Here is a 71,371-nt window from a genome sequence, read left to right as displayed (position 1 = left end):
GATTAGATGGAATACAAATATGCAATTATTCCTTGTTGCATTAGGGGATTAAATCCAAGAAAGGAATCTTTCTCCTGGGTATAACATTAAGTTTCTTTCTAAAGATCGATCATAGTAGTTTTGCATTCTTGTAAATCCAAGAAAGAAATTTTCTCCAGGTATAACATTAAGTTGTTTTCTACAAATCGATCATAGGCATTTGGCATTCTTGAGTCTTCACCATCAAACTTGCAACATGTCTCCCAAAGAAAGGTCATTAAACGGCCGGTGCTTTGGGAAACCTGTTTAGAAAGCATACTACCAAATCCACACTAATATGTAAAGGTGGTGATAGCAAGAACAGGCTTCTACTTAATGTTGACAATTTTCCTTTTCTTATTCCCACCTTCCATTTAGATTTGCTTTTTGAACTAGAAAAATGAATAGAAGTGATATTGCTCGTTACCTTCCTGACTGGAAGTGAAACCTCCATTGCCCGTATAGAATGATCCATGTCAATGCTACTATGCAAAACAAAAACCCTAACATCGAGTCCTTTATTATTCAAAAGAGACCACTGCTGCTCAAGAGCTTTGTATGTTGGAAGAAAGACAAGTATGTTCTTTCTGTGATCATCCTCTTTTCCATGAAGATATGTGATTAAATCTGTTATTGTCTGTTGAATGGTCTGCCCTAATGTATTCTCTTCTTCAAATGATGGCAAAGATAGATTTGAAGTCGAATGATCAGTTTCAGAAATATTCAATAGGTCTTTCACCTGTACCGGATGCACTAGAATTTTAAAGATGTTTTGAGTATAAATTTTAAAAGATATGACATACACACCATCTCACATGAGAGAAAAAGTACATAATACATACTTCTTCAAGGTAATTAAGTTCACATTTGAACTGAATAGAATTCCTGTTTGCTCCTGAATTCAGAATGGGTATCACTTCAACCCTCTCCCCTCTTTCGAGATCCTTGAAATAGTTCTTGTAAAGATCACAATCAAACGTTGCAGACATCAAGACCAACCTGACATAAAACATCAACATATCCTCATATAACCAAATAGAAATGATATTTTTAACTCCATATTACATATGCCCAATCTATCTAAAAACTCTACCCAAATATGATCAAATTGCTACTTTTTAACCATCACTATTTTCTAATTAAAAAAGTATGTTAGCCTTATCTACTGCTTCTTATCTTGTCTTGATTTTCTTGATAATCTGAAGGTCAAAAAATCAAATCCTTGTGGATAAGTGTTTTTGTTCTTCTACATGTGTTTTGCTTCAACAACTCTTAGTCTTCCTTGAGACATCTCGAATCCTTGTGCCCATATGCCAATCCACAAATCCAGTGGTTCCACCCAGCACAGATATACCATACATTGAGACGGCATCTATGAATATCCAAGCCCTGGTTCTTCCTAAACTTTACATTAGATCCCAAGACGAGGCTTTACTGCTTTACTCTTCTTTCGCAAACTACACATGGTTTGAATAGTCTGGTGATGGCCTTATTTGTCACCCAACTACATAGTTGGGAATACATCTACTACCATGGTTTTTATGATGCATTATGTGGATCTTTTTTAAGTTTTGGCACTTACATTGATTTAACACAATTGCACTTTGAAATTGGAATAATCATATTTGAATGGTGTGAAAGATAAATTAACACCTTTAAGAGGTCAAAATGGCCTATGAGACCAAACACAGTACTACATGTTTAAAATATAACTAAAGAATCTACTTAGCTAAACATGAAAGTTTCTAAACGTAGATAGACTGCAACTTCTGCCTCCAAACGATCACTAAACATAGGCAGACCCAATATAGGCATATTTCAGAAGCGCAGGAAGCACCTTCGGTGTTGGGTGATAATGGCCTTCACCTGTTGATAAGGGCCATTGTAATCCTTTACTTGTGTAACCCTTGATTGACTTGTAGCATGAAGTATGATGGAGCTAAAGAAAGTTGTGATGTTTCTTTGATGATGACTTGTAGTGGTTGCATTGTTGTCCAACAACTTCTCTCTATGTCTCTTGAGTTCTAGGAAGAACAATCCAGAGCATTGTTGGTCTTTGTAATCTATTCTTAGTGGGCCAAAGACTTGTTTGAAGAGCATCTTGTCTCATAAAAACAACACCGGCAAACATAGTGTTCTTTGGATTCAACCCCTAATAACACAAATGGCAAATCCATTCTTCCAGACATTGTATAAATGTCTGGATATCTCTTATCTCTAACTGATGTGAAGAGATCTTGAGATGCCCCATCACACTACAGAGCACATGAGACAGATGTGTATCCATATGAAACAGTGTTATGATCAATCCATTTTGTGGGTATAAAAAGAGTGCTCTATAGTGAACATATCTTCTAGAACTGTCTAGAAATCCCTTTTTGAACATTCTTATTAGTAGAATCTGGTTACTTTCATCAAACTTGTTATGTGGTTCAATTCTGAACTGGTAGAAAAATATTTCTCTTAAAACATGGGACATAATAATGTCTTTGGCACTATGAAGTTTCATAAGAGTAACTGTAAAAAACCCAGATGGGGAGAAAAGAGTATTCAATTACTAGTTGAATAACCAAACTTCATTGTAAACTTGTTATCACTAATAAATAAAAAAGAATCAAAGAAAGATTTAATTGAATAGTAAGCAAAAGAGTTATAAAAATTATTATTAATAGATTCGTTTTTCTATCCAATCAAGAAAGGGAGGTAAGTTATAATTATTTGAAAAGCAATCTAGTATTTCGACAAAATAATGTTTGATAAGTTTAGTTCATTGAGAAAAAACAAAGCTTCATTTCATTATGGCCTAAATTTTTTGCATAAACTAAAAATATTCACGACTTTGTTAACTAATGAGCATATTATAATATTAACAGCTCAACAGACCTGGAGAGTGACAAAACTTGAAGAAAGAAAGAAAGATATATTAACATCTTCTAAGAGGCCAAAATGGTCTATAAGACCAAACAAGAGATTAAATCTTTTGTCTTGTTCGTATTTGATAACAACAAATCTAAATACTTAAATGTTACTAAGTAAATAAGATAAAAAGAAACTAACAAATGTTCTAATCGGTAAATGAAAGATTCTCAATTCAAATATATCGTAATTTTTTCCTTTAACAGATCTCTAGCATAGGCAATCCACAATGGAGAGGTCTCCAAAGGCAAGGAAGCACCTGTGATGGTGGGAGAAATGGCCTTTTATCTGTCAAGGAAGATTGTGGTCCATGGGGCCGAGGCCTACGTGCACGACAAATTGCTATCGCCAGATCTATTGTAACCCCTTTGTTATGTCCTGGTCGAGAGCCCATTTGTGTAGCCTTGATTGACTTGTAGAATGAGTAGCAGTTATGGGGATAAAAAAGGTTGTGATTGTTTTTTGTTGATGAGCTTGTGTGGCTGTCATGTTGTCCTTCAACAACTTGTCCCTGTCTCTTGGGTTCTAGCAAGAAAAGCCCTAAGCATCATAGTCGTCATATTCCATTATCGTGCATAGTGGGCCAAAGCTTTGTTTAAAGAAGCAATAGTATCTCCCTCTTACTTCATAAAAAATTACTACAGTGACAAACATAGTGTTCTTTAATTTCCACTCCCTAATGACATAATTGGCAAAAAATTTCTTGTCGAGGTATTCGTGCATATCTACCTAGCTCAATCTCTAATTGATGTGATGAATTTCGCAAGCACCCTATCAAATTGTGCCACTCATAGGATAGATGTATGTCCATACAAGATGGTCTAATGATAAATCCATCCTCCGATGTGTGTAAAAAGTGTCTTATAGTGAACCGTCTTCCTACTAGGGCTCATCCATATTATCTTGTTTTCCAAGTTAGTAATATCAGTTTGAAACACTTTATTCTTTTCCACTTTGGTCATGTTTATATGGGGACAATCCAAGGTATATTTGAACAGGGGTTGTACACTTATGCTAAAACCATGTGACTCGAACCATTGTCACATTTCCCTATACCAACAGTGAACGTATCCATGTTTAGGAAGTTTATTCAATGACATAAGTGTCAACCTTGAGTGCCTTCCTTCAGGGAGGTCCCAAAGTCGTTGGATACAGGTCACTGATTGGAATAATGTCTCAATGATTATAGGGGTTGCACCCATCTCTACCTGGATTATATCATGGAGCTTTGCTCCTTATCATGTTGTCAATCATTGAGAGTAAAGGTTTCTATATCTTTCCAATTATTTGCATTTTTAAGACTTGGTCCCCAAGTTTCTACTCCATAGAGAAGAGTTGGTGTCACAAGTGTATGAAATAGCCACAGTTTAGTTCATGGCTCTTGGAACTACCAATGTGCACATTGTCTTTAAAGACCACCAAGAGCTGCATATCCACAAGAAAGCCAAGCACAAACAACCTCACGTAAGAACAGCCTAGGACCTGTAAATGTTACTCTTAGGTATGTGTAGGAGCATGTGTATGCCACCTTTTCCTCTCCCACGAAGAATTCTATTTCTGATCTTGTTACCCATGTTCAAGTGGTGTTAAACACCATCACTTTAGTTTTATCTATGTTTCTCAACAAAACTTGTCCGTACAAAATACTTTTAAGACATGTTCTTGCGAGTGAGTTTCTAGGACCTGGAACAAACACAACTTGCAGATCTTGAAAGCCAAACTTTAACATTAGACATCACCTCTAAGAGAATTGGAGACATTAAACATGTTTTGAGTGAAGATTGGTAATTTAGTAGGGTACCTGATATTGCCATTCCTCAACATAAATTGTTTTATACATGTAAGGGCCAGATCTGACTCTATTGACCTTTCATGCACCTCGTCAAAGATAATTACTTTATATTTTGATAAAACCTTTGCACCTTCAGTTCGAAGTTCCTCCAAAAGAACACCAGTAGTTTCAAATACAATCTTCGACCTGTCAAATATAAACTTCATCAAGGTTTGGATTTCAATTCTACACATTAATATGTTATTCTACAACTACAACCTGCAAATTTACATTCTTCACAGTTAACCAAAAGAAGATAAGCTAGGTTGACAAACCAGGCAATTTATATTGATTGTTCATTGATCTTATAGTTACTACTGATGGTACAAAAGTTAACATGAGATCCCGTCAGATCAATGGTGGGAACTGGGCTTTCACTGGACAGATTTGGAGAACCCTTCAGTCTCAATGATTGTGCACATGATAAGGTGCAAGGCAGCAATGCTCTAGGATATAATCCAGGCATAGATAGGAGCAACCCCAATAGTGACTGAGGAATTATTCCAATCGATGATCAGTATCCAACAGATTTGGCAGCTCCATAAGCAAAGATACTGAAGATAGGCACATATGCCATCTCATGCACCCCACAATGGAATAGGGTAGCTCAAGACCTCTTCACATACGTTAGAAATTGAGATGGGCAGATATATTCGCAAATCTATGGAAGAACTGATCTGCCAATTGTGTCATTGGGGGTGGAATTGGAGAACACTGTTTTGCAGTGTACTATATTTTATGAAATAAAAGGAAAATGCATTGCTGGTTCTTCGAACAAAGCTTTCCCCCAACATGTAAGGTTATGAGATACAAAGACCAAAGGTGCATGGTATTCTTCTTGCTAGAATGCAAGAGACATAGAGAGAATTTGGACAACAACACAACCACGACAGCTCATCAGCAAAGAACCATCACAAGTTTCTTTTGCTCCATCACTCATGCTATGAACATATCCAATTGCATTTCACTACCCCCATGAGAATTGGCTCTCAAAGAGCCTTAACACTTCTTCAAACTCATTCACACAAGTTAGATGTTGAGGTAGCATCATGGCATCATCACCCAAATATGAAGATATGCAAGTTATGCAATGAAAACCTAGTTGACCACTCAAACCCAGATATATGCGCACCCACATCAGTGTATCATTCACGTAGACCACAATCTTCTTGACCACGGCCCTGTTACCCTTTCTCATTGAAAATGAAGGCCATTACCACCCAGCACTGAGGTGCTTCCCTCACTTCATAGATCTCTCCCTCTTGGGGCAAACCATGTTGGAGATTTTCCGAACGCATAAGTTTCAGCCTATAGAAGTTTAGAATCTTGAGTGTTAGGATAATTAGATTCTTTCGTACACTATAAGTAACTATATTTATTTTGGACTGTTCTTCTCAAAGACAAGACAATATTTTAAGGTATAATCTCTTGACTTCGTCTTACATGCCATTTTGGCCTCTTAAAGTATGTTGGTAAAGCTTTCTTCTTTCTTTCTTTCTTTCTTTCTATTAAGAAAACTTTCAAATTTTGTTCTCCATAAAACGATTCAAAAATATTTGCGATTATACGTGAGTTTCACTACACAATAGATTATGTCTATAGACACATGGTTGTGGCTGGAAGTTTCTTTTGTTGGACTTTTATAACAATATTACAGGAAAGTGAATTCTTACTGAGCTGAAGTAACTTTCTCTTGTCCAATATGGAACCCAACTTCATCCCCAAGTTGGCATTCTCTTTCTCTGGCAACAGCCTTTGCAATGGCAACAACTGCAAGTCTTCTCGGCTGAGTGCACAACAGAGGTTCAAACCCCTCCTCAAAAAGCATTTGTGGTACTTGAGAACTCTTCCCTGCACAAGTTTTAAACATTAAGCAACGTGTGATGGAATAAACAAGAGATTATGATAGGACTAGAACACGTAAAATTAAATTACCATATTAGATGAGTGTACCTTCAAACATTCCCCTTCACTATGCTTTGAATTATGTTTCAGATGCAGCACATAACCTTATTTATTAACTATTGGTAAAGCACTATACATAATAAAGTTCAAATGTTGTGTATCTTCCAGCATTTTTTTGAAGTTTATACTTACACCTAGATTGTCTGTAAATCATAAACTTTTTGCAAGAAAGATACAATCTTTTGGAATCATATTTCTTTTCACCATTATTAATGCTTCAAGGACAATGGAACACAGAATATTTTCACTTTTAATATGATCAAAACAAAATAGAGTGCACCAACACTACTACATGAACTATTATTCATATTTAATTTGAAAATAAACTTTACAGCAAATCTGAAGCCTAACTTATAATCCCATATCCCAAGAATCTCTCATGTAATTCTGAAAACCAGAAAAGGCTCAATTTTAATGCATGCATAGAGAAAATTTGTCATCTCCCCAAAGACTTTGCAGTAAAATACAATGCCATAAACATAAATGTGATGAATACCTCTTCTTTAATATTTTGAACTTTTGTTTGAACTTGAAACACATTTCCACAATGTGACACAAAAGTTGAGCATTGCTGCTCATGATTCTAGAGGTGCAAAGAATACGCAGATTGGCTTTAACTACATTTATAGAATATACGGTAATGGAATATGAGGACCAACGGTGCCTAGGACTTCTCTTGCTAGAACTCAAGAGACATAGGGAGAAGTTGTTGAAGGACATAGTACAGCCACACAAGCTCATCCACAAAGAACAATCACAACTTTCTTTAGCCCCATCACACCGACTAATGCTACAAGTCCATCAAGGGCTACACAAATGGGCTCCCAACCAAGACATAACAAAGGGGTTACAATAGATCGGGCAATAGCAATTTGTCGTGCATGTAAGCCTCGGCCCCATGGACCACAACCTCATCACCCTTGTCATAAACAGATAAAGGCCATTACCTCCCATCATCAAAGGTGCTTCTCTCGCTTCAGAACCTCTCCATTCTGGATCGATCTATGCTAGAGATCTTTCAAAGACAAAAGTTATAATATATCTAACTTGAGAATCTAAATAATGTGCTGAAAACCAGATTCCTTAGTCTCTTTTTATCTTATTTACTTTTATAGTAGTATTTATTTTATTTTGATTTGTTGTTCTCAAAGACGAGACAACACTTAAGATGTAATCTCTTGTTTGTTCTTATTGGCCAGTTTAGTCTCTTAAAAGACATTAATATATCTCTTTTGTTCGTTCTTTCTGCCCCTAAATAATTCATTAAGAGAGCAGTTTTGCAAAATATTGTTTGCTATACAAAGGTTTCCTCCTTATCTTTCACTCTTACAAATGCTTCTAAGGTCTAACTTTATGGTATCTTGAATGCAAGCTATGTCTGGCCCATTCACTTAATGAATTGGTAATGTCTTTATATTAATGAATGGAAGCTTTAAGATATCCCCTTCATCCTACATTTCTTCATGCAGTTTTTCCTCTAACTTTTCCAAAAGTCACACATAAAGCTGGATGGAACCAAGCCATATTGTGTCAATGATAGAGATCATGTTTTCTCTATGCCTTAGCTTCTCATCAGATATCATTTTGAAAAATGTGATTTCTTGGTCAAAAACCTCCTTCTCCCATTGAAAATCCAAAAACTTAGGTATTCCTGCATAATAAAACGTATAATAATACTTTTTTCACCTTGTTAAAATGTTCTCACACATGATCAATTCAATGAGCTTATAGTGTCAAAAATGGACGCCATAGTATTATCAAAAGTAAACAAAAAAAAATCAATCATGTAGCTCATCTCATGTCAAAGATATAGACTTCATTAAGTTCCCATTGTTCTTTCACTAGACTTTATCAAAGATTGAGATATTCCTAATCAACATTTCATATTAAAAAAAAACGTATAATAATACTTTTTTCACCTTGTTAAAATGTTCTCACACGTGATCAATGCAATGAGCTCATATAGTGTCAAAAATGGACGCCATAGTATTATCAAAAGTAAACAAAAAAAAAATCAATCATGTAGCTCATCTCATGTCAAAGATATAGACTTCATTAAGTTCCCATTGTTCTTTCACTAGACTTTATCAAAGATTGAGATATTCCTAATCAACATTTCATATTAAAAAAAACGTATAATAATACTTTTTTCACCTTGTTAAAATGTTCTCACACGTGATCAATGCAATGAGCTCATATAGTGTCAAAAATGGACGCCATAGTATTATCAAAAGTAAACAAAAAAAAATCAATCATGTAGCTCATCTCATGTCAAAGATATAGACTTCATTAAGTTCCCATTGTTCTTTCACTAGACTTTATCAAAGATTGAGATATTCCTAATCAACATTTCATATTAAAAAAAATCTAAAAAGGAACTCAACACTATGCCTTGTAGAGATATAAATTCAGATTTAAATTCTACAAATGTAAAGTATTACAGTTTTGTATCTTGGGAACAAGGAGAATCCATGAGAAAACTTCTGATCACAAATAAATCAAAACAGCCTTCCCCCAAAGTTGAAAAACTAAGCAAAAAGATATAACTTATAAAGAAACAAAAATGGATAGGTAAAAAGAGTACACAGAGAGAGGCAATAGTAAAGAAAGGAACATACCAGTTCCAGTCTCTGCGATGATGAGCGTGACACGATTGAGCTGAACCTTGTCGACGATTCGAGCTTTATGTTGCCTCACAGGCAAAGACTGTACAGAAGATGCCATGGCTTAACCCTGGAAAAAGAAGGTGGTGAGTGAGGTAAGTAAGTATGTAATACATACATATGCAAATGTATATGTATATATATACATACATGATACATATGTATATACATATATATATACACAATATATATACATGTACATGGATGGTGTCTATATGTAGATGGCTCGTGTCTATTTGCTACCAAATCATAGTGAAACCTCTAGGGAGGGAATCGCGGCCGTCCGATTTACGTTGTCAAATCTTTATCTAAAAAAGTGTGTGAGCTTCTGATAGACCGGCTCTGACAGCATCTATCACCAATAGCCCGACAATCTGATGCAGTAGCTCGACTCAATGCCTAACATCAAAAACTTCAAAAAACTTCTATGTTCAAAAAACAAAATCTGGCATCAATATCTCAAACGTTTTAGATATATAAAACTTCTCCCATTAAAACTAAAACATACGCAAATCTTCATCCTAATAATGTAAAACAAAAAGTCATAGATCATTCCAAACATTGTTCCGTCTTAGGTTTCACCTTAGCATTAAAATTCCACCCACCAGTAAAATTTTAGCCACTAAAAAATCAAATATGTGTTTTGAACATACTAGAAACTTCAAATTTCTAGCCATGAAAAGTTTCAAAGGTCACAAGATATCCAATGTTGATTTCGGAGACAAAAAACCTCCAAAATCTTTAACCAAAAACCTAGAAATGAAAATTGAATAAATACAAAGTTAGAGATCATGGCTCTTGTGGGGAGGATGGCAAAATACATCCACAATTTTTGCAACAATCAGTATTCAAGTCCCTCAAAGTCAAGGTCAAGCCATCACATTGCAAACATTGAACCTTCCTAGTCTCACATATTTGCACTTAGGGGATTCTACCTTCACCTTGATCACTTCTCTTGGCTTAGTTTTGTCATATTTACTGACATTCGTTTCCCCCATGTCATTTGGTATTGCGTTTTGTATTGATTGGCAATGATATTGGCCAATTACTACTTTAAGATATACTCTTTAAGAGTTTGTGATAGATGGTGATGGGATCCCATCTCACGTGACACCAATATTATCTCTGTCCATTTCTCTACATAACTTACTTGAAGTTTAGGTGATGCCTTAAGGTAGATTGCACAATGCACTCTCATTTCCTAGTACGATTCAACTCATCATGCGCCTCCATGCATTAAGTCTGAGAGATGCATCCTTTGTGACATCTTTTAATGATTTAATCATGACCTTAACTATTTCTAATAAATCTTTAACCATCAATTTATATGTACCTCAATTGAACGCAAAATAATTAGGGGAACAATACATCAAGGGATCCACCTCATCATCCTCGGGTTTAGACGTGGAGGACTCATTGTCTTCCTCGTATGTAAATGATGTTGTGGAATGTGATGATGTTTCCTCTAATTCGTCTTTCGACATTGCAAATATGAAATCAACATCTCCCCACGTGATCCCATATATCTTAGTATGTATGACGTTTGATAGCAATTAGGATGTTTGATATTGTGGTGTACCTTTGGTGCAAGTGCATGCATTCATGTTGCGGTGTACCTTTGTTCCTTCGTGCCACCCTTTTTGCACGTGTGTAGCCAAGCCAAATGGGTATTTATGCATCACGTAGAAATCGGGCAAGAAGCAAGGCAAGCTATTTTGATTCTATGTGCATTTCACAATATCAATTAAGGAAAACTAAAGACAAATTCAAGTAAAAATGAATGGCCAATGTCGGGCAAAATGATCATTAATTTATTGTTGAAAAGCAATCATTACAGCTAGTTGCCCAATTGTGGTAATTTTGGCCGGGCTACTAGCCGATATCAGGGTAGTTAAATATGACCCAACAATCACCATATATTTTGACACCATATTCACCATACACTTCATTTTGGGGTCATGATTTCAAAATACACACTTTGACATCACCTTCACCATATACACCAAAATATTGCTTCCTCATTCTAACAAAATGTTTTTACAATGAATGTTGAATATAAAACGAATATATCATGTACAAAATGAGAATATACCAAATGTAATGGTTGGCAACCAAGAATTATTATATCAACGCATATTATCCGATATTATACCGAATCAACCATATATAGAATATATTGATTGTCAAAAAAGTTTAAGATATCGAAAAGCCCAAAACCCAACGTGCCCATTTCACCATGTTTATCCGAAAGAGCTCCACATCTTCATGTCTGAGCCAATGCTTTGACCATAGTATGAAGCATATGGACCATTCATGCATTAGCATTTGCGAACATTCTCATCATTCGCATAAGAAAAACACCCTCGAAGTATGGTAAATACCATACTTTTGCACTCATTATTTATTATAAGGTTTTTTTTAGGGTAAGAAAGTTAAGGTAAAAAGTGTAAAAAAAAAAACACAATAATGTTTTAATATATGCATTTGTTTGCATACGTATGAAAACGAATGTTTGGGCTAACGAACATGAATATTACGTACTATGGCTCATACCCCTATACCACAATACTTATGAGAACCAACATACGAAGGCACTTACAAAATCGGGAGATCCAATCCTTGAATGAATTCCTCCACTAGCATATGAATAGTTTGCATCAAGTAATAGCCACAATTGGTCCCATTGGGTTGCGTTGGGATGTGGAGTTCGTGATGTTTTCCCTCACTTAGAATGCAATGGTCTCTAAGTTTGTTACATATATTTCGTACAACTAGATCTACCAAAGTCTTCAAGGAAAGGGTTGTCAAATTATTAATGAATCGCAAAAGACTACATGGCCGATAAATTTATGAACATTCAAACCCATTCAATTATTGTGTATCTTTGTCCAAAGTGTTGGGATAAAAGTCCCACTCCAGCCACCTTGTATCTCTAGTGTGAACACACAATTAACTAACTATATAAGTGGGTAATTGACCTTGTAAAAAACAGATCGGTGGCTAATGTAACATAGTCTCTCTTAGCTTAAAACATTTCTCTCTCTCTCTCTACCAAAACAAGATGATAATACAACCCTTGCTATCTTCACTACTTCATAAATAGTGATGGTGCAAGGGAAACCCTCTCAAGTGTTGTAAAACTAAATGACATAAGTCCATCTCATCTTGGGACAACGTCCCCATACAACATAGTTGTGAAAATTGCCAAATCAATTTCCCTTTCATCCTATGGAGTTGTTGTATTATCCCATGAAGTCCATCAAACAAAGAACTCATTCTCATGGTCCAATTAAACCACGTCCCCCAATATCTAAGGTAATAAAAAACAACCTTATACAATGGTGTGGGCATAACTTTATCCTCATCCATAAAAAACCATTTATAAGGTGACAACATATATTCCTGTTATCGATGCCCAAATTTGTGACATAATCACCCAAATGGCTTTAGCAACCAAACATGTAATGAACCTATGTCTGGCATCTTCTTCAACAACCGTACAGAAAAAACATGTCCCATTTGAAATATGTCTTCGTTTTAAGGCCATCGCTAAAGGAAACCCACAAACAATCACACACCAAAGAAACACCTTACCATGGAACGGAAGATGAGACTGCCATCATGCATCCAAAACTCTATGCCACCACTTTGCATGTCGAGTAATGTACCATGTGTCAAACACCTTATTTGCTAACCAAGCTCTACCTTCAACCAACTTATGGTACACATCATTAGTGTGCACCACATAAATCGATTTCCCATTACTAAATGACCAATCTTTCCATGGTTCCTCGACCACCAACTATGGATTTGGGAAAACTAATCTAGGAAATGCCAATATCGATTGCCAAATATACTCATATCCACATGGTATATGAAACTTGTTTTTGATTGTCCGAAAGGCCATCATTTTCCTACGTGACTCTAAAATACCATTTTCCACAGTTACCAAGCCTAGCCTTGCCATTCGATTGAAATGTGAATTTAGACTTTCTTTTCCATCCCCGTGTAATATCCTTAAAGCTGCCAACACCTTTGTTGCCAATGAATTTATATATTTTCTGCACTCAGGAGGCCTCCAATTAAACAACTTCAAACACCGTTGCCAAGAAAGCACCAATTGTTGAACCATAATAGATTCTGAACACGTAAATTGTTGGGTACTATTAACAACATGCCACCATGAAGCTATAATTCTCGTTTTCCCATGGTAAATACCAACCTTTTCCACAAAATAAGTAATTATTTCTACCCAATGTTGGGTACCTCTGCACATACCTTTCAAAAGATTGAATCTTCGAGCCACCATATGATCTTCTAAATTTAGTAAAGCAACACCCCCTAACTGTTTTGGGGTACAAATATTGTTCCATGATACCCAACTCATACCAAGGTTTGTTTCTTTCTTCCATGGTGTATATTTAAGTGAACTAGCTAAACGATCAAGTGATTTCTTTGTCCACGGTAACAATGGCAAAAAATAAGAAATCATTGGAATCATTATAGCTTGTATCACTTTGAGATGAGTACTAAACTGCCATGCTTGAGACTTCCAATGCATAGATGGTTCTTGATATCCAATTCAAAATTTGCAATGATGAGATATAAACACCAATAGGGTAACATAACTGTTGACACACGTTCCCTTGATCTAATATTTGGCCATCCCATCCAAGATCAACCAAATCACTCTCAGTGCATCTAATGAGCATCGACTTTTGCATATTTATATGTAATCCTGACGCCAATGCGAACACATTCCACACTTCCATGGCCTTAACTATGTTATCAGGTGTTGCTTTGAGAAATAAAAACGAATCATCAACCAATGCTTGGGCGATCAATTGTTTCACTAATGGTAGATCTAATCCAACTATTTCCCCACGTGTTGCCAAGTCATGCATCTTCACCAAAAGCGGGTGTGTAGCAATTGCAAATAATAATAGACTCAATGGGCATCCTTGTCTAAGTGATATTTTCAATGGTATTGCCTTAGTAACTCCACCATTTAACATAATGTGTGACACTACACCTAATCTTGCCAACAACGATATCCGAGACATCCTTTCCCCAACCCCCCCCCCCCCCCCCGCTCTCTCTCTCTACAACTGTTTGTTTCCATCTTCATGATCGTATAAGAGTGCATAACTCTATCTTGCTCGCAACTTGTGTTGTTTGCTAGACTCACTAACATGTCCTCAACCTTTCGCAACATCAACTTAATATACTCTACACAAAGCAGCCAATTTCCCAAGTGCAACGTGGGTATGAAAACATAATCCTCCTCTTGCACTCAATCGAGGATGGTGTCCACCTTGTTGCTTTGCTTGGCAAGTTGCACCCAAAGTGAATCGAGAATCCAATATGGGTTCACCTTTTTATGCCAGTGTTGGATTTTAGCCCTTCTCGGTTTAGTTGGTGTCGATTCAGACGGTTGGTTGAGATGGTACCATCATCATATTTGGATTTCACAAGTCCACGATCTTACACTGAAATTATGAAGCCATACATTTTAAATGTCACGAACATTGAGATTTATACTTACATAAAATTCATATTTTTTAACAATCTTTAATTTGAGTTTCTACATTTGTTGGTCTTTTGATAAATCATAAATTATCATCTCGTCACGTGTGAACTTGGTAACGAAATTTGACTTTGTGCATGTTTGGAGTTCTTCGACATTCTGTTCCATTGGTTAAGCACTCTTGTTCGTAACTTTCTTTGATATGATCGAGAAGATCTATGGTATTTCATCTCACCATTAAAACAACAATCATCCAATGGATGCATCCACAAGAATTTGATCCCAGTGGTTCATTTTACCCAACCCAACATTTCCGTTTCACTCACCAACATGCAAGTTTTCAAAATCATCAGTAGCACGGTCAACCATGCATCCACAAGAATCTAAACCCTAAATACCATTTTATCCATCTATATTTTACCCACATTTTATTCATTTTCAAGAACATTTTAACCATCCATTTCCAAATACAAAAAAAAACACCCACAAAATCATTAGAAAAGTAGCAAACAAAATCTAAACGCCCTTGGGGGGGGGGGGGGGGAGTCAAACCTCATGTGGTCATTAATAATGAAATACTGAAATCAGATAAAGAGAGATACATATGTATACATACATTCATTCTTCTAAGTTCTACCCTCTCTCGAGTCTCACTGCCCCTTCAACACACACTCTCTGTTTCTTGTACATATATATACACACACATATATATGTATATATGTACACATATACATATATATATGTGTGTGTGTGTGTGTACATATATATATATATATATATGTATACTGTATACATATATACCTACATATCTGCTGCTGCCCCTCCCAACACTCAATCTCTCTCTCTCTCTCTTCTCACTTCTCACTTCTCTTTCTTTTGCAGGTTATTCACACACACACACACACACACACACACACACACACTCTCTCTCTCTCTCTATATATATATATCTGCCTACCTCACACACACACACACACACAGACACACACTCTCCCGTCTCTGTCTCAGTCTCAGTCTCAGTCTCAATCTCTGTGGAGAGAGAGAGAGAGAGAGAGAGAGAGAGAGAAAGAGAGAGCCTCGAGATCTAACGACTTTCTTTCTTCTTCTCCGCAGATCGAAGTGCCAAGCTTTCTTTCTACGTCCTGACCTCACCTCCCTATTACAAGTTTGAGAACTTTCTCCCCTTAAGTTTCTACCTGTGTTTGTTTGTTTGTTTGTTTTTCGCTGTAGTTACTCTTCTTCTTTTTACTCTTCCTTCTCCTCCTTCGCAGCTGTGTGGGAATATCTTCCAAGTCAGCTTTTGTTTTTCTTCGTATTCTTTTGAGTGGAATTTTCTTTCTCCCTCTTTTTCTAATATACAGCTGATATAGATATATATATATATACATAATTTGGTGGTTAGGTTAGTTCTTCTAATGGTATAAACCCTTAACACTTCCAACCTGAATTCTTTGGGTATTACATTGCTATGCTTCCATCACAGGATGGCTATTCTTTAATAGCTAGGCATCAAATGAGACAATTTTATTTTTTTCTGATATAATGTTCAGGCGAGGCAACTTCTCTTTCAAGCATTTCAGAGATTGTTATTTAAAGGGATTTCACAATGGAAGACTACATGATATGCAACCAATGGCAGTAATTTGTGTAAGCTTTGCCAATTCATGGTTTCTCCTATGGTAGAAGCATAATAGTGTACTACCTGAATTTTTGGTGGCAGTATAAAGGACTAAACCATTAGAGAGGCAATTAAGTATCCATAAAATCATGCTACCATACTTTCAAGTAAGACATCAATAGTCATTTTGATGTGACATTCTATTATCTCTGAAGGACTACAGATGCTACCATTCAAGCTAGAGTCCCTTTCATTTGTGTCCTATATTCATCCAAGGTCACAAGGTCTCTTTATCCTTCCCCATTTGTGTATTTTCTGGTATTTATATTGATGCATATCTATGAATTTGTTTTTTTTTATATGTGAACAAAAATTTATCTTTGGACTTATTTACATATGCATGAATGAACATGTGTGTGTATATATCTATATATGTGCATATACATACATGTGTATGTATAATGCATATATACATATGTACATACATATACATATGTAGTGCATCCATATGCTTATGCATTCATCTAATGAAAATATATGTATTAGACAAGGGAATGTATATCGAGGAGGCATACAAATTAAACTAAATAAGAACATTAACACGGATTAGATTCTTTCCTCAAATGTAGGCCCTCCTCATCATAGAGGAATGGAGAAGATGATAACTTGCCAAGTACTTGACTATCATGATTCGTATATATGGTACAAATCTATAATGTTTGTTTGTAGTTCTTCATCAGAGTCTTTTGATGTTATTTGAGTAATATATTGGTTTTCTTTTTGAAGTAAATGCAAGTATGTATTTTTTTATTCTGGTGAATGTGAAACGGCAAGCATTTGCAGCCTTTTGCTGGTGAGCACAATCAGTTTTCTTATGATCCAAAACTCTGTCTTCCTCAGTTTACTTTTCAGCAGATGAGTTCAACAATCAAATCAGAGAATTTATGTTCATCATAGTATGTGATGTGTCTATATCTGTGCTGAGTGTTGATATTTTGTGATGATATCCTCCATCTAGTGATCGCTGGAGAGATGAAGGTGTCAAGAAGAGGTCTCATGTTCCATTGTTGTAGCAAGTCTCCATATGCTCATGCATGGTCTCCACCCTCATGCATGGTCCCATGTCCCATTGTTGTAGGGAGTCCACATATCCTCATGCATGGTCCCATGTTCCATTGTTCTACAGAGTAGCAAGCGGCTTTTGCAAAGCTCTCTGGCTTGGGGTTGGCTGCATCCCTTATTATGAAGGCATAGGTCAAACCGGATTGCTGCATTCTTCTCATGGGTTAAGAAATGAATTTGCTTATAAGCCTTTGGCGACACCTCTTCTCTCCAGGTGTCCACATGATCAGCACTGCAAACTCAGCGTCTAGGGATGGATTCAAGTTTGCAGAGTTGTTGGATTGGTCTTCCATGGCTTCTCCAATGGAGCTTATGGTTGTCTTCCTTATCATCAAGCTTCTTTTCCTTTTTGGTTATTGATTGGACTGTGTTAGTCAATTGTGTTGTGGAGCACCAGGTCAACATGCTGTTGAGCTTTGACTGCATCTTGTTGTGGAGCATGCCATCAATTGGATTATCCATCACATCTCGGCCAGGCCATCAATCTGTTCAAATTCTTCATCACTTCTCATATTTGGTCTTAAAGGCCATTTCTATTCTTTGATTGGTTTGTAGCATGAGGAGTGATGAAGAATGAGAAGTGATATGGCTAAAGAAAGTCGTGTTTGTTCTCTATTGGTGAGCTCTTGTGGTTGTATTGTTGTTCGCTAACAACTTCTCTACTGTCGCTTGTTCTAGCAGAATTGTCCTAAGCACCGTTGGTGTTTGTATTCCATGATCTTGCATAGTGGGCCAAAACCTTGTTTCAAGAGGCAAGGGTGTTTCCTTATTTCATAAAACAATCAGTGGACAGATAGTGTTCTTCTGATTCCATCCTGGATGGCACAATCAGTAGATCTGTCCTTCCATAGGTTTTCACGCATATTTGTGTATCTCAATTTCTAACTAATGTGAAGAGGTCTTAAGATGCCTTATCACACTATGAAGTGCATGCGATAGATGTGTATCCATATATGAAGGTTTGATTGTAAATCAATCCGACGACATGTGTAAAAAGGATGCCTTGTAGTGGGCCATTTTTCTACCAAGAGCTTTTTTGGGCCTGATCCATGTTCTTTCATTATCCAATTTAATGTTATCAACTCAGACCATTCTATTTTTTTCTACTTTAATCATGTTCCAGAGTGGAAAATCCAAGCTATATTGGAATCAGGGTAGTGTGTCTCTTGAGTTCTAGCAAGAAAAGTTCTAGGCTCCGTTGGTCCTCCTATTCCATTACTTTGCATAGTGGTCCAAAGCCTTGTTTAAAGAGGCAATGGTATCTCCCTCTTATTTCATAAAAGACACTACAGTAACAAACATAGTGCTCTTTGGATTCCACTCCTTGCTGACACAATTGGCAAATTCTTTCTTCTAGAGGTATTTGTGCATATCTGCGTACCTCAATCTCTAACTGATGTGATGAAATTTGCAACTGCCCTAGAGAGAGAGAGAAAGAAAGAAAGATATATTAATGTCTTTTAAGAGGCCAAAATGGCCTATAAGACCAAATAAGGATTACATTTGGAGTGTTTTCTCGTCTTTGAGAACAAATCAAAATAAAATAAATATTACACGGTAAATATAAAAGTAAATAAGATGAAAAGAGAAGAAATGAGGGAATCTAATTTTTGGCACATGAGAGAGAGAGAGAGAGAGAAAGAAAGAAAGAAAGATATATTAACATCTTTTAAGAGGCCAAAATGGCCTATAAGACTGAATAAGAGATTACATCTTAAATGTTTTCTCGTCTTTGAGAACAAATCAAAATAAAGTAAATATTACACAGTAAATATAAAAGTAAATAAGATGAAAAGAAAAGAGACGAGAGAATCTGGTTTTTGGCACATGCGAGATTCTCAAGTTAGGTATATTGTAGTTTTTGTCTCCGAAAGATCTCTATCATAGGTCGATCCAGAATAGAAATGTCTCCAAAGCGAGGGAAGCACCTACGATGGCGGGAGATAATGGCTTTTATTTGTTGATGACAAGGGTGTCGAGGTCGTGGTCCATGGGGCTGGGACCTACGTGCACGACAAATTGCCATTGCCCGATCAATCGTAACCCCTTTGTTACATCCTGGTCTGGATCCCATTTCTGTATCCTGGGGTTGACTTCTAGCATTAGGAGTGACGGAGCTAAAGAAAGTTGTGATTGTTCTTTGTGGATGAGCTTGTGTAGCTGTATTCTTCAACAACTTGTCCCGATGTCTCTTGAGCTCAAGCAAGAAAAGTCCTAGGCATCTTTGGTCCTCATATTCCATTACCTTGCGTAGTGGGCCAAAGCCTTGTTTAAAGAGGCAATGGTATCTCCCTCTTATTTCATAAAAGACACTACAATGACAAACATAGTGGTCTTCGGATTCCACTCCTTGATGACACAATTGGCAAATTCTCTCTTCTAGAGGTAGTCGTGTATATCTGCCCACCTCAATCTGTAGCTGATGTGATGAAGTTCGCAGCTGCCCTATCACACTACATAGTGCATAGGATAGATGTATGTCTATATAAGGTGGCCTGATGACAAATCCATCCTCCGATTTATGTAAGAAGTGTGTCTTATAGTTGGCCATCTTTGTATGAAGTGGTGTTTTGGGGCTGATCCATGTTATCTTGTTTTCTAAGTTAATAATATCAGTTCGGATCACTCTATTCTTTTCCACTTTGATCATATTTAGATGGGGACAATCCAAGCTATATTGGAATGGGGGTAGGGCATTTATACTCATACCATATGACTCGAACCATTGCTGCATTTCAGCATACCAACAATGAGTGTCTCCATTTTCAGCCAGTTGTTTTGATGACATAAGTGCCAACCTTGGGTACCTTCGTTTAGGGAGCTCCCAAAGATGTTGGATAAATGTCACTGATCGGAACAACGCCTCGGTTATTATAGGTGCTGCTCCCATCTCTGCCCGGATTATATTGTGGGGCACCGATGCTTTGCTCCTTATCATGCGAGCAATCATTGACACTAAAGGTCTCTCTAAATCTTTCCAATGATTTGCCTTGTTAAGACTTGGTCCCCATGTCTCTACTCCATAGAGAAGAGTTGGTGTGACAAGTGTATCAAATAACCATAGCTTAGTTCGTGGCTCTTGGAACTGCAAATGTGCACATTGTCTCTCGAGAGCACCAAGGGCTGCATATGCACGAGAAAGTTGGGCACAAGTGGCCTCCTGTAAGGAGAACCTAGGTCCTGTAAATGTTACTCCTAGGTATGTGTAGGAGTGTGTGTATTCCACCTTTTCCTCTCCCAAGAAGAATTCTGGTTCTGATCTTTTTACCCATGCTTGGGTGGTGTTAAAGACCATCACTTTAGTTTTAGTTCATGTTGATTGACAAACCTTTGTCCGTACAAGCCATCGTGACAAGCCATTATATATCACAAATCCATGCGCGCTTCCCAAGGCTAGAAAGTGTTTTCCATATTCAGTTCTAGCACTCATATCTTGAGCTTGTCGCTTTAGACCAACCTTTTCCGCTATAACTTCTCCATAAACAGCCTTGTTGGTGTTAAACATAGTTGTTTGTTCATCCTTGGTTCGTGCATTAAAATCTCCTAATAGTATTATGTCCCCCATAGTAGCAAATCTTATGATATCATTATATAGTGGTAGATATGGTGATTCACCTAGAGGTGCAAACCTTGAGTAGGCAGGTGGAAAGTAGCAAATTGCAATATATAACTCCCTAAGATCCCCTCCTTTTATTCGTATCCACATGTAGTGTGCATCTACATCCTTATGGACAACATGCACTCTACCATGGAGCTCCTCTTTGTATAGCACAACCACTCCTCCTGAACCTCTAGTGCTTCCTCGTGTCCGAGTTTGGGGGCGACATATTGACTCCCATCTATATCCTTGTACCTCGGGGAGTTTGCTAGCCATGCATTGGTGAGTCTCTGTATACATAGCAATATCTGTGTTTTTCAATGTATCTTCAAAATATCCGACATCTGTTTGTAGGGAGCCCTTGCAATTCCATATGGTCATGCGTAGGGTCTCATAGGCCATATATTGTCATGCGGTTCTCTTCTTTGTAATAATGACCTTGCCGTCTCTATATATGGCCTATTTACCTTCCTTTCTTGCATCAAGCACTCGTGGCATGTTTTCTTTGAGGTGTGCCACTTGGGCTGGAGATAGATAGATAGATAGATAGATAGATTATATTATCGTCTTCGGAGAGAGAGAAAGAAAGAAAGAAAGATATATTAACGTCTTTTAAGAGGCCAAAATGGTCTATAAGACCAAATAAGAGATTACATCTTAAGTGTTGTCTCGTCTTTGAGAACAAATCAAAATAAAATAAATATTGCAAAGTAAATATAAAAGTAAATAACATGAAAAGAAAAGAAATGAGGGAATCTGGTTTTTGGCACATGTGAGATCCTCAAGTTAGGTATATTGTAGCTTTTGTCTTCAAAAGATCTCTAGCATAGGTCGATCCAGAATGGAAATGTCTCTGAAGTGAGGGAAGCACCTACGATGGCGGGAGATAATGGCTTTTATTTGTCGATGACAAGGGTGTCGAGGTTGTGGTCCATGGGGCCGAGGCCTACGTGCACGGCAAATTGCTATTGCTCGATCAATTGTAACCCCTTTGTTATGTCCTGGTCTGAAGCCCATTTGTGTATCTTGGGGTTGACTTCTAGCATTAGGAGTGATGGGGTTAGAGAGAGAGAGAGAGAGAGAGAGAGAGAGAGAGAGAGATATTAACGTCTTTTATGTTTGATTCTCAAGTTAGATATATTGTAACTTTTGTCTTCAAAAGATCTCTAGCATAGGTTGGTCTAGAATGGAAAGGTCTCCGAAGTGGGGCAAGCACCTGCGATGGCGGGAGATAATGGCTTTTATTTGTCAATGACAAGGGTGTTGAGGTTGTGGTCCATGGGGCTGGGACCTACGTGCACGACAAATTGCTATTGCCCGATCAATTGTAACCCTTTTGTTATATCCAGGTTGGGAGCCCATTTGTGTATCGCTTGATTGGCTTGTAGCATTACGAGTGATGGGGCTAAAGAAAGTTGTGATTGTTCTTTGTGGATGAGCTTGTGTGGCTGTATTCTTCAACAACTTTTCCCGATGTCTCTTGAGCTCTAGCAAGAAAAGTCCTTGGCACCGTTGGTTCTCATATTCCATTACCTTGCGTAGCGGGCCAAAACCTTGCTTTAAGAGGCAATGGTATCTCCCTCTGGTTTCATAAAAGACACTACAGTGACAAACATAGTGTTCTTCGGATTCCACTACTTGATGACACAATTGGCAATTTCTTTGTTTTAGAGGTATTCGTGTATATCTGCCTACCTCAGTCTCTAGCTAAGTTCACAGCTGCCCTATCACAATGCGCAGTGTATAGGATAGATGTATGAATCCATCCTCTTATGTGTGTAAGAAGTGTGTCTTGTTGTGGGTCATCTTCGTACCAAGTTAAATTTCGGGGCTGATCTATGTTATCTTGTTTTCCAAGTTAATAATATCAGTTCGAATCACTCTATTCTTTTCCACTTTGGCCATATTTAGTTGGGGAGAGTCCAAGCTATATTGGAATGGGGGTAGTGCATTTATACTCATGCCATGTGACTTGAACCATTGCTGCATTTCAGCATACCAACAATGAATGTCTCTATTTTCAGCGAGTTGTCTTGATGACATAAGTGCCCATCTTGGGTATCTTTGTTTCGGGAGCTCCCAAAGATGTTGGATACATGTCATTGATCGGAACAATGCCTCAGTGATTATAGGTGCTGCTCCCATCTCTATCCGGATTATATCATGGGGCACCGATGCTTTGGCCCTTATCATGAGGGCAATCATTGACACTAGTGGTCTCTCTAAATCTTTCCAATGATTCACCTTTTTAAGACTCGGTCCCCGTGTTTCTACTTCATAGAGAAGAGTTGGTGTGACAAGTGTATCAAATAACCACAACTTCGTTCGTGGCTCGTGGAACTGCAAATGTGCACATTGTCTCTCTCTCGTGTGTTTCTGTAAAAGGGAGAGATTAGTTTTGGGGCTGTCAGCCTCCAACAATAACACTTCTAGCAACTTTTCACAAGGTGCTTGTATCCATGATTAACGCTTAACTGCCATCACATGCAGGAGATCTCAAATGGTTTTATTAATGATTGTTGCATTTCAAAAATTGCTCATTTGGTTCCATCCCTTTATATCTCGAAGTCTCTATTCAGTGCAATGTGATAACATGTGGATCTGTCAATTACGCTTTGTTTGCTATGTGAGACGGAAAGAAATGAAATTGAACAAAATGCTATACTAACATTTATGATCTTCCAAAGGCCAAAGTGACCTATATGAGCAAATACTGTATGCTGTGAATCTTAGACAATGTCTGGTAAAATAAAGCAGAAAATCAACTATGTTGTAATTCTATGGATGTACTACTGATTTGAAAGAGAATGTAATCACATTTTATTTGCAGATTCATCTCTTATTTATAGCTGCTGCTGCTGCTGAAAAATTATTCAAGTTGCAAATGCATTTTCTACCTTTGAAGCTCCGTTTCTGAATGAAAAAGACAAAAACATCACATGTTGTGATAGAATTGGAGATTCTTCTGCTGGATTAATTTCTGATAGATCGAAAAGGCTACAGAAAGATTTTGTAAGGAAATGGAAAATGTGGTGATGCATGTTGAAGGAAATGCACAATGTATAGAGGTCAACTTGAGAGAAGTTCTGTTTGATTCCAGACAAGCAAACAAATCTGAAATCACTTATTTGGACATTGACAGTACATATGATTCAAAAACGCAATGTAAAGTGAGTCCACCTAGAGGAGAATCAAAAGAAAAGCCAAGTCATGGATTGCATGTAAGGAAGAGAGGAAGGGATGAATCAATGAATGATGGGCATATTGGGCATATTGAAAGAGATGAAAGAAGACAAAGGCTGAATATGTCCCTTGTGAGTTCCAGGTCCAGGTCCAGGTCCAGGTCCAGGTCTAGGTCCAGGTCAAGATCAAGGTCAAGATCAATGGATAGGATTTCAGATAAACAAAAAGGGTACAAATGGTGGAGGGGAAGTGAAAGGGATGGGAGGTTTAGAGGATCATCCACAAGGCGGCATGGTGCTTGTGAAAGAAGGCACATTGAACGCAGAAGAAAAAGAGAGAGCTGCTGGGAAAGAGACCAAGAAAGAATGTATATTCAAAGAGATAAAAACGGTAGTATAGTATATAAACGAGGATTTCGAGACATTGAAAGAGAAAGAGAGATACAAAGGAAGGAAATAGAAGGATCTCAACAACAGAATGTCGACGAACCTTCAAATCAAGCCAAAGGAAAGTCAACGGAGCAGCAAGCTCGGAAATATCAGCTTGAAGTTCTTGAACAAGCAAAGACAAAAAACACAATAGCATTCTTGGAAACCGGTGCAGGGAAAACCTTAATTGCTGTTCTATTGATGCAAAGCAAGCACACAACAATGAAGGAACAGAAAAAAAAAATGTTGGCAGTTTTCCTAGTTCCCAAAGTTCCATTAGTTTATCAGGTATTCCATGTAATCTTGATAAGTGCACTAAAATGTGAATATCTTTTTGAGTCGCAGATTAGTTCTGGATAGATGAAGATTACAATGTTTAGCATACTATGCATATCTACTGTATTTAGCTTATTTATCTTGACAAACATTATATAAACCATATGAATTTGTCAAAATAGATCTATATGTAGCACAAGAATTGTTTTGGAACAATGATGGGAGTTATTAAATGTTTTCTTTGGGAATGTAAATTATGACTCAAAACATCTACGTTCTTATTCTAATATTTTCTGTTTCCTGAATGTAGCAAGCAGAAGTAATTCGTGAAACAACTGATTTTCTTGTTGGCCATTACTGTGGAGAAATGGGACAGGACTTTTGGGATGCACGAAGATGGCATCGTGAGTTTGAAACCAAAGACGTAAGATTGGTACATGAATCAATACTGTCAATGTATAATAATACAAACTGATATTTACTTTTTTCTGTTTATGTAGGTCCTTGTCATGACTGCACAGATTCTTTTAAATATCCTGCGACACAGTATTGTAAAGATGGATTCTATACATTTACTTATTTTGGATGAATGTCACCATGCTGTAAAGAAGCATCCTTATTCTTTGGTAATGTCTGAATTTTATCATACCACTCCCAAAGATAAGAGACCCGCTGTGTTTGGAATGACTGCATCGCCCGTGAATTTGAAAGGTAAAATTTGTTTTTTAATAAAGGTCTAGTATTTCTCCGAATAATTTCTAATAACTTGTTAAGTACTCCTAGTAATCTTTGCTACAACATGCAAAAAATTGTGCCATGCATATATTGTTATTTCCAACTGCAGGACAATTCTCGACCTTTTTTAAGCTTTTCAGGGCATATTATTTTCAGGTGTGTCCAATCAAGAAGACTGTGCAATAAAAATTAGAAATCTGGAAACCAAACTTGACTCAATTGTTTGCACCATCAAAGATAGAAAGGAGCTTGAAAAGTATGTTCCAATGCCACTTGAAACTGTTGTTATATATGATAAGGCTGCATTGCTTGTATCCTTGTGGGAGCAGATAAAACAGATGGAAACTACCATTGAAGAAGTGGCAGCCTCTAGTTCCAAAAGAAGTAAATGGAAATTTATGGGTGCTCGTGATGCTGGATCAAAAGAGGAGCTACATCTTATCTATGGTGTCTCTGAAAGGACCGAAAATGATGGTGCTGCAAATCTTATTCAAAAGTTGAGAGCTATATGTTATGCACTTGAGGAACTAGGTCAATGGTGTGCTTACAAGGTACAGATTTGACTGACTTATAAGTCTTTTCTTTCAAATTTTGTTCGTGCTATGCTTTATTAAGTTTTGTATCTTTCTAGGTCACATTATCCTTTCTAACTGCTCTCCAAAATGATGAGCGTGCAAATCGCCAATTGGATGTCAAATTTCAAGAATCGTATCTAGAAAAATTGGTGGTCCTCTTAAAATGTAACCTTACAGAGGGAGCAGTTCTTTCTTCCAAAGGCTCTGATGAAGAGACCATGAGATCTGTTTGTAGAGAAGAAGGGGAAGCAATGGAGATGGAAGAGGGAGAATTGCCTGACACTCAAGGTATTGTTTTGATGAAATTGTTTGTATAAACAATAATAACCCAGTTTTGAATTTAGATTCTACTCAAGGTCTTGAAATAGGCATATCATGTGCTAAAGATTTTGAAGACCCTCTGTCTATTGTAATCTGGTATTCGTTATGACTATTCCTGTTATTTTTGTTAGATCACATTGGCCATTATGGTCCTATAGAAGTTAATATATCTTTTGCTGCTCTTTCCTTCTGCAGTGATATATCATGTATCCATTCATCTAGCCATGTCTCCATCTCACTCAAGATTTCCTTCCATTCAGACAACACTGACATTTGTTCTTATCATTTGCCTCATAGGACGCTTTCTATATATAATATGTATGCTACATACATATGTATATGTATATGCACACATAAATAATATGGTTGTTTGTGAGAGACTCTCTATACAACTGTTAACGTTCGTACTAGAAAAGTAAATTTAACAGAAACATGTTGTGTCTTTCCACTTTGTGAAAAATTCTTATTATTTCTCTGTTCTATTGTATTAATGTTATGGACATAGAATATAGAGTTTATTTAACTAAAGCATACATATATGGTTATGTTTCATAAGAAGCATAAATTTCTGGATCCTATGTATGATATTCTGGCTATACTCTAGTTTTTTACTCTGTAAATGATGATGTTGAATGTATAATGCTTAGAAAATTGAAGCCATAATTTCAGAATATGTTAACTTCTGGTATGTTATTGTCAGTTGTTTCTGGCGGTGAGCATGTTGATGAGGTACTAGGGGCAGCTGTTGCTGATGGGAAAGTTACTCCTAAGGTTCAGTCTTTAATTAAAATTCTATTGAGATACCAGCATACTGAAGACTTCCGTGCAATCATATTTGTGGAGCGTGTGGTGGCAGCATTAGTTCTTCCGAAGGTTTACATCTAAACATCGGGCTTGTTCTCTTTTTTCTGTTCTCAAGGAACTTACAAGACAACGTTTTCCTTTTGTGAAAAGGTTTTTGCAGAACTTCCGTCTCTTAACTTTGTACGGTGTGCAAGCTTGATTGGACATAATAATAACCAAGACATGCGCACACGTCAAATGCAAGAAACCATCACAAAGTTCAAGGATGGCAGAGTATGTTGAGATTCTTCTACATAATCATGCATATTCTCATGTTCATACACCTTTTTGACTTTTCATCCCTTTAAATTTACCAACAAGTCATTGTCACTAGGTGACTTTGCTGGTTGCAACAAGTGTTGCTGAGGAGGGTTTGGATATACGACAATGCAATGTTGTTATTCGTTTTGATCTTGCTAAAACGGTTCTGGCATACATACAGTCACGTGGTCGTGCACGCAAACCTGGATCGGATTATATATTGATGGTTGAGAAGTAATGATTCACTACGGTGTTTAGTGTTTTGCTTTGTAATACTTCCAATTTTGATTTAATCCTGATTGTTTAATCCTCTTCTCAGAGAAAACTTGACTCATCAAGCATTCTTGCGAAATGCAAGAAACAGCGAAGAAACACTCAGAAAGGAAGCCATTGAGAGGTCAGATTTGAGTCATTTGAAAGGCTCTTCAAAGTTGCTTTCTGCTGAACTGGCATCGGGGACAGTTTATCAAGTTGAAGGAACTGGGGCTGTTGTGAGCCTTAACTCTGCTGTGGGACTAGTTCATTTCTATTGTTCTCAACTTCCAAGTGACAGGTTTGATATTCATTGTTGGTATTTAAACACATGTCCTAGTAATGAGAATCATAGTTCTACCTTTTCTTACTGACTTTTCTGTATGCAGATATTCTATTCTAGGGCCTGAATTTTGGCTGAAAAAGCATGAGAAAGATGCTGGACAGGTTGAATATTCTTGTGTGTTGCAGCTTCCTTGTAATGCCCCTTTCGAGAAGATTGAAGGTCCACTATGCAGCTCTATGCGGGTAGCACAACAGGTACCTATATTGTTTGGCCATCTTGTGCTGTTGGAATCCCCTGTTATTTCGTTAATGTTTTTATTGTTTTGATTGCTCATGATATTTCTAATCATTTTTCTGTTTCATTAATCCAGTATGTCTGTCTTGAAGCCTGCAAAAAACTTCATGAAATGGGAGCTATTACAGATTTTCTTCTTCCTGATACAGGAAGTCTTGAAGATGATGAAAAGCCAGAAAATGCTGAAGAAGGGGAACCTATTCCTGGAACAGCCCGTCATAGAGAATTTTATCCAGAGGGAATTGCAGATGTACTAAAGGTAAATAATACTATGATCAATAAATCAAGTTCAACATTAAGTTCTCTAGCAAAGAGCATAGAACATGCCCACAGTATGTAGTCTGTCTTCATCATTCTTCAGTAGTTTGCTTAAAACATGAAGAATAGCCGAACTATATTTGCATGCTTTTTGTGCTCATGAGAATGATGAAATTTCCTTTTTCAGGGTGATTGGATTCTCACAAGAAAAGAATCAGCACAATCAAATGTTTGCCTACATATGTACAAAATCAAATGCCAAGACATAAGCTCGTCAAAAGATTCTGTTATCACAGAAAATTCCGTTTTCTCAGTACTTCTTGGCACTGAGCTAGACCCAGAGGTGTGAATATGGATAAATTCAAGTATCAAGTATATTAGACCAGATATTCTATCTTACAACCTCTTCATTTAATGCAGGTTTTGACAATGACTATGGATTTGTTTGTAGCTCGCACCATAACCACGAAAACGTCAATTGAATATTGTTGTCAATTAAATTTATCCATTGATCAGGTAAACTGCCGTTTTCGGAAGAAGGTATCCTTGTTATCCTTTGAGGAAATAGCAGTAAACTTCATGTTTTACAATGTGTAGGAAAGATGTCACTCAACCCCATTGAATTTGCGCAATTTCCAGTGCATTGGGATCTTTGTGTGTTTGTCATAATACTATAGATTCTCCTTTCTTGAGAAGGAGATAAAGAGAATATTTTCCCTTGCAGCTGGATTCAATCAAAAGTTTTCATGTTCGCCTAATGAGCATTGTTTTGGATGTTGACGTTGAACCTGATACAACACCCTGGGATCCTTCAAAGGCTTACCTATTTGTTCCTCTGACAACTGAATCACAAACTTCTCAGTCGGTGATCAACTGGCCCCTTATTGAATCAATTACAAATGATATATCATGGAATAATCCACTACAACGTGCTCGTCCCGATGTTTATTTGGGAACGGATGAGCGTGCCCTAGGTGGAGATCGGAGAGAGTATGCATTTGCCAAGCTTCGGCTGAACTTGACTGTTGGACAGAAGGTCCCACATCCAACCTATGGAAAGAGAGGAGCGGTGGCCAACTTTGACATAGTCAAAGCATCAGGTCTTCTTTCTTCAAATGATATAATTGACGAACAGAGTGAAATTGTTCCAAAGGAAGGCATGTTACTGATGGCAGATGGGTTTCATGATATAAGTATGCTAAAAGGTGTCATCCTCACAGCAGCTCATTCTGGTAAAAGATTTTTTGTAGATTCAATATGCTTTGACCTAAATGCAGAAAGCTCCTTTCCAAAGAAAGAGGGGTATCTTGGTCCAGTAGAGTACAGCTCTTATGCAGATTATTATAAACAGAAGTATGAACACTTGGTATCGAATTTAATGCTTGGGGTTCTTCTTTATCACCATCCTCTAAACTGTAGCTTTCATAGGTATGGAAGAGACCTGAGGTGCAAAAAACAACCGTTGATTAGAGGGAGGGGAGTTTCGCACTGCAAAAATCTTCTTTCACCTCGTTTTGAAACTGTAGAAGGTATCCAGAAATTGAATATAATTCACATATTCGCAACATTGAGAGTTTTATTTTGTATTTTCTTGGTAATAAAAGGGTTTTCTTTTTGTTGCATGATTCTGAAAAAATGCAGCAAATAACACTGAAGAAGGGCAAGACAAAACATATTACGTGATGCTTCCTCCAGAGTTGTGTGTAGTACATCCTCTACCAGGCCCATTGGTTAGATCTGCACAATGTCTACCTTCAATTATGAGAAGGGTAGAAAGCATGCTACTGGCAATCCAACTCAAGCATGAGATTGGCTATAACATTTCTGCAGTAAAAGTAATCGTTTCTGAATTATTTACTTCTGCCTATCTTTCATCAAAGTTTTTTGTTTCACTTAAAATTTATTGTTTCTGAACTCCTTCACTTATGCCTATCTTACATTAAAGTTTTTTATTTCCAAATGTAGAAAAACTTGCCCATCTTGTTTATGTTTGGCATGGGTTTATTCTAGGTTTTGGAGGCATTGACTGCTGCTTCTTGTCAAGAGACATTTTGCTATGAGCGTGCAGAGCTTCTTGGAGATGCATATTTGAAGTGGGTTGTGAGTCGTTGGCTCTTCTTGCGTTTCCCTCAAAAACATGAAGGACAGTTGACACGTATGAGGCAGCAAAATGTCAGCAATATGGTGCTTTATCAGAAAGCCCTTCAAAAAGGGTTGCAAGCATACATTCAGGCAGACCGTTTTGCACCATGTCGATGGACAGCTCCAGGAGTGCCACCTGTTTTTACTGAGGATACGAAGGATGAAGACCCTTTGTTTGGGGCAGAAAATGTCACAAAAGATACCAAAATTGATGATGTGGATGATGACTTTGACATGTCATCTGTCATCGAAGATGGTGAGATTGAGGGAGATATGAGCTCTTATAGAGTTCTTTCTAGCAAGACTCTAGCTGATGTGGTTGAAGCTTTGATTGGGGTGTATTATGTTGAGGGTGGTCCAAATGGTGCAAGTCATTTAATGAATTGGATTGGTATCCCCTCCAGTTATGATGTGGAAGATGGAGCAAAGGCCAGAGCTGGCTGCATTGTCCCAGACAGTGTCCTTAGAAGTATAGAGTTTGATAAGCTTGAGAAATCTATAGCTTATAGGTTCAGAGAAAGAAGCCTTCTTGTTGAGGCAATAACGCATGCCTCTCGTCCTGCTTCTGGTGTGCCATGCTATCAGCGGCTTGAATTTGTTGGTGATGCTGTGTTAGACCACCTAATAACAAGACATCTTTTCTTCTCCTATACTGACCTTCCACCAGGCCGATTGACTGATCTTAGAGCTGCTGCAGTCAATAACGAAAATTTTGCTCGTGTTGCCGTAAAACATGGATTGCATAAGCATTTGCGTCATGGATCCTCAGCTTTAGAGAGACAGGTGAGTAAAGATCGAAATGTAATAAGTGGTGCACTTTTCTGTCATGTATTGAGTATTGAGAACTTTTTGCAGATTCATGATTTTGTCAAAGATATAACATTAGAGTTGGATAAACCTGGAGTGAACTCTTTTGGGTTGGGAGATTTCAAGGCTCCTAAAGTTCTTGGAGATATTGTGGAATCTATTGCAGGGGCAATTTTCCTTGACAATGGTTTATGCGCAGATGACATATGGCAGGTTTGTCATTTTTTATTTCTCAGTTAATAGAATGTTGGGGTAACTTTCGTTTTGAAGGTCATTTTGGCATTTTGTAACAGCTCTGTTTTATTTCTTTTAAGGATCTTTAATTTTTGACAGGTTTTTGAACCACTATTGCAACCAATGGTAACACCCGATACTCTTCCGATGCATCCAGTGCGAGAACTCCAAGAAAGGTGTCAACAGCAAGCTGAAGGTCTGGAGTATAAATCTTCAAGGGCAGGCAATATGGCTACTGTGGAAGTCTTTATTGATGGTGTACAGGTGGGTCTTGCCCTAAACCCGCAGAAAAAAATGGCTCAAAAGCTCGCTGCACGTAATGCTTTAGTGAAATTGAAGGAAAAAGAGGCAGATCAAAAAGAAGCTGCTGAGGCAGCAGGTGAGGCTGAAGATTCCAAAAAAAAGGCAAACCAGATATTTACAAGGCAGGTGTTGAATGATACGTGTTTGAAAAAGCAGTGGCCCATGCCACATTACAGGTAAGCATATATATGCAAAATATGAATGCCATTCTATGTGGAACTTCCCAGATGTTTGTAAATTTTGGATCTGTTAAATTGTGAATTGTAAATCTTGCATCTCATTACTGTTACGTACGTTTATAGAATTTGGTTCTGTTAAATTGTATCATGTTCTTACATATTGTAAACCATGCATTCTGACAATTTCTTCTTCTGTAAGGTGTGTCAGTGAAGGGGGTCCTGCTCATGCCAAAAGATTCACTTACTCTGTAAAAATCCATACTACTGAAAAGGGCTGGACTGATGAATGCGTAGGTGAGCCAATGCCTAGTGTAAAAAAAGCAAAAGATTCTGCAGCCCAACTTCTATTACAAATTATAAAGCGATATTGAAACCTATGTTATGGTGGGAAACAGTTTTGACATAATAGATGGTTTCCCAAAAAGCTTGTCAAACGACCTTATGCAAAAAACCTATGCTAAAGGTCGGACTGTTATGTTAAATAAATAAGAGAATATGTTTGCCTCCTTATGGGTAACCTGAACGAACATGTTAGGTCAGTTGCATTTTGTTTATTAGTTAATTTGCACTTTACTTATTACGTGTATCAAAAATTGCTTGTGTGAACTCAAATAATGAACAAAAGAAGGCATTTTTAACAAATTTGGCATAATGCCAACACAGATGACAAAGCCATGATATACATTTATCATCTAAACACTCTAGCTAATTGCTTATAAACAAAGCTGTAACCATAGTAAGTACTAGTTAAACAAACCTGGGATAGTTTCATATTATAAAATTTACATTATCAGTTTCTCACTAATCATTTCTAGGGTTGCACAACTCTTCACAATCAGTTCATTAAATCAAACCTGGGATTGTTTACATTATCAATTTTGCACTAATCATTTTGAGGGTTGCACAATTCTTCACAATCAGTTCAATAGATCATTGGTGCAAGGATTGTAGTTTATTTAGCATGATGTTATAGGGTTACAAATTTCTTCACAATAAATTCATAAAAATGATGGATAATGATTGTGGTTCAATTTGTGTGCTATAAATTTATATTATCAGTTTACCACTAGTTCTTAGGGTTGCACAATTCTTCACAATCAGTTCATTAAAACGATCGGGGTAAGGATTGTGGTTTAATTTGTGCCATACAATTTATTTTACCAATTTCCCATCCCACTAAATTGATCACCAAGACATGTAAGCTCTGCAAAAGGAATTAGCTATTTTCTCTGATAGCTGCTCCTTATTGTTATAGAGTTCGTGGTACTTTATGACAGTTCAAAGCTGTTTATATTTCTTACTATTGTATCCTACGGTCACAATTAATTCATTGGTACTTTATGAACACTTTCAGTGGTGTTCAAACCACAGTATATATATATATATATATGTGCAGCATGTCATTTATTAGATTACTTTAAGAAATGATTCATTTTACCACGGCAACATTCTCTCAAGTTTTTGAGATGGCTTTTAGCCAAAATGTTATGATACAAGCGCATCATTCTGAAGAGATACATTTTTTTGTTCTGCTCACAAAATTCAGAAACAATGCAAGGAACTTCCTAATTGATAAAGCTGAAAATTGATTAAAAAAACGAGTAACGCATAACATTGATATGTCCTTGGCTCTAGTAATATGATAGAATAGATACAAATTGTATCCTAGTTTTATTCGATAATCAAATACCGCATAACACTTCAATTTTTGTAACTTTTCTCAATTACTTACAAACAATATAGAACCTGTCCGTTAGTAATGCTGCTGATTATACATATTTTTATTAGAGACAAGACGAAAGCGTTTTACTCAATAGAAAAAACTCATGTGATAACAGTGGGGCTTGATCGTCCAGTAAATTCTTCCATCTTTGACAGCTTAAGGGCTATTTCAACCTGCACATATATTCAACAATAATAAATAAGACACCTGTAAGAAGAGGTGGCATCAGCATATAAAACAATGGATTCACTTTTCTTACTAGTGGGGCAAGTGCAACATTAGACTCAATCCCTATTTTAGAGGGTTCAGACTGGTATTGCTCTATATAAACCCGAATAGTTGCACCCACAGATCCAGTCCCGGATAGTCGATAGACCTACAATTTGCGGCTTAGTACTTGAGCATCAACGCAAGACTAATCAGAAACTATATTTACTAAAATGGCGAACCACCAATTTTATTTGTAAATGTCCTGCTCACCAGCCTAGATCCATCTTCAAATAAGAACCGTATGCCTTGATGTTTTGACACAGACCCATCAACAGGATCCTTGTACTCAAACTCGTCTGCGTTCTCAACATTAGCAACTTCCGTATTTGTTTCTTTTATAATCCTGTTTAAAGCAATATGGTGGGTAGATTATTCAAATAACCTAATTGATTCAATCAGCTATTATACAATTTCCATGTTACCTGTTCACATTTGAGATAGATGACTGCAGACTGATCAAATGGGCCATTAAATCCTTTGCTGCAGTTGCATCAACATTCTATGTCACAAAATGCTACATAGATCAGTCTATCTTCGATATATACTTCAGCAAGTTTCAATGAGCTGTATCATCGTTCAAACCTTACATAAGGTCATGCTGAACTAAAGATATTATTTTACCTCATAGTCATATCGTGTGTAAAAGTGTCGCCCATAAACCGCCCAATGTTGGCGCACAATGTCTTCTACAGTGATGAGCTTCCCCCCTACGGGCACATCTTTGTTTTTATAAGCAAGAATTGAAAACCAGGCAAGGACAGCCCACACTCCATCCTTCTCTCTTATATGATCAGACCCTGGATAAATATGAAGACAATTAGATTTCTGAAGCTATGCCCATTAGTGTCATGCAAGAATAAAGCCCTGTAAATTATGCACCGGTCCCAAAACTCTCTTCGCCACAAATTGAGCACATCCCTGCATCCATTAGGTTTCCAAAAAACTTCCATCCAGTTGGAACCTATTCAAAAATTCAAAGAAGACATTTCAATCCAGTAAACTGCAATCTTACACCATGCACAACAAAGCCCTACATACATGCCCATTACCTCAAAGAATTTAAGGTTCAGGGCTGAAGCCACCACATCTAATGCAGCTGAAGTGGGCATACTCCTAGCGAAAGATAAACCACCAATTTTAGTTTAAAAGGAGATCTTTCCAAATAAATGTTAGTTCCAAAATGGGTGAGAGTCTATCCTTCTACCTTGCAACACCCTTTAGGCCGTTGTAGAAATATGGGATAGCAGCAACACTATTTGCAGCAATAATGGCCACAGAGTCGGATGGTGTGACAAAAAATCTGCAGGTCAAACCCAAAATCAATCCTCCACCAAGAAACATAGTAATAATATGAGTTATCAGTAAGGAAAACTTGACTTCAGAATACAAGTTTCCAAGATTAGAAGAGCATTAGATCCGTAAGCACATCTTGACATGTCAAGCATGTATTTGCAAATGTATGTACATCATGTATGTTCAACAACGCTTAGAAATAAAAAATGACTCTGCACACAAATTTATCCATGTTATGGTGAGAACCTACAGTCAAAAACTTGCCTTCTTCCAAGAATCATGTTTCTATCAGCATCTCCATCAGCAGCAGCACCAAATACAGGAGGCTCATCTTCTGGTGCTGTCTTACCCAGTCCCATGCGATGAACCAACTCCTTTGCATATGTCAGGTTTGGGTCTGGATGACCACCACCAAAATCTTCCTGAATGATCATATGAGAATTAACACTGACTAATTGATCATTCTCAATAAAGACAATAAAGCAGGATAAGTACCTTAGGAGTGCAATTTAACAGATAACTTGGTTTCGCAGATAATTCCTCAACAAATATCTTTTGTGCATAGATTCCTGCAACTCCATGCAGAGCATCATAGCTGTTCAATCAGAAACATGCAAAAGCAAACAAGCCATAAGCATCAGAAAGAATCTGCCCAGTCACCAAAGTATTAGCAAATCAAGGAAACTTACCAAAAAGAAAAATCTGGCCGAGAAAGTAAATTTTTTATTGCTTCAAAGTCAAAAATAGACCTGAAAAATAGATGAAGCATATTAATAATGCAAGCTTCTCACATTTTGGTATAATCTTTACGCATACTCACTTCATCAACTTCACATAATCTTCAGTGGCATCAAAGATAACCACGCTAAATGGGCCATCAGGACCACTGAATGTTGATGTTCCGCACTGTGATATATCCACCTGCAATAGTGCACCAATTGATGATGTTGATTGTTCACTTTATCATCAAAGTGATGCTGATAAACTTTTTCTACAATAGCTTATCAGCATTCCTTTTTTATAGGGGTCTATGTACCTCTGGAATACCATCTGCTATTTGATATTCTGTGATTGTCTTTGTTATTTCATATATCTTATCTGTAAGTGCTTCCAATGCTGGTCCTCCATTTTCAGTGTTATATTTTATTCCAAAGTCCTGCCGTAGAAATGCACACAAATTAATTGCATGCCTGAGTGTAGGCTGTATTATTGGCAAGCCTCCAAGAAAGTAAACTGGAGAGGTAAAGTTTCAGTTTGCCTTCTTACAATGACCTACAATAACTATAAACTTTAGCAGTTAAATAATGTATCATGCATGAACCATAGTAACATGAATCATAACATCCATTTCATTATGTCCATTTATCCGATTCTCATGTTTGCATATTTACAACTACAAAATGGAAATGCAAGAAGGAAATCAGTGATGGCCAAACAAGTAATTCTTTTATTCCAAGTCAAACATTTAGCATCACACATGGTATTCCTAAACTCACATTTCATAGAGAGAAATGCTTTGTAAGCCATTCTTCCATTTTGTGCAGTAGAAAACTGGTATAAAGTGTTTACCTCATGAGGACCGCCTGCATTATGGCTTGCAGTTAGAATAAAAGCACCATAAGCCTTCTCACCCTAGGCCAGCAATCCAATATCCATTAAAATAAATTTAAATTTCTTAGATATCAGTCTATAAAAAGAGAGTAGTTGCTTACATAAGGCCCAACACGATCTCTGATTACAGCTGAAACAGCAGGTGTTGATAATAACCCATTTTGTCCAATCCAAACTTGGCTTACTCCATTTGCAGCAGCCAATTTTATTATTATCTGGAATTATGAACAACATTAAGAATCTTGTCAGATCCTCGAAATTAAAGTTGAAGTACTAAATAACCAGAAGTAGAAGACCTGAATAGCATCCTTTGAAAAATATCTTCCATCACCAGACACAACAATTGTTGAACCTGATCAATAAAAAGTTAATATCCAAATTTAGCACACTTACCTATTACTTGTAGACTATCTCTCAGCATTATATATTTTCTTTCAAGAAAAAGTTGGCTGATTATATTACTAAAACATGACAGAAAAGAGCTCAACAGCAGCATTAGACAACATGATGAGCTGAAAGAAGTGATGCACACTGCAGCCAAGGCTAGGGGTAGAAATCTCAGACATAATTGGACTGGTGAATTGATGTACTTAAGGAACAAAAATGACATAGACTCCAAAAGAACGTATAATGTGTTCTTGCCATTTCTACATGAGAACTAGATGCACATTACAAACAAAAATCTGACATATTCAGTAAGATGTTCGCAATTCTGGAATGATCAAAGTACACAGCTCATCTTGTCACGTGATGGATGGAATTTTGCAAACAGGCCCTCAAAAAGAGCGCATCCTTGGGGAATTGTAGTTCCAGCTAGGGTGCCCATCTTTCAGGATGAGAGAAATGCTGCCCAAGAGCTGAGAAAAAAACATCTATTGGGCCGCTCATAGTTGTAGACACCACACAATGATACCAATTCATGTCAGCATTTAAGAATCTTAATTTTACAATTCCAGCCTGCATCTCCTTGTCTGTGCATAAAGAATTCACTAATTAGCCACTTTCATTATTGATCAAGAGCCATAGCAGGTAAGGGATTTTATTCCTAATCAAGGAGGTCGAATAACTACCTAGAAACTCAACAACTAAGTGTCACTAGGACAAGATACATAGTACAAAACATTAAACCCGATTAATTAGCAGTATCATTGCCCGTTAGTATGTGACCTAATATGCATCCTGCAACTCAAAAAATTTGGGTACAACGTGGTCTTTATGCAAAGGCCAGCCAATCCGTCTATAAGGCATAATTGCTTCTTTTGAGATTAATTTTGGCTGTTCCATAAACTTCTTGGTAGAAGTAACGATTTTGCCAACTTCCAAATAGCCTCCGATTTATGTGACAAGATGCCTTTGCTCATCCTTCAACAAAGGAGAGAAGCAGGTGGTAGCCTCACCAAAACAAGGAGAATCTCCATAAGACCAAAGCATTATAAGCATCATCTCATGCATGGTAGAGAGAGAGAGAGAGAGAGAGAGAGAGAGAGAGAGATGAACAAATCTTAAAGTCTCTGAGTATTACTTTGTGATTATGGCATGCTCTGACAGTCATGCATCAGAATTAAATTATATTTGACACTAAAATAGAAGAATTTCTAGACAATCTGACATTCAGTTATATGTTTGCAAGATTTACTTTAAATGTAACAATAGTCAGAACCAAACCTTTCACTTTCTCTGCAGGCAATGCATTGAATGTTGCCTGAACAAAGTTATGAAGATAATTTGGTTGTTGAAAGATTGTAACCTGATTATATAGAAAAAATTGATCAGTGAAATAAATCCCTCTCAAGTAGGCCAAAGACCATTAGCTTAATCACTTAACACAAAGTCCTGGGTTCAATATCCATCTTGCATTCATGAATATATGACACACAGACTCAGATCACCAAAATGTCATCTCTTTTGTTGATGGTATCTACTTAGATCTATTACCATATATGATATGCCATCTACATAGTGAAGCTTTGCTTTAATTTGTTCTTTCTTACGGTGTTTTATACATTTCTTCTATCTTGTATGCAAGTTAATTAGCTATTTCGACTTCCATTTTATTAAAGTTTCATGTGTTTTATGTCTACGGCGAATCCAATTCATGCACAAGAAGTTCCATACATTTTTTAATGTGGAAACAAGACGCACATTGCCTCATGTTTCTCTGGTGTGAAAGACTCGGTTTTGATAAAGAAGATCAAAAGAAAATCATTTCCTTCTTATGTGATAAAGAAGTAATATTTTAAGGAATGCATACCTTCTTCCTAAGCCCTGAAGTTCCCGGTTTTTGCCCTTCATATGGTGTAGTAGCCTGCTTGATAATTTGGAACAAACCCATGGTAGTCTTCCGGGAACAGATCAGGGGCCAAATCCACAGTAAATATCAGCTGAAATTTCCAAGAATAAAACATCATGAATGGTATGCATCTGAAACAAGGGAACTTCGTGAAATGTACATTCGGTGGAAAGAAAGAAAGCTCATGAAAAATATGAAATTTCAAAGAAGAAATACAGGAACATGAGAATATGCATTTGAGAGAAGAGGAGGAAGAAGAAGAAACCGCTAGATCTGTATGATTCCACTTAAAATATCTGGTTTCAGAGATAGATAACAGATCTATGCATGCAAATATGAGATCAAACGAAAGAGAAAGCCATGAAGAGAGGCTTCAGTTAGAAGGAACGGAGGGAGCTTACCGGTAGGCGACACAGAGAGAGAGAGAGACAGAGAGAGAGAGAGAGCAGAGCAGAGCAGAACAGAGCAGAGGTTTTGTGTTCTGTTTTCAGTCTCTAAGAATATTCCTTAATTATATAACAGAATCTTTCATTTTCCTTTGGCCGAGGTTTTTTCTTCTCAATTTCTTTGTGTGTGTGTGTGTGTTTTTTATTTTTCTGGAGAGCCTTTTTAACTCATCTTCAAAAATCTTAGCTTCATCTATCCATCACCTACTTGTCCACACAACACACAACACACACACACATGCGGCTACGAAGCGAGGTGACTCTCGAACAGGCTCATTCCCTACTTAATAAGGTTATTCCTACCATGTTCCGATCGGCCTACCTTGTCCCCTCCCCATTCTTATCCTTATCTCTGCCTCCATATTTGGATGGCCTTTTGCTTCGATCGAATGCCCCGCTTGATTGATAATGTTGCCTTTTTTTCATGTTTGGAATAACGAATTGTTATTATTCAACCAATTGTGGCGACCGAAATCATATATATATGTATATCATTCCCCCTTGTTTGACATTTGATGATGGTTTGGTTTGGTTTGGTTTGGTTCAAGAGTCTCAAACCAAACCATTTAAGATATCCTTGAACATAAACGCTTCAAATTGAACCATTAAGTCACAAATATGTGGGTTGATTTTGCCTCGAATAGAACTATTTAGGCATTATGTTGTTAAGCCATGGGGCCATGGGTTTACGGTTTTGATTTTTGCTCAAAACAAACCATTGTCAATTGCTAGTTATAACTTATCGTCTATATATTAATTTAGTGCTATAACAATGTCCCACAATTTGTTGTAGTTAAGCCACAAATCATTAAACTAAGATAATTAAGTCGTTAAGTTGGTGGGTCATCATGCCATAGTGTTGTCGTTCATTTTTATCTCAAGCCTAATTGTTGTCGATTGATATTTGCAAATCATATGTATTATTAAGTGCTTTCCTATGCATTCAATGTGTTTACTTGGATGTAGTGAGGTATTTGCTTGTTTTGTCATGTTCCCAAATCATGAGAAATTTGAAAATCTAACCATAAAATCGTACCAATTCAGTTCACACCTTAGTGTTTTGGGAACAATAAAAAATTTATGACAAAGAAATAAGAATTACTAAATATCTATGACAAAATTTACAAGCTACCACGATCCCAATGGTGTTGATGAGGATCCAACGATTATTAGAGATGCATTCTCTCTTATAATTTAGCCCTTCGTATGCATCATCCTTTAATAATTAGATGAGAGGGAATCGTAAAGCCATGATCATTACAAACTCAACCATGACAAAACTAAGAAATAATAGAGTCTGTGTATCATGTGAGGCACATATCAAGTGGGTTGCATGATATTTCTAGCTACAATTCTTGAAACTTCTTGTTGTGCTTTAAAGCAAACTTTGTACATTAGTATTTTCTTTCCGAGGGTTCACCACATATTGAAGGTTCCCACCAATAATACAAAGCATCATAAAAAATATATCAAGCCAAAAATTAGCATTTCCATACAATTCAATTTAACCCGTATTCTTAGTAATGTGATCATGCTGAGAAATTTTCCACGCTTAAACTTCTTGGCAAACTATTGTTGTTGGGGAATTGTAAATGACACAATATCCCCAAGCTTGCAACCTTTGAATCAAAATCTCGCCCATGAAAACCACCACAAAGCAACCCGCTTCATCATAAAATTATCGTTCATCAAATTGTTGGAAAGTGGCAACAATGTGAATTAGGAGTGAATTCAAAAGCAAGAACTTGTGGGAACCATGAAGACTATAGAACAAAACTTCAAGGATGCCCTATTTAAATAACATATGCTAATAATTCACTTGCTTTTTCATAATAATAATAGTAAAATGAGACACACAAAGATAGCTTACTCTAATTACATTGTCTATTATCCTTGATTATTCCTTGAACAGTTTGGTGATCTCATCCTTCTTGACCCTATTGACACGATAATGTAATGGGTCTAGAAACTTGAAATATAAATGTATCCATTTTTATTTTAGAACCATGGATATACAACAACCAGGTCCATTTGGATAACTATGTCAATTGTATGAATGACTACAAATCAGTTTTGATGAATGACTTCATTCGACAAATATATCACCACCAATATATGGGATGTAATATACAAGCCCAGTACAGATAAACAGTTCGTATCTCACATAAAGAGTCCTTGTAGTATAAATGTTTGTTAATATCACATGCGGATAGAAGTCTACATCTATCTCTATGGTCCATGATGTGTTATGTCCATTAGAGAGTAAAGCATTATCTCTTTCTTGAATCATTGAGAAAAATCTCCATATCCTCTACTACTCCTGTAAATATGTAGCTCACTGATCATGTCTTGATATCTAGCTTTTCTGCAGATACTCTGAGCCAAAAAATAGTCATAGCTTGGATTGGAATTTTTTAGGAAAAACATTGGAGGTCACACATACTCATATTGTCTATTGTGTCTCCACATTTGCATGTTTCTCTAGAAGGTTCCCAAAACAGGTCTATCCATCCAAACCATAAAACCTTAAGGTGTTAGGGACCACTTGCCAATTGAATTTAAGGCAGCCTCAAGCTGGGAACCACATTCCAAAACACCCATTAGGGACCAGTTCTTCTCATTTCAGAGATAGTAGCTGTCCGCGTGCTTCGAGGTTCAATGTTGCACTTTTTGGCGCAGAGGTCGAGCTTGCACACTTTGGCCGGGGGATTTTTAACGTATTCATTTTTACGACTTCAAACTTGCTCACTTTTTAAGTGACTAGATGTTGGACTTGGCTCTGATACCATGTTGAAGTTTTGATTGTGGGAAATTTTCCCAAGGGGTCTCTCATCCCAGTACTATAGTGTCTCTGCACTTGCATGCAAGTGCCCCAAACCGGTCTCTATCTATCCAAACCTGACAGCCGTAAGGTGTTGTCGGGGGACATCCATTTTGTATATCAAATGTGTCAAAACGATGTGATCCCCCCCCAATATAACCCACAAATGGAAGCATGATCCAATGGAATATGTTTTCAGTTATTCCCCAAGACGCAACATTTTTACTTTCATGGCTTTGACCTTTCTTGCGTGCTCATGCATTCCAGCAACAGCATAAAGAGTAGACATAAGGGCGTAAGCTTCGCCGAGGTTGCTATCAATGCATAATGCCCGATCAAATGCAAATCTTCCGAGCTCCACATTCCCCCATTTCCGGCACGCTGAAAGAAGAGCAACCCAAACTGGAATATAATCTGAAGAAGGCATTGTCTTAATAACTGACATTGCCTTTTCAAACTGCCCTACACCTCCAAAAACCGCTACCATACAAGTATGATGCTCACAGCTTGGTGAAATTCCATATCTTGTGCTCATTTCATGGAAATAAATCTGAGCTTCATTCAATTTCCCCGAGTGGCTACATGCACTCAACACACATATAAACGTGATTGTATCCGGAGCAATGCCTTCTCTTTGCATCTGCTCAAAACAATGTAATGCTTCATTGTATTGTCCCTCTCGGGTGTACCCTGTCATTAGTGCATTCCAAGTGACTGTATTTCTCATAGGAAGCTCATCGTGCACTTTTTGTGCTCTCACAAGCTCGTTACATTTTACATACATATCCACCAAAGCACTACCAAGCACCACATGTTCATCCTCCAGAAATCCCCCATACACAACCTCTTCATGAATTCGCACGCCTGTGTCAAGGGCTCCTATGTTGCCGCAAGCCTGCAATATGCAAGTGAAAGTGACCATATCCGGAGAAATACCCTCAGTATACATCTGTTGAAAACATGCCAATGCTTCATTGCTTTGCCCTTGTTGTGCATACCCTGCAATCAATGCAGACCACGACACTATGTCTCGGAAAAGAAGCTCAAAATGTATTTTCTGAGCTATTGCAAGTAAACCACATTTGACATACATATCAACCAATGCATTGGCAAGCACTGGAGTCTTTTCGAGCAAACCCCTATTAGCAATTTCATTATGGATTCGTTTTGCCGTGTAATGAGATCCGATGATTCCACATGCCTTCACAGTGGAAGTAAGGATGACCACATCTGGAGAGATTCCATCACTTTGCATGCAATCGAAACATTTCAAAGCTTCGTGACCTTGCCCCTTCTCTACATATGCTGCAATTAGTATAGAGTACGAGACAACGTCTCGAAAGGGAAGATTATTGTGCACTTCTTGTGCTTTCTCTAGCATACCACATTTGGCATACATACCCACCAAGGCATTGCCCAAGCTAATATTTTTGTGCAACAAGCCTCGTGCGAGAATATCATCATGAATTTGTTTGCCCTTATCAAATGCTCCCACTATGCCACAAGCATTCAACATACAAATAAAGGTGATTCCATCAGGTTCCATGCCCTCCCTTTCTAAGAGTTCAAAACAGTTTAGGGCATCATGTGCTTGCCCCTGTTTCACATAACCAGAGATAAGGGAATTCCACGTTACAGTATTTCGATGCAGAAGCTCTTCGAACACTTCTTGTGCTCTTTCAAGCATACCACATTTCGCATACATGTCCACCAAAGCTGTTCCAAGCACAATATCTTTCTCCAACAAACCCTCACATATGATTTCAGCATGAAGTGTCTTGCCTTTTTCAATAGCTCCAATGTCTCCACAAGCTTTCAAGATGCAAATTGATGTGACGACATCCGGAGAGAAACCTTCTCGATGCATTCTTTCAAAACAGTTTAGTGCTTCACGACCTTGCCCCTTTTGAGAATACCCTGAAACCAGTGCACACCAAGACACTGCAGTTCGGGTGGGAAGAGAATCAAGAACATGTTCTGCTCTTGCAAGCATACCACATTTGGCATACATATCAACCAATGCAGTTCCAAGCATCACATTATTCTCTAAAATACCCCTAGCAACAATCTCATCATGGATTTGTTTGCCCATTTCAAAAGCTTTTCTGCTCCCACAAGCCTTCAAGATGCAAATGAAAGTGACGACATCTGGAGAAACATTTTCATTCTGCATCAGTTCAAAGCATTGTAATGCTTCATGGTCATGCTCATATTCAACATAGCCAGAGATAAGTGCATTCCAAGAGATGACATCTCGGAGAGGTTGTTTATCATGCAATTCTCGAGATTTTGTGAGCATTCCGCATTTAGCATACATATCGACCAATGCAGTGCCAAGCATAAGGTTTTGCTTGAGAAAACCTTTTGCAATAATCTGATTATGGATCTTTTTCCCTCGATGAACAGACCTCGTATTGGCACAAGCCTTCAAAGCAAAGATGTAGGTAATGGCATCAGGCGAGAGCCCCTCACTCTGCATCTGTTCAAAACAATCTAATGCTTCAAAATTTCTCCATTGTTCAGCATAACCGCCAATAATGGAAGACCAAGACACTGTGTTTCTTATAGGAAGCTCATCAAGCACTTCATGGGCTTTTGAAAGCATACCGCATTTCACATACATATCAACCAATGCGTTTCCAATTACAGCATTCTCCTTCAATAACCCCCTCCTCATTACATCACAATGTAGTTGTTTGCCCTTATGAGAATCCCTGATGTTGCCACAAGCCTTGAGGATGCAAGTAAAAGTGATTGCATTTGGGGAAATACCTTCCTTGTACATGTTCCCATAGCAATTCAAAGCTTCGTATCCATGGCCATGGTGGGCATACCCTGCGATGAGGGTATTGCAAGAGACAAGATCATGGACAGGTAGGGTATCATGGACTTCTTGTGCTTTTGAGAGCATACCCCATTTAGCATACATGTTGATGAGAGCACTGGCAAGGTAAGGACTCTTTTCCAGCAAACCTTTCCTTCTCAGAATCTCGGCATGTAGTCTACATCCTTCAACCACATCATTCTTCTTCTTGCAATTCTTCCGTGAGCATTCTTTCAATAGGCCCACAAAAGCAAACTCTGAATCTATGTAATTCCCATCATTCCTTACCATCAGATATGGACAAAAGCAAACTCTGAATCTATGTAATACCCATCATTCCTTACCATCAGATATGCACAAAAGCAAACTCTGAATCTATGTAATACCCATCATTCCTTACCATCAGGTATGTATGAAGAGGAGGGGTGCCTTGTATGTGTTTTTTCCAACTGTTTTTTTTCCTCACTCCTAAGTTCTAACTTGTAAGGTCATATATCTTTATGTTCTGTTTAGTTGATGGAGAGCCAACCCCTGGTGGGTCTCTCCACCCAAAATGCCCATGGGGTGGCCGGGCAGGCGGACATCCATCTATCTTTCGGTCCAGCTTCAGGTTTCACCACGTCATGTGCGAGTACCACCTCTCACGCCCTAAAAACCCTCCATCTCTCGAACCATGTGACAATTCAGTCTCATTTGCCTAGTAGTATGTAACAATCGTCAACGGTTCGGTTCCAAACCGAACCGTACCGTGGGTTAATGGTTTAAACGGTTCGGTTCAAGTTTTAAGTTTTTTTAAACGGTTTGATGGTTTTTTAATATTGATTTTAAACAACCTTTTCATTTTTAAGCCTAACTCTCCCATTTTAGGAAAAATCTTTCAAAATTTGAAATAATGGAAATTTTAAATTTGAAATTTTGAATTTTGACCTAAGTTGAAAACCGAAACCGAACCACAAAACCGCTGATTTAACGGTTTAATGGTTTAACAGTTTAGATTTTTTCTAACAGTTTTGGTTTAAATGGTTTCGTGGTTGGTTCGGTTTGGTTCAAGTTTCAAAATTTTTAAACAGTACGATTTTGCCACCCTCAAACCGAACCATGGCCGATTGTTATTGCTATGGTTCATGGGTTCACCTTCATATTGCCTTAAAAGGAAACTTCCCCCTTACGGTTTGCCTTTGATGATCTTTGTGTTGGCTTGAGGAATCAATATATACACGCACACACATCATGTTATTTTCACCTCCCTAGTTCTCACCAATGTTTTAAGCCATTTCTCTCTCGATACATCTCTGTTTATACAATCGCCCAAAACTCGCAATCCTTCTTCTTCACCACAACAAATGGTGTGAAGTCGTTGTTATTGTCAATGCCCTCCTCTGTAACTGCAAACCCCAAACACGTGCCAATTTATCTTTAGAGTTGTTTCACGCTAAAAATTGTGTTCATCATTGTGGTTTCTCAAATATTATATAAAGTGTGCATCACTGTTATTAACGTATAGTCCAATAGACTTCAAATGGACCTATTAATTTGCCAATGACATCTTGTTAGTTACACCTTGGATAACAATGGTCATAGTTAACTAGATTGTCAACCATTGACCTATTGTTTAACTGTACATCTAATACTTAAAATGATAGTGTGATATATGATGGATCTCCATTTTTAACCACTAAAATGGAAACTTGCATAGGCTAGATTTTATAGTATGCTCATATTTTGATTTCTATTTTTATAATAAATTGATGATACGTCATCATCATCAACCATTGAGTGGCACACATCTTCAATTAATAAACATCATCTTGTGCTAGCACATTCTAAACGATCTTCTAAAGTGCAAAACAACTGAGAATTGTGAGCACCATAGTCGATTAGGCCCTTAACATATTGTGAAATATTTTATGATTTTCACAATTGATGAGCTCTAATATTATACCTAGTGCATTGATGGAATAATGAATTGGGATAGGACAAGGTATCATGTGACTAGAGTGAATATAATATGAACTATTGTCCATTTGGATAGAACTCCATCTAGGCCAATCATGAAATATAATATATATATATATACACACACATTGGATTTCGTTCATGTTGCAACCAAATATCACAACAATGAGAAGGCAATTTCAACCTAATCAAAAGAGAAATTATTGCTCTTAGAGTGTCAAATCATGAATCTCTAGATTGCATTATGAGAAGAATATACATAGTATTGTATGATATGCATGTATTACATGTCAAAAGTGAAATTATTGCTCTTTGAGTGTCAATTCATGAATCTCTAGATTGCATTATGAGAAGAATATACATAGTATCGTACGATATGCACGTATCACACATGTCAAGAACGAAAATGGAGCCTCAACGAACATTGTTCGATCTAATAATCTCTCATTGTCAACATTGTGCATGTAAAATCTATACAACTAATGTGCAAATAATCAAACCAAGTATGCACATGCACACACACATTATCACATAATAAGAAGAGAAAAACAATTGTTAATATATTGATTTGCATGATTCCAAACTCTACTCATAATCAATCACCATATTCAAACAAAAAAAATTCCAAAATGAAGCTACTTTCACATTAGTTAGGAGAGATTATTACAGAAAGACTATACAATGTGGCTTATACATAAATTGGGGAATCACCCTTTGGCCGAGTTCAAGAAAATGGGATTATGTACATAGCCTTTCAAACTGACTAATTAATGTAAGTAGATACCTATAGCTAAAAGTGGTGCCCTTCAACACCAGCTAGTACAAGCCGAATCCTATGGCCTACAACGTAGGGAGGGTGGGAGGTGAGTAGGAAACAACCAGCATGGGGGTTGGTAGTTCCACTTTAGGTCATTTCCTCCTTGCATCGGCATCAGCGTGTTCCATCATTTCTCCCAAAAGCGTAAAAGGGTAGTGACCACATCGTTGGATGGCGGCAAACCTTTTCCAATTGCCCTCGTAGGCATCTGATCATCGTGAACCATATATCCATGATCACTTCCTCTGAGGGTATATCTTAGAAGACCTTTAGGTTGCGTGCCTTCCATACATACCACAGAGTGAAGTCTACGATCAACATCCAAATCTCTTGGAACCGAGGGGATGCAATCAATGTGCCTCTCTCTCAAATCGGGTATTGACGATTTTACCACTCTTGCATTCATAGCACCAACAATCCACATTGAAGGCATCCATTCGACTATCAACCAAGTGACGATGCAAGCTGCAACGCTCTACGATGATGTTCCTTCCACTTCACATGCAGCAAGGAGGTGAGTCACTCTGTCCATACCCTTTGAGCTTGAGGGCAATCCCACAGACAATGTCTCAGAGTCTCAATAGGTGAAGAGCAAAGTGGCCAAACTATCAGGCCGCCATGTTTACCAAGCCATTCGCCAACATGGACCACATTATGACCGATCTGCCACCAAAAGAGCTTGATCTTTTCAGGCATGTGGAAATGCCAGAGACCCTTCCAAAAGGTAACAAGCACCTTGTCAGAGATGCCCAATGTGCGCCAACCGACCATCTAACTACAATTGTAAAGTCCGACCCAATTTAGTGCTATATTCGAAGAAGTGGCAGAGTTTGCCATCATGTTTCCACCTTAAATCCCCTAGGTCCCATTCTAGTTCCACGAGGGGACGACAATTATGGACCCATAACTTTTAGTGGGGTTCCACCTTAGCAACATCCGGATCTGTCTTCTAGATGTTACCAACATGCACCACCACTCGGACTGGGTGCCAAGTGCCCCTAATCCCCATATTCTATTTACATAAACAAGCTTGAATATCATATGCAATGTAAATATTTTAGTTTGATAGAATTGTAATGAAGTCATGGATGTCTAACTATATTAATGATAACATGAACCCGTTTAACTTGAAATTTTCTAACAAATCAAAATTTACCACTCTTTTTAAGATTGGTTGATCTCAACGCTCAACAAAGCAATTGCTCAAGCTTTTATCAATAATCGGTAACTATAGATAATTTGTCATATAGTGTTACCACGTAAGTTAGGAAGAGCAAGAAATGGTTTTTGTAGGAACAAGAAGTGCAAGCGTTTCTAATTGACATGTAATGTTCAATTTATGTTTCTTTTCATTATGATACCATATTAAAAACCACACACAACATGGATGTTCAATGACCCATGGAGCTAAGGAAAACGAATTCAAAGATGTAAAACTTTGCAATTGGAAGAGAAAAACGCTAAGCTTTGAATCCAAACCACTCCCCAGATAAATAAACATTTGGGGTTGCATAATACTTTTGAAAAAGTGTAGGGTTGGAATACATAGTTATTTCATATCATTTAAAATGTTAAAATGAAGTAAATATTTCATGTCTATTATATGTATCATCAATCAAGTATGGATACATGTAAACATACATAATATATAGAGAGACATAAGTCATAATGAATGGCTCAAGTATGTAGTAAACATCATTATTCAATGTATCGGACTAGTTCCCTACAAAAATCCACAACGGAAACGATTTATATTTATTTAGAGTGTGTGAATCATAAGTGGGCATGTCGAAAGTAATACTAGAGACAAATGATTAACAGTGTCAATGTCGACCTTGTTTGTGGCAATGTTTGTGCATGTGCCTCCATACAATCGTTTTGCTAATCTTTGTGTGTTCATCATACATGTGTGTTAGCATTGCTCATATGTTGTGATGTGATGCATCATAGACTCGCTCATTTGAGTCATTTGTCTGTGTGTGTGTGTGTTTTTTAGACTCGGCTCATACGAGATTTTTACAAGCTTTTATGAGCCATTTCATACTATCATGGTCAAACCAATTTTCAAACATGACACCTCTTGTTTGATAGCACATCCAATAGCAAGCAAACCACACTTTGTGCATGCAAGATAACATAATGTAGTGAAGATTTTTTCTTGTGCTTTTAGTTCCAAATGTGACAGGTCTCCCACTTGCATTGATACAACATCTAATTGCAACAATTTAGGAATTCCTTTATAGTGTTGAGGATTTGATAAGCCACAAAGGAGAAACGGGGATAACATTCTCAAGCATTTGAAAAGTCTGATGCTACAAATCGCCTAAAGAAAATTACAATCCCCATTGTTTAACTAGCTAGACATAAGAATATTTTAATGTAACCACGAATCAAAGTTGTAGTTGTAACAATAGACAAGCAAAATTTAATGTTATTATTTACCAATAAAGAAATTGAGTTCGTTCCTTTCAATGTTGAATGCCATTTGTACTATCATATAGACATTTGGTAGAAAAACAACATGCCAATTCACTCTTACATAGTGATTACAAGAATAAACATGAGTGAGTGAGCATCGTTCCGTATCCCACGAGATATTTAGTACACATTGGTTTTGATTTTAGTGTCGTTACTTTTACTCGAGAAATTCAATCAAAAGGGTGAGAATATACGTATACATTATCTTATCAAGTTTATATTTTAAATACAAAATGTGTTTGTGAAGTGGCCCTCAAAAGTATGTAAACAATGTGTAGCACAATATGAAAATGAAAGACAAACATGAAAACAATGCATTGAAATGTGGTCCATCCATGAAGTATGTACCAGGTGACTCAAGATTTTGAAGGAAAAGGAAACCAAGTGGACCAAGTGGAAGTGGGCGTTTTCCCAAAATTTGTGCGGTGGTGGTTTCTGAATGACGGTTATTGTTTGACTAATTTGTTTAGGAAAACTTAAACAAGACAACTATTTAAATGCATAGAATGCCATCATTCAAGTCATTACAATTATTTAGGTTAGCATGTTTAACCAACTTTGTTGTTTACGAGTATGATTTACAACTCATGAAGAGAGAATTACAAATATGAATATAGGTACCGTAGATAAAGACAAATGAATATGCAATAGAAATGGCGAATGCAAAAAAAGTGGCCAGAAAGACGAAAGTGGCAATTAAAGTGTCGAGAACACGTCTTAGAAGTTAAGACTAATAATCTATGTAATGTGGATGATGATAATTCATGGGACTCATGAGTAATGGAGAGGAAACATGTGAATATCTAAAATAAGAGGGCTAAAGGGAGGCTAGTGATAGAGATATGGAGATTTATGACAATAAAAGCACTCCACCTTACACGTTGAAATATCTATTTTTTTTCTGTCGAGATGGCATTAATGAGTATATAGAGTACATAAAGAGGATCTCAACAAGAATACCTTAAAATTACACAATAGCAACAACAACAACATAGCTGGGGCTTGAGCTCTCGTCATGTTGCTTGATCCATTGTAGATCATTTTGGGAAGTGAATCAGGTTAGCCATCCGTGAACATCTCGATGGACTATCTTCTATTCAACAACCCCCATACATAAAGTTGATCTCACGAATGATGTATACAAAACCCTGAACCCTAAACCCTAAACCCTAAACCACCAGTGTGCGGGAGGAGAGGGGAGGGGAGGGGGAAGACGGGTAAATGCCATAATTTTGTATTCATTATTTATTATAAGGTAGATTTTTTTTAAGGTAAAAAGTGTAAAAAAGAAGAAGAAAAAAACATAAGAATGTTTTGTTAACATACGCATGCGTTGCATTCGTATGAAAAAGAATGTTTGCCTATGCATTCGAGTATATGCCTTGCCACTTCATTTTTCCCTCCCTCCCTGCCTCTCACAATTCCCCTGTTTCTCTCATTCTCTCTCTCTCTCTCTCTCTCTCTCTCTGTTCTCTGTTTACATATACATTATACATATATCCATCCATACAGGAGGCACCTTCAGTCAGAGTTCTTGGTATGGCCTTCCCCCCCCAACCATCTAGTCAGATTCACCTGCTGATTCCTCTCTTCGAAGCTTCGGTACCCCCGAGAAGGTAAAGATTCGGCTATCCTGTTTTGTGCTCATCGATTGCCTGCCCATTGCATTGCATTGCATTGCATTTGGGGGTCCATGTAGGAGAAGAAGCTGTAAATTTCTCTTCTGAAACAACTGATTGGAGAAACCCAGGAAATTCAACTATCATATACATATATACAATTGATTGGAGAAAACCAGGTAATTCAACTATCATCGGGGCGGCGCGACATTGCAAATACATTGCAACCACTCACACACACACACACACACACACACACACACACACACACACACACACACACACACACACACATCTATGGCTCGAATCGTTTTAGGTTCAGTTCCTCCTCCTGTTGGGAGCTATAACATTCCAAATGCAAGAGAACAAGAACAAGAAGAAGTTGTAACAAGACATGGAAGCAAGAATGCGGTAGCTGTGATCGTCTTAGCCACCATATCCACGCTAGCCATCTCGGCGTTACTTTCTCTACTCATCTACTACTACCATGTCAGGCGAAAGGTCGCGAAACAGAAGAAATTTTCTTCTTCTTCTTCTTCTCATCAAGTTAATTGTAATAGCAACTATGAGAATAATGTCTCTCAAGCTCATGGGCAAAACAGCACTGCAGAGCCTCATAGCTCATGGAATAAGGATAGCATACACTTAGCGTCTCAAGCTTTTCCATTAAAGGTTCTTCAAGGTGCAACAAGTAATTTCAATCCAGACAATGTAATTGGACATGGCGGTTTTGGATCAGTTTACAGAGGGGTTCTTCCTGATGGAAGAATTGTTGCTATCAAACAACTTGATCGAGGTAGCAAACAAGGAGACCGTGAGTTCCGAATTGAGGTAAAATGCTCTAAATAGAGAAACATTTTCTCTCTTCAAAATTCATATATATTTTGATGAGTTTATCCTTATCAAGATGTTTCAGACTTTTGTTTTTTAGAATTTTATTAATTTATATAGTCTTTTTTCTGATTCATATGGGCGTTTATCTATGGTTTCTTCCTCAATCAAAATGTTCCACCTTTTTCTTTCTTGTTCTTCTTCGTTATGCATATGATTTTATCTTTGCCAATGTGTTTTAGATTTCTTTTTAGTGTTTTAAAAAAAAGTCATATATGTAATAACTTTAGACAGCATTTTTTTCATAGTAATATATGCAAGATTTTTCAGACATTTTTCAGATCGTTTCCTTCATTTATTCAGTAAGTTCTATACATAGTTGCCTTTAGATTCTTTGTAGGTTTTTATCTCACTTTGAGGCTTCCCAAATTTAATATGAGGTATCTGTACAAACAAGAACTCTGTATTATGAAGAAACAATACATGTTTCTTCTTTCTTTTGCCCGTGTCATATCAAGAATGAGGTTTTTAGTTATTATGTTTTCATTATTTATTGAAGGTTGAGCTACTGAGTCACCTCCATTCACCGTACCTTGTTGGTTTGATCGGGTACTGTGCTGATCAAGATCATCGATTACTCGTCTACGAATACATGGCCAATGGAAATCTCCAAGAACATCTTTACTCAGATGGTAAGCCTCTTCTTTGTATCCATTCATATCCCTTACATTCTACATATATTGTGGAAAACCAAGTTACTTGCAAATTTGGATTATGTCTAGTACACAAGTTCTAGCTATAAATAGAAAATTTGAGTTTTTTTGGACTATCAATGGATTATAAGCTAAGTGGCATTGACACCACATATGTTCGTCAGCCAATCCTAGATATCAATGGATTATTACCTAAGTGGCATTGACAACTTATAACTTGGTCAACCTGCATAAGTTGATCCTTGCCATGGGCTAGGCCTCATCCCATAGATCACAATCAGTCTCTTGTGGACATCAAAAAGATATCTGTCCATCTACTTAAAATCTGGTGTCATATTAGCCGAACAACCCATCCTAGTTATCTACTTAGATGCCAATATTATAATAAGTATATCACTTGGATGCAGAGTTGGTCTCTTTATTAGAATCTGTACGTTGAGTAGCATGCTTCATTCATGCTATTTATTGGCAATATTTAAGTCTCAGAGTTAAAGTATACACACACACATGCCACATGCACATACATTTTTATGCACATAATATATCAATATCAATATATTTTAAAACTTGTGATTTGATGTGCCTCAGGAATATCCGGCAAACCACCTGTTCTAGATTGGGATACTCGAATGCGGATAGCACTTGATTCTGCCCTGGGTCTTGAATATCTCCATGAATGTATGACTACTCCTGTGATCCATAGAGATCTTAAGAGTAGTAATATCCTCTTGGACTCCAACTTCAGTGCCAAAGTTGCAGATTTTGGGCTAGCTAAACTTGGGTCCGACGAAATGGGAGGGTTGATTTCTACTCGAGTTCTTGGCACACATGGATATGTTGCTCCTGAGTATGGATGATACCTTTTTTCTTTTCTACTTGCATTTTGGATTTGTAATGCATAATAATGAATGAATTATCTTCATGAAAATCAATGAATGAATTACCTTTAAGACAATAATGTAATGCATATTCTAGATGACAAATTTTCTTTTGCTTCTAATTTTGCAATAGGTATGCACTAACAGGGCATTTAACAACTAAATCAGATGTCTATAGCTATGGAGTAGTGTTGCTTGAGCTTCTAACTGGCCGAGTTCCGGTTGATATGAAGAGACCTCCTGGGCAGGGTGTACTTGTCTCTTGGGTAAGTAATACTTTCTTTGTGCTATTCAAAACGTAATTGCTAATGCCATTATATATGTATTTTAAAAACTTGTTTTGCATTATCATACAAATTTAAAATTCAACATATATACATTTTACAACCTTATTTTTGTACCTCATACAATTCACTGCATGTGCATTTTAAAACCTAGTTTCATATGCTTTCTCATACTACTCATTTTATATGCATTTAAAACCTTGGTTTGCATAATCTTACCATTCATTGTATGTGCATTTAAAATCTTGTTTTGCATGCTCTTGCCACTCATGGTATATCCATTCAGAACCTTGTTTTGCATGCTCTCACGAAGCTTTATATATGCATTTATAACCTTGTTTTGTAGGCACTTCCTCGACTCACAGATAGAGATAAACTCATGGAGATAGTTGATCCTGTCATGGCTGGACAATTTACTGTCAAGGACTTAATACAGGTCTGAGTTCAAATTTAGAGTAGAAGAAAATTATGATGAACCTTTATATGATTGGAGTGAATTTGCAAATGAACCCTCTAAGAAAATAAAAAAAGCAAAAGATAAATAAATGAATAAATGACGTGACTAATCTCTCCATAAAAAATTAATTAGAAATATCTTTTCCCTTCAGATTTATGCTGCAATAATTTTTTTTATGTTTTTATATATAGGTTGCAGCCATTGCTGCAATGTGTGTGCAACCAGAGGCTGATTACCGTCCGCTGATGACTGATGTGGTTCAGTCATTAATCCCTCTTGTGAAACAGAAGAAAGGGACAACAAACGTAGTGATGAAGATGGTGAGCAGGAGGAGCACACCGAATCCCCATCATAATCATTCTTTGGTCAGCCTGAAGTCATCCTCCATAGACAGTGGACACCAAAATAGTAGCAGTAGCAGTAGTAGTGGAACAGGGGTATCATAACTAACATATGCTGAACAAAAATGAACCAATCTTTTTTGGTTTAATGTTTTGCTACTTGGAACTTACAAAAAAGAAAGAAATGTCATGACGTTGTTATTAGGTTCTTTTAGCTTTATACAAGAAGAAAGAAAAAAAGAGGAAAAAATTAAGTCTCATATAATTCACCATGATTCTTTGGCTTATCTCTTGTAATGGACTTCTTGCCTGCTTTTTAGCTATGGGGATGGGTCAGGGGATCAGATCTTTATGAACTTACATGTTTCACTATATGCCATATCAGTGTAAATTTTCAGTTTCCAACAGCAACATCAGTCTCCAAACAGTTAGTTAATTCAGCCATGTCAAACATATCATACATTATCACTACTCCAATTATTGAACTACATGTGACATTGGTGTACTTTCAGTATCAAAATAAGGACATCCTGATCTGCAGGCAATTGACACAGCCATGTCAAACATATCATACATCTTTCTTACACCATATATTGAACTGCATTCCACATTTGTGTAGGTCTGATATTTAACTAATGACTTCACTGTCACCTCTTGATAGTTGGCATGCTATCTCAGTCATCTCTCTCTTTGCATACTCTCTTGATCTATAATCAATTAAATGACATTAAAACAACCTTAACTTATGTTTGTATTAAAACAAGATGATAATACTAAACCTTCGCTATCTCAAGTACTTCAAGAGTAGTAATATGGCAATATAATACTAAATAACATCAATTTGGCAATTTTCATGGCTATGTATTTGTTGTGGTACTCCTTGAGATCTATCAAACAAAAACTCATTTCTCAAGCTTTGGTTATACCACATCCACCAATACCTAAGATAGTCAAACATAAACGTGACATGATGAGATGAGTAGAGCTTTAACAACCTCAATAAAGCCCATTAAAAAAATGACAAAACCTTGATAATTAACGATGCCCAAAGTGACGATAAAACAACCCAAATGGTTTTAGCAACTAGGCATGTAATGAACTTCTGTTTGGCATCTTCCTTAATCATTGTGTAAAAAAACATATACGATTTAAAATATGTTTTTGTTTTAAAGCCATTGCCAAAGGTAGCTCACTGACCATCACACATCAAAGAAACACCTTTACATGAAATGGAACATGAGAATGCCATCATGCCTCTCTCTCTCTCTCTCTCTCTCTCTCTCTCTCTCTCTCTCTCACACACACACACACACACACACACACACACAGTGAAAACACACATACATAGTCCAAAGTCCATTGGATGCATTAACTCAGAAACAAAGGACCAATTAACATGATCATAGGCTCTCTCCAAATATAACCGCCACCATAATTAATTCTAGGTGAGTGTGTCATGCATAATTCATGGGGCCATCTGAACATTCAACACATTATGCAATGCATTCATACCTTCAATGAAAACGTATTGTGTTGGGTATATCAACTTTGGCAAATAAAATTTTAATCCATTTTCCAAGACCATTGTAAATATCTTATACAAAACCCCCCATCAAAGAAATAGGCCACTATTAATGAAATGACTTAGGTGATATGCTACATTGAGGATTAATTCAATGAGACCAACCTTCCACGCTTGAGTATACAACAAGAATGCCAACGACATTGAAACGCCCCTTTAACATGTTGGAATATCGCTTACAAACTTCATTTCTCATGCCATCCCAAGTAGGGCTCTTACCCATAGGAAGATCCTTAAAGACGTTTCCACCTTATCCTCAATGAAATACACATCCATTTCATGAATAAGAGGTCTTGCACAATATATCGAATCATATTAGAAAATTCAAGGCGTGGTCTAATCACCTCTTTTGTGATATACAAATGCGGGCCGATCAACCCCTTAAAGTAAGGAGCACATATTGCAATGATTACACCGAGATCTGCTACAAATTCCTTCCCTTGCTTCGCATGTACCACATTTGATCAAACACATGATTAGCATAACAACAATAAGCCCACCCTTGAGTTGTTACATATTAGCATAACAACAACTTTGACATTGTAATTGAGAAATATTGAATTTCAATTGATTACGGATATACAAAAAAAAATTAATCTAATGGTGCATGTATTAAAAATGCATTATACTTAGAGAGAATGGTTGAAAAAGAGTCAATCATTGTTGGCATTAGTGAACCTATACATATGGCAAATGATAACAACGTTTCATAAAGTTGTATCCATGCCCCATGTTTTGTAAAATTTGCTCCTTGGGAGAACGAAAGTGAGGTTGAAGTAAAAGAGAAGAGTTAAAGTGCAATGGAGGCTTTCTAAGTAACAATTTATACACGTTAATTGAATGAGTGCAAACCTCCAAGCAAATAGGGCTTAGGGTTTGGGGTTAAAAATGTTTCCCATAATATGTACTTCTTATGAGGACACCATGCCCCTCACACATTCCACGTCACCACTTTCATTTAATCAATGATGTTACAAGTGCATTAGCTCCTTCAAAGCAATTTAAACTAGTCGAAGCATATTCCAACACAACATATGGATTTTCATGCACCACATCCCTAGGGCCATCTACATAAACCTTTTGTTTTGGTTCTTCAACTTGACAAAAACCTCGAGAATGTAATGAATTTACAACCTGTCTTGACAAATCAAATTGAAGTTAAAGGGGTAATCCCTTATCTCTGAATTGTCATTGCCACATAGCTTTAAGAGGCACCTCCCTTGTTCCTAAACTGCCTTGTCAAGCAATATCATGAGTAGTAGGCGAACTATTACGTTGCATATTAATTGATTTTCTCTTCGACTTGCATTTTACTTTATATCAATCTTTAACAACAACAATAACATTGATACTAGGCTATCAATTGTTTTTCTTTCCCCTATTTGTAAGCACTATAGATTGATTTTCCTTATTCTTAAGCCATGAACTTTGAAGAGGAGCATCTTTGCCACATGCTCCAAATGATGTTGCTTCATCCATAGCACCCACAATATTGAACATAATAATATCTCTCCCAACTCTTTCCTTACCGACCCCATCATTAGGAACCTCTATAGCCGAAGGTAACGATGTTGGCATTCAACCACAAATTGTACCCATTCACCACATCCAAAGTGTTGGAATCCCACTTCAATTTAAAACAAAGCCTTTTCATTCTAGGTGTGTTTATACACCCATCTTGGCCTCACATGACTTGCATCCCATAACACAAAATCTGCACTTATTTGTAGATTTGCATGTGGGGATACTAACACTTCACCAATTTGACTCGTCAACTCTTGAGACCATAAAATGCATGTATACAATCCATTGTCACCCAAACGGGAACTTCTATTTCAACAAAGCATGGTAGTCCGCTCTAGGGGACCATTGCATTACATGCACCAAACATTTATCAAGAACACAAAAACTTTATCCAACAATACACTTTGATCTTCAAGGGAATAAAATACAACATCATAAAACCCTCGTGGACTTGCATGTATTTTCGCAATACCATTCTAATATACAATGGTGTTCAACCATTGTTTAATCCAATTTAGGAATGGGAGTTTCCCAACAAAAATAATAATATATAACCACGCGATCATAGAATACATCAAAAGACAACAAAATTGCCTTAGCATTAGATTCCATATCATGCACATCCTCATGAATACATTAGACACCAAGGTAATTGGCAATCCCCATAAATAATCCTAGTTATGATAATCCTTATGACCCTCGTCTGTATGTACTGTCTCAACATGTGTCAATTTTTTTCTTGTTGATTTCCTCAATACCTTTAAGTCTCTTAGAGATCCCCAAATTTTCACTTAGACGTTTACATTCTAACATAATATCAATAGTTTTTGGGGCAATTGTTTCCATATCAATGTCCCCACAAATGATGAGGAAGCATGGTCATGTCCTCTATCCTTGATGTCATATCGAACCACAATAAAAGAGGCCCACAACTTCTGTTAAGTAGGTATATAGATGACAACAAAGGGTTCTTTGATTCTGTTGCCACTAACAAGTTACAACATAAACCACCAATTTAAACTTGTTAAATCTTTTTACGAAGCTTTGTTGGAGAGCTTTCCATTGCTTGTCTCGATGAATAATTCCGTTATTGGTAAAGAGAGCGACAATGACAAAAAGCTCTCCTCTCTCTCTCTCTCTCTCTCTCTCTCTCTCTCTCTCTCTCTCTCTCTCTCTCTCTCTCTCTCTCTCTCTCTCACACACACACACACACACACACACATACATACATACATATATGATATATATATATATTGTATAAAAGTAACAATGATTAAGGAATGTCGTTACAAGATTTGTGTTACTAATCGCTTCAAAAAGTGAGGTTTGTTTTAATTATTTATTTAGAAGCTACATATGGTAATTATGCTTCTAATTTTGAAAGTGATCGTGTCTTTCTTAATTGATGTAATTTAGAAACATTGATTTGCAGGGAAATTGTTAGCTTTACTTCTAGTTATCAATGCTTTAATCTAGATTAATTAGGTTGGTTGAATAGATTAACCTAGTTAATATGCATTGATGACAAGTTTTCTAATGACTTTATGAGATGTTTAACCTTAAGTTTAGTGTGTTTAAGAGCCTTACCTTAATTTTGACCAATGGTATAAGCGTAGAAGCGAGCATATGTTTTTTTACATTGCTCAAATAGATATAAAGCATATCTTAGTAGTTTACTCCTAGAAATAATCTTTCCTTTTTTAACCTTGTATAGCAACAAAATTCAAGACTATCAATTCTTCTAGTATGGTTTTTGTTTGAAACCAAAAGGATTATGGCCAATTGACTCTCACTTTTATTTTCTTGTACCATTATGTTACATTGGATGATGCCTCTTTGTTTGCTTGCATTTCAGTATTTTAAAGTTGGAAAGGCTACTCTACCACTAAAAAAATAGTGTTATGATAATTTGGCTTGTGATTTTCTCGTACCATTATGTTCCATTGGACCATGGTACGTTTAATGATTTGCTTCCATTTTGGTATTTTAAAATCTGGAGACAACTATTGCACTTTTATTTGAATGACCTCTTTAAGACATTTCATTAAATTAAAATGTGCATTGGGTTTAGTTTTTTCAATTGCGGAAAAGTAACCGCCTCTTTTTAAAACAACACTATCCATTTAACACTACAATGAAATCTTAAAATCTTTTTGCTTTTACTATAGCTTCTTTAGTTCTAACGACTTCTTTTAATACTATTGAGGGCATACATGAATCTTGTAATCCCTTGAAATTATGAGACACTCAGTTAAGTTATGGGGTGTTTTCGGGTTATCATGATTTCCTTTCTTTTTCACAAGACATTACTAACATTTGTCAATGTGAAGCCATTTTCTCAAGGGCAATGACTCTAGTGTGCACGGTCTATAGAGATTTTCGATATGAATGTTGTAAACAAATTTATTGGACACAAATTGCTAATGTGTGTGATCTCAAACTCATGATATGAAAGAGTATATTACATTTGAGGAGCATATTGCTGTTAATGGATGATATCAAACTAGAGGCTTGAAGATTTTTTATGATGGGTGCAACATCCAGCCCTTGGCTCTATAACCCATAAGGCAAGATGGAGTATTGTAATGAGACAATGTTCCAAAGCAAGGTTTGCTGATGACCACAAATAGACCAAGCAATGTCATGAAGCAAAATTTACCCATGATCAAGGGTAAACAACAGGACCTTAAAATCTCCAACAAAAGACTGAAAACTTTGATTACACATCTTAGGAATTCCCATGTGAACATTCAGGCATTGCAGTGCAGTCAAAGAAAGTCTACACCCTAACAAGAGGGTAAGATATGAGAACATACCAACAAACAAGATGTTAAAAACAAATAGCATAAAGCAAAACAAAAGTGAAAGGAACCTTGACGAAATGAAACTGCAATTTTCAAAGATAGCTCGGGTACCCCACAAGATTCTAATAGGCTCTTTCACAATGGAATTATCTCACTTTGGCCACTTCATAAGAGGCTTCAAATGCCCCTTATGCGAAAGATTAAAAAAAGGGTGCCAATATACACCATTTCGCAGTTGCATCGACAACAAGACACTCTTCTGCCCAAAGAGTTAACCTAGATTTCAGAGTATGGATTAAGCGTGCACGATTGTTCAAACTTTGTATAAATGCTAGTGTTACGTCCAGAAACCACCTGTTACAAATAAATTACAAGGTGATTATGACTCTATATGAGGCATGATATATGATCACTCAGGATGGTGACATACATATATGATCAATTAAATAGTGACATATATGGTTCGGGTGGTGACAGATAGGTCATTCGAATGGTGGCATATATGATCACTTAATGGTGACATATCGGTTGGTACCATGCTTTGACCAATAATCTTTCAAGTCAATGGGCTGAGAGAGATCCACACCCTCCTGAGAGAGCCTTTTGACCAATTTTTGAAATGCTCCTGCACTCATCTTCCGTCCAGGAAGCCTATATCCTTTCTTTAAGGGGTTCATCGGCAAAGGATGCTCTGACAATGTGGTTGTGCAACAAGCTGATTGCCACCCCCCATTCCCCCATCTATAGCAAGGTTCAATGGTACCAGTGCATGAACAATGGGGTATAGGTGTATTGATAATATAGCTCGCTTCTTGCATTTCTTCCATCTGAGAGTGCATCTCGTCATTCATATCGGGTTCGGCTTCTTGTGCATGAAAAGCAGCAACAGGTAGAATAAGTGGCATTATGCTGCCCTCTTGCATGTGGGCCCCATTCTCGAGCCTCTTCTTTTTGGATTCCGATTTGGGCACATCATCAGCGGTTGCCTTGCGGTTCCGTTTTGCCTTCGGAGTGTCTTCCTTTCCAGGCTTTCCACTCCCTTGCAACTGTTGTTGAGGAGGAGCTAAGGGTTGTTGTTGATGGTGATATTCTTGCTCTTGCTCTTGCTCTTGCTCTTGTTGATGATGATACTGTTGTTGTAGATGATACTGATGTTCATGATATTGTTGTTGCTGCTGCTGCTGCTGATGAAGATGATGTTGATGTTGTTGATTATGCTGGTGGTGTAGTTGATTTAGCTGTATAGGTTGTAATTTCTCAGAATTGCTAATAAACCCAAGCATGGAAGAATTGGGTGCGAAAGCATGAGGCTCTTCGATACCACCAAAGGGACTCATTTGTAGCATTGTGGCTGAATCGCGCCCTTTGACATCTGGTTGCCTTTTATATGGACCCCAACCTAGGGCCCTATGGCCTCTTGCAGAATCGAGGGCAATCAATACATTATCTCTCTCTATTATTGCCGCATCTCTCTCCGCGCATGCAATGTCTCGTTGAAGCATGGCTGAATCTCTATCAGTTATGGCAGCCTTCTTATCTGCCAATGCATGGTCTCTTTCGACAATCGCGGCATCTCTCTCCGCCATAACTTGCATCAATCTTATGGTTGCATATTCTTTAAGGACCACATGGTCAGCCTGCTCCGATGCCATAATACAACGTAAACCCATCCTTCCATCATTCTCCATGCACGCAGCTATCAACCGATTTCTGATTGAAACTGTACAATTCAGGCAAAGCCAAGATTTAGTTTTGAAAATAAAACTCGGATTTAGTTTTTCATTGAAAGTCTAACTCGAGAAGACAGGACATGGAAACTGCAGGATTCAACCAAGTCAAACCCATTTAAGCAAAACCCTAGCAGTTACTTTCTCGTTGAAACCACACAATTCAGCACACTTGGACTCGCTTTAAAACAATCACATTATTTAGTTTCTCCCTGAAACTGTGCGATTCAGCACACCAGGATTTACTTCTAACCGAAACACTAGCTGTCATTTCTCATTGAAACTGTGCACTTCAACACACTAAAATATACTTGTGACAAAATTACCAGCATTTACTTTCACATTGAAACAGCTTAGCTACTTCTAAAAAGACTTGCCTTCTTATCGAAACTGTGAAACTACACAAACTAGGATTTACCTAAAAAATGTTTACTTTCTCATTGAGTCTGTGCGATTCAACAAAATAGGGTTTAACTAGATTCACATTCTTCCTGAAACTGTCCAATTCGTGTCAGCATGCTTAATTTGTCAGAAAAGTTCATGAGCACACTATGATTTACTCTAATCAAAATACTAGGATTTAATCCAGTAAAACACTAAGTTTCCACTTTCTGACTGAAACCTCTGAAATCCAACAAGTGGAGGTTTAAGTTCTCCCAATGGTTCAGAAATGGGCAAAAAAACAAAAACAAATAATGCAGATATTCTGCCCTCCTCCTAGCCTTACTTTCTTCGGAAGAATAAAAAAGGAGAAAACGAGTTACACCAAAAATGATCTCCTTTCTAGAAGGACGAGGTGAGGGAAACCCTAACTTTCTAGAAGGGTCTTAGGGGGAAACCCTAACTTTCTAGAAGGGTCTTAGGAAGACGAAGACGAAGACGAAGGACGAGGTGAGGATGGCGGAGAAAAGGAGAGCTCGAAGCAGAAAGCGGAATCGGAAAGCCCAAAAAGGCGAAAGGCGAAGAGCAAAAAAAAAGAACAGAGGGAGAAGAAAAAGAGCAGGAAAGCTTAGGGCTTTCTGTTTTTTACCTGGAGGAGCAGGGGAGGTGTTGAGAGCTCAAGAGAGGCGATGGCGGAATGTGAGGTTTTTGAGAGAGAGAGAGAGAGAGAGAATGTGACAATGTGTATGTATGTATGTATGTATGTATGTATGTATGTATGTATGTATGTGTAAGTGTATGTGTATGTGTATGTGTATGTGTATGTGTATGTGTATGTGTATGTGTATGTGTATGTGTATGTGTATGTGTATGTGTATGTGTATGTGTGTGCAGGGGTTGTGTCCTGTCCTTAGGTGTCCGCCCAGATACAACCTCGTGTGTGAGGACCCAACCCGTCCATACAATACCCGCCTCCCCGCCTGCGTGTGATGCTTACGGTGTCACATGTGCGGACAAAAAAAGTCTTAGGTTGCTGCAACAAAGGCTTCGTTACTAATATTCTTGGGTAATGGGTTACAATGTTTGGCTAGGAGTCGATGACATCTAGGCTTGGTTCAGACTCAAGCTTCCTTAACCAGTTTGAGCTCGGCTCTGTTCGGCTTGCACCCTGTCAAACTCGTTTCGGGATAAGTTCGGCTTCACTTGAAAACTCTTAAGCCAGTTAACTGGTTTGGCTTGAACAAGGACAAAAAAATAATTTGGTTGAGCCGAAACTAAATTGTTGTCGATTCCTAGTCCTAACAAATCCGAAGTGGTCTCCAAGCAAGAAAGCATGATAAAACCCTAGAACTTGAAGTCGAGGAGCACTGCAAGAAATATACACAAATATTATACAAACTTGAAAAGCATTATAAGCGGTATGCCAAAAGAAGAGCACAAGGTAAGGTGAGAAAGGATGTCATAGTGCCAAGAGATTATGGTAGGTGATTGAGAATGTCAGATAAATTTAGCAAGAAGACTCTCCTTTGTGTATGCTTGCAAGCCCTCAAACTCTCTTCTTGGTGAGGTTGTTCATGGGTGGACACTAATTGAGTAATCATAAGAACAATGCTCAAGAAACAAACTTCGATGAAGACGAACTCTTGTATTAGGCTCCATTCTCAATTGAGAGAAACTATTTAAGATACAAAAGGGTGGCTCACTTGATGTATATCCCGTAGGAATTCGAGTTTGCAATCTTTCACATGCCATCACTAGCTATTTGTCATGATTTGAATCACACACAAGAAAGGTCGTGAATCGAGAATGATCTCATAGATATCATTATCTTGTTCACATCTGCTGCCAACAAACTTCTCAACAATGTGCAATGATGACCCAAATCAATCAACTTGGGGTATGACGTGCTTCTCAATGCTCATAGAGGAAGATGCTTTATGTTTGGCTTATGAAAGGACTCTCATAAGGTGTGGCATAGTGGTCTACAATGGGTTGGCCAACATTGAAGGCATGCCATCCAATATTCCCATTCATGTTATTTTTATGGATGGAGTCTCAACTTCATCTATCCATTTAAGTATCGTGTCACTCAAACCGGCAATAAATAAATAATTGTGGCCACAAACAATTGCACAATGTGGGTAGAAAAAAAAGAAGCAATCCGAGACAATATTGTCATGTCCATGGCCTATTTTCTATTCTAATTCATATATTGTCCATTCATGTGTCACATCAAGTTGGCCAATGCACAAGGTTGAGACTTTGTTACCTAGGGTGTAGAAGTCCTCACCACATGAGCAAATGACATCATAGAATCCATCAACAAAAGTCTTCCGAAAAGTTCGAAGAAGATTGTTGTTGAATGCTAGAAGGACATAGATCCATAATAACTTGTGCTTTAAGCACATTGCATTGTTGTGCTACTATTGGCACATGGTGTAGAACCACCTCGAAAGCAAAGGATGGTTTTGATATGTTCATGTTGTAAACAAGTGCACAAAAGAATAATATTTAAAGTTGACCAAACATCATAGATCCAAATACAACTTTATTGAGAGGAAGACACTCAAACCTTGTACCTCCAATCTATAAACAATATAGATACCTATATGTATAATAACTACAATTTTTAATAGATTTTCTCATATAATTAGATAAAGAAATAATTTAGGAGTCCTTAAGTGCAAGCTAAAGTATGTACACCAAGTGGTAACACATGCTTAGCCCTTATCAAGTATGGGGAACCCTAAATAAGGGATAAATAAAAGAATTGTGAGTTTCTCTAATAATTAAAACTTACAAGTTAAAGTATATGCGCCACGTAGTGGTGCATGATTAGCTCTAATAATTTGGGAATCCTTGTATGTATAAGGGCACCTCATTATGATGTCAGGTGGAGAGGATAAATAAAACAATTATAAGTTTATCTTATAATTAAAACATTTGTTGATTTTCTTCTATATTGTGCTTTTAGTCATTGTAACTCCTCTTGGGCTTGCTTAGCCTAATCTTGCATGGGAAAAGCTTTATGAGGGCATTATAATTATGAAATGGAGTAGGATGGGTGGGATAGATATTAAAAAACTTCTAAGTTTCTCTAATAATTAGAAAATGGTTTATTTTCTTCTTTATTTAATAACTTGTTCGTTTGGTTATGCTAACTCTTTCAAGCATAAAGGTCTTGGGCAAGTCTCTCTCTACCATATATTGCACTCATTATCTTTATCCTCCATATCTGTTTCATTTAACCAAAGTCTTCGTCTCTAATTTTGTCAATATCATCCATCTCCTATTTTAAAACCTTGAAGGTTCCACCCACGCACGTGGTTGCCATTTGTCTTCGAGGTCATCATGCTCGTAGTTTGCTTCTTCTTGGAGTTACATAGTTGTAGTGAGTGTTTAGAATATTGTGCTTGTCTATGAAGTGGCCAAGTTGTTGCGACTCATGAGTTGTTTGTGCTTATGCCTCAACCATTTGTGTTTTGAGTTGTGTTATTGCTTCGTGATGGTGGGCAACAAACTTGGTACAAGTGGTTTGCTTGTTGATAAGTTGTTCTCATAATTTATTATGTTGATCTTTTGTGCTAGCTACCTTGGCTTTGAGGGGTTCACATGGTATGTTTGCGTAGTATTTCCTCTTCTTCAACCATCTTTTTTATTTCCACCACCAAAGTTTGATGTTTTGTACATTGCTAATGAGATGTTGCAACCTCAAATGTGACTTGTTAGTATTTATAGAGTTTGTTGTGTAAACTTTTGCTTGTATATCTATCTTTGTTTGTATCAACTTGCAAATGATGCCAATTGATACTAACATGTGTTGATAAGATCAACTTCTAATCTCACATTCTTTTTTACTTAATTTTTTAGCTTAGTTTGTAGTACATCATTACACAACGGTAATAGCATCTCTTTTGTTGTAGTTCCATATTATCACTTAAGCTTACTAGCATTTGTAAACTTTAGGAGTTCTTCACCATCTAACGTGGTTAACTTGTAAGCTCATGTTTTCGTGTTTTGTTATACAATATATGGTCCTTCCACTCTAAGTTTTATTTATTTTTTAAACTGATGTGCAGACAACAACAAAATCATTTTACCTTCCTCAACATCCTTATCTTTAACTTTATTATCACTCTCCTATGAACTTTTTCGGCAATAGGAGCATGGAGGGCTTAAAAATTGGTTTCCGTGAAGCATTTGAAGTGTTCTAGTCTTGTGGCTAGTGGGTTTCCATCCCATCTTTCTTGAGTCACTACTCGAAGACTAGGGACTATGAATTCTATTGGCATTACCACCTCTTGTCTGTGGATCAATTGGAAAGGGGTATGGTGCATGGGCATCTTATATAAGGTATGGAGTGTCCATAAAGCTATATGGGGCTTTGGAGCCTAGTTTGTCATTAACCCCAAATAACCCAACAATGAGCGCCTCATTCTCTATTTTTGTGCGAGCTTCTCCCACTTCAAGTAAAGAGAAATGATCACCAAGAATGTGATCTTCCCCCTTTCACACAATAACTTTAAAATGAAATTCTAATAACGCGACAATCCGTCGAGAGACTCTTCCCGTGGACCAAGTCTTGCCGATTAAATTAAATATAATAGTGCCAGATGATTAGCCAAAAGGCAAAATGTTATGTAATGACTCATTAGGCAATGTATAGACTTTTGGACTACATATTTCATGGCTAAAGCTTCCATTTCCATGGTGGAAACAACTTGCAAAGGTAATCAAGAACTCCATTTCATTATCTCATGGTTAAGCCAAAACTCTACCTATAGTGAAAGTGAAAGTTGAGGGGTTAGTGTATAAACAAGATTTCCTTAATTCATTTGAATGATTCAATACACTTGCTTTTAACAACCCCATGCAATGATCGTGCTTTTTTCACAAACATTTCAATAAATTGTGGATGATATATCATGCATAACCCTTGAAACTTTATAGAGCTTTCTCATTCTTACGTGGGGGTAAGTTCAAGTATTAGTTTTACTTTTGACTCATTCTTTAAGATATTGTCTTTGAATATTACATGCCCAAGGATTAGACCATGTTTTACCCAAAAGTGACACTCTAGGAGATTTAAAGATAAAATATGTAGTTAACATTGTTCAAATATGGTTATGAGTAATCCTAGGTGTGCACTTCAACTTGAGTTACCACACAAGTCACCCACATATAGTTCTACGCATTTTCCGAGGTTGGAAGCAAAAATATGGTTGGCCCCTCTTTGGTAGGTGCTCAAAGCACTTGTGAGTCCAAAAGGCATTTGTCTATAGGCAAAGGTGCCAATTTTGGTAATAGAAATAGACTTGTGTTGATCTTTGGGGGTAACCACTATTTGGTTATACCTTGAGAATTTGTCTATAAAACAATATGCCTTTTTCTCGACTACTCATTCAAGTAAATGTTTTATGTATGCCACGAGATAACTATCACGAATGGTGGCATCGTTCACTTTTCAGAAAGTCAACATAAACTCGGATTTTACTGTTTTTCTTTGGGACCACTACTATTAGGGATACCCACATGGTATATTCAACGTGGTAGATGATTATCGCTTTTCACATTGTTTTCCACTTCGTCACACACTTTGTTGTTGTGCGTGCGTAACAAGGGTTCATAGGTCGAGGCCTTTGGTTAGAAGAATCTAATGTTTTTGTTAATTGGGACGGTATGTGTTACAACCTTTTTTTGGGGGCGGGGGGTAACTCCTTACATATCCATGTAAAAATACATGCAACACGTCCCTAATTTCTCGAAGTAAGCTTATCAATGGCATCTCTTCTTTGATCGTAAGGTCTGTTGCTATGAGAATCCGGCTTTCTAGGTCCTTGTGGTACCCAAATTTTATGCCCTTTACTTGTGTGGGGGGCCGACCCGAGTCACAGGGGGGTTGTGTAATTAGTAATGCTTTGAACATGTACGAACAAGGTGATTACTATACATATACACATGAATATTAGATGGAATCGAATACAGAATTGCAGATCAGATTCAAACTAGACCAGATCGAATGAGACGAGTGGTGCTCGAACATGTATTACGAAACAAAGGTGATTACTATGAATAATGTGAATATTCGGTTGAATCGGAATATGGAATCATAGATCGAATCGGAATACGGAATCATAGATTGAATCGAATGGAACAATTGGGTACATAATTGAATCGAGCCGACCATGTGGTGGGCATAATACATTCAAATTTCATACTGAGAATGTTTAAAATGTGGAATATGTATGTATATATTTTTGGACTCTCAGTATTCTATCTCTTTTACCTTCATATCTCTCTCTGTCTCTCTGTTTCTGTTTCTGTCTCTGTCTCTAGTGTCTGCCCCCCCCTTTCTGTTTCTCTGTCTTTTTCTGTGTTTTTTAGGGTTTCTCCATGCTTTATTCAGTAGATTCCTTCCCCTGTCTCTCTCTCTCTCTCTCTCTCTCTTACCCCTTTCCCCCCTTTCCTTTTGTCCTCTGTGATGTGATTGCCTTTCTAATATATCCCTTCCATGCCCTCTGTCTCTCCGTATCATCATTCGGATCCTCATCCGTTCCATCTCACTCAGAACTGTCTTGCTAAAGGATTTCTAGCTCTTGGCCTCCCCACCCACGCAGATCTTGTTGCTTTCTTTTGCCCATACATTAGGTGAGTTTGTTGGCTGGCTTTGGTATCATTTCTGGGTTTCTTGTTTTTGGTCTGATGTACATATATATGCATGTATTTTGATGTCTTTCCATGTTCAACAAACTCGTGCTTGAATTGATTTCCTGATTAATCAGGTTCAGTTTCATATTTTGGCTTACTGATTCTTGGTATTTAAGTCTGATTTATATCCATGTGAATTATGCTATGACCAAAGTTCCATCTTTTGACTTACTGATTCTTGGTATTTATGTCTGATTCATACACATGTGAATTATGCTACGACCAAAGTTTCATCTTTTGACTTACTGATTCTTGGAATCTGTCTCTGATTTATACACATGTGAATTACGCTAATGACCAAAGCCGCTATTTCTAATGATTCATCCTTTCCTATTCTAGGCTTTGATATCTGATGCAT

At 37.3% G+C, this 71,371-nt stretch overlaps 7 protein-coding genes across 10 annotated transcripts in view; 3 read left to right on the top strand and 4 right to left on the bottom strand.

Moving 5' to 3' along the window:
- LOC147856221 (zinc finger (CCCH type) helicase family protein) overlaps positions 1-9,487 on the bottom strand; it is a 15,051-nt gene extending 5,564 nt beyond the window's left edge. Inside the window, exons 1-5 of one of the 3 annotated variants that reach the window (XM_087329426.1) lie at positions 9,349-9,487; positions 6,439-6,616; positions 4,736-4,912; positions 861-1,017; positions 446-757 (exon numbers count right to left, since the gene is read on the bottom strand). In XM_087329426.1, coding sequence (XP_087185552.1) covers positions 446-757; positions 861-1,017; positions 4,736-4,912; positions 6,439-6,616; positions 9,349-9,454 — 930 coding nt within the window. In that variant the 5' untranslated portion in view covers positions 9,455-9,487. Of the gene's footprint in view, positions 1-445; positions 758-825; positions 1,018-4,735; positions 4,913-6,438; positions 6,617-9,348 lie in introns of those variants that run through there. The other 2 variants (XM_087329427.1, XM_087329428.1) reach the window with 2 other exon arrangements.
- A 14,403-nt stretch (positions 9,488-23,890) lies between these two features.
- On the top strand, positions 23,891-33,141 carry DCL1 (dicer-like 1). Its single transcript, XM_087329673.1, has 20 exons — positions 23,891-25,157; positions 25,456-25,569; positions 25,646-25,856; positions 26,037-26,431; positions 26,512-26,743; positions 27,477-27,649; positions 27,731-27,853; positions 27,954-28,114; positions 28,200-28,433; positions 28,522-28,672; positions 28,789-28,971; positions 29,158-29,313; positions 29,391-29,486; positions 29,695-30,323; positions 30,399-30,499; positions 30,612-30,805; positions 30,981-31,895; positions 31,968-32,132; positions 32,253-32,632; positions 32,835-33,141. The coding sequence occupies exons 1-20, from the start codon at positions 24,279-24,281 to the stop codon at positions 33,004-33,006; spliced, it is 5,664 nt and encodes a 1,887-aa protein (XP_087185799.1). The 5' UTR covers positions 23,891-24,278; the 3' UTR covers positions 33,007-33,141.
- A 1,062-nt stretch (positions 33,142-34,203) lies between these two features.
- On the bottom strand, positions 34,204-40,242 carry LOC147856219 (phosphoglucomutase, cytoplasmic 2-like). 2 transcript variants are annotated; one of them, XM_087329267.1, is made up of 19 exons: positions 40,224-40,242; positions 39,784-39,913; positions 39,198-39,279; positions 37,829-37,884; positions 37,634-37,747; positions 37,491-37,553; positions 36,958-37,077; positions 36,742-36,842; positions 36,611-36,670; positions 36,417-36,516; positions 36,186-36,343; positions 35,833-35,928; positions 35,678-35,741; positions 35,508-35,589; positions 35,250-35,425; positions 35,051-35,127; positions 34,839-34,971; positions 34,618-34,734; positions 34,204-34,531 (listed from the first exon to the last, which is right to left on the bottom strand). In XM_087329267.1, the coding sequence occupies exons 2-19, from the start codon at positions 39,862-39,864 to the stop codon at positions 34,460-34,462; spliced, it is 1,752 nt and encodes a 583-aa protein (XP_087185393.1). In that variant the 5' UTR covers positions 39,865-39,913; positions 40,224-40,242; the 3' UTR covers positions 34,204-34,459. The 2 variants fall into 2 exon arrangements, with proteins under 2 accessions (XP_087185393.1, XP_087185394.1); XM_087329268.1 differs by lacking the exon at positions 40,224-40,242 and adding an exon at positions 40,078-40,146 and having other exon boundaries at positions 39,784-39,902.
- Positions 40,243-42,308: 2,066 nt separating this feature from the next.
- Positions 42,309-46,320, bottom strand: LOC147856218 (pentatricopeptide repeat-containing protein At2g33680-like). Its single transcript, XM_087329674.1, has one exon. The coding sequence runs from the start codon at positions 46,202-46,204 to the stop codon at positions 43,289-43,291; it is 2,916 nt and encodes a 971-aa protein (XP_087185800.1). The 5' UTR covers positions 46,205-46,320; the 3' UTR covers positions 42,309-43,288.
- Positions 46,321-53,040: 6,720 nt separating this feature from the next.
- LOC147856217 (putative serine/threonine-protein kinase PBL7) lies at positions 53,041-56,574 on the top strand. The gene is made up of 6 exons (XM_087329669.1): positions 53,041-53,614; positions 54,174-54,306; positions 54,916-55,174; positions 55,339-55,471; positions 55,836-55,925; positions 56,138-56,574. Exons 1-6 carry the CDS (start codon positions 53,081-53,083, stop codon positions 56,390-56,392), a joined length of 1,404 nt encoding a protein of 467 aa, XP_087185795.1. The 5' UTR covers positions 53,041-53,080; the 3' UTR covers positions 56,393-56,574.
- A 5,681-nt stretch (positions 56,575-62,255) lies between these two features.
- On the bottom strand, positions 62,256-65,003 carry LOC147856216 (uncharacterized). The gene is made up of 2 exons (XM_087329867.1): positions 64,955-65,003; positions 62,256-63,917 (listed from the first exon to the last, which is right to left on the bottom strand). Exon 2 carries the CDS (start codon positions 63,883-63,885, stop codon positions 62,704-62,706), a length of 1,182 nt encoding a protein of 393 aa, XP_087185993.1. The 5' UTR covers positions 63,886-63,917; positions 64,955-65,003; the 3' UTR covers positions 62,256-62,703.
- A 5,929-nt stretch (positions 65,004-70,932) lies between these two features.
- The window catches only part of LOC147856215 (3-methyl-2-oxobutanoate hydroxymethyltransferase 1, mitochondrial-like), a 5,093-nt gene continuing 4,654 nt past the window's right edge, over positions 70,933-71,371 (top strand). Inside the window, exon 1 of the mRNA XM_087329653.1 lies at positions 70,933-70,953. The gene's annotated coding sequence lies outside the window, so the exon portion shown is untranslated. The remainder of the gene's footprint in view (positions 70,954-71,371) is intronic.

Source organism: Azolla caroliniana, unplaced genomic scaffold, assembly GCF_043228905.1.
Source record: "Azolla caroliniana isolate FFs.n. ecotype wild unplaced genomic scaffold, voAzoCaro1.0.p SCAF_13, whole genome shotgun sequence".
NCBI lineage: Eukaryota > Viridiplantae > Streptophyta > Polypodiopsida > Salviniales > Salviniaceae > Azolla > Azolla caroliniana.
This window is presented reverse-complemented; position numbering and strand designations above follow the sequence as displayed.

What these genes read in the sequence shown, in the direction of transcription:
- LOC147856217 (XM_087329669.1), top strand. Translation starts at nt 53,081, where the DNA reads ATGGCTCGAATCGTTTTAGGTTCAGTTCCTCCTCCTGTTGGGAGCTAT. An exon ending in AGAACATCTTTACTCAGATG is followed by an intron (nt 54,307 to 54,915) that starts GTAAGCCTCTTC and finishes GATGTGCCTCAG; the next exon opens with GAATATCCGGCAAACCACCT. An exon ending in CTGTCAAGGACTTAATACAG is followed by an intron (nt 55,926 to 56,137) that starts GTCTGAGTTCAA and finishes TTTTATATATAG; the next exon opens with GTTGCAGCCATTGCTGCAAT.
- LOC147856219 (XM_087329267.1), bottom strand. Translation starts at nt 39,864, where the DNA reads ATGGGTTTGTTCCAAATTATCAAGCAGGCTACTACACCATATGAAGGG. An exon ending in ATGCAGGCGGTCCTCATGAG is followed by an intron (nt 37,078 to 37,490) that starts GTAAACACTTTA and finishes TTTCTACGGCAG; the next exon opens with GACTTTGGAATAAAATATAA. An exon ending in TAGCAGATGGTATTCCAGAG is followed by an intron (nt 36,843 to 36,957) that starts GTACATAGACCC and finishes GCACTATTGCAG; the next exon opens with GTGGATATATCACAGTGCGG.
- DCL1 (XM_087329673.1), top strand. Translation starts at nt 24,279, where the DNA reads ATGGAAAATGTGGTGATGCATGTTGAAGGAAATGCACAATGTATAGAG. An exon ending in AGAATTGCCTGACACTCAAG is followed by an intron (nt 26,744 to 27,476) that starts GTATTGTTTTGA and finishes TGTTATTGTCAG; the next exon opens with TTGTTTCTGGCGGTGAGCAT. An exon ending in CTATGCGGGTAGCACAACAG is followed by an intron (nt 28,673 to 28,788) that starts GTACCTATATTG and finishes TCATTAATCCAG; the next exon opens with TATGTCTGTCTTGAAGCCTG.
- LOC147856218 (XM_087329674.1), bottom strand. Translation starts at nt 46,204, where the DNA reads ATGGTAAGGAATGATGGGAATTACATAGATTCAGAGTTTGCTTTTGTG.
- LOC147856216 (XM_087329867.1), bottom strand. Translation starts at nt 63,885, where the DNA reads ATGGAGAATGATGGAAGGATGGGTTTACGTTGTATTATGGCATCGGAG.